The sequence below is a fragment of the Hemitrygon akajei genome, chromosome 1 (genome assembly GCF_048418815.1).
Source record: "Hemitrygon akajei chromosome 1, sHemAka1.3, whole genome shotgun sequence".
In the NCBI taxonomy this organism is placed as follows: domain Eukaryota; kingdom Metazoa; phylum Chordata; class Chondrichthyes; order Myliobatiformes; family Dasyatidae; genus Hemitrygon; species Hemitrygon akajei.
Window position 1 is genome coordinate 29,331,137 of NC_133124.1, and position 72,089 is coordinate 29,403,225.

Below are 72,089 nucleotides of genomic sequence, written 5' to 3' on the forward strand. Positions count from 1 at the left end.
TTTGGGTCCCCAGTGACCCTCACACCTGTCTTTGTAAATTTCCTGAATCATGGGAAGTTCACAACTACAGATGAGCTGGGCTGTCCGCACCACTCTCTGCAGAGTCCTGCAGTTAAGGGAGGCACAGTTCCCATACCAGGCAGTGATGCAGCCAGTCAGGATTCTCTCAGTTGTGCCCCTGTAGAAAGTTCTTAGGATCTGGGGGCCCATACCAAACTTCCTAACTGTCTGAGATGAAAGAGGCACTGTTGTGCCTTTTTCACCACACAGCTGGTGTACAAACCACATGAGATCCTCAATGATGTGGATTCCAAGGAACTTAAAGCTGTTTACCCGCTCAACCCCAGATCCATTGATGTCAATAAGGGTTAGCACATCTCCATTCCTCCTGTAATCTACAACCAGCTCCTTTGTTTTTGTGACATTGAGGGAGAGGTTGTTTTCTTGACACCACTGTGTCAGGGTGATGACTTCTTCTCTGCATCATTATTATTAGAGATTAGGCCTATTAGTGTTGTGTCATCGGCAAATTTAATTAGCAGATTGGAGCTGTGGGTGGCAACACAGTCATGGGTATACAGAGCGTAAAGGAAGGGGCTTAGTACACAGCTCTGAGGGACTCCTGTGTTGAGGGTCAGAGGGGCAGAGGTGAGGGAGCCCACTCTTACCACCTGCTGGTGATTTGACAAGAAGTCCAGGATCCAGCTACGCAAGGCAGGGTGAAGGCTGAGGTGTCTACGCTTCCTGTCGAGCCTGGAGGGAATCATGGTGTGGATTGCTGAACTGTAGTCCAAAAACAGCACTCTCACATAAGCATCCTTCTTCTCCAGATGTCTAAGGGAGGTACGTAGAACAGTGGGTGTTGATTGGTTGTGTCGGTAGGTGAGTTGTAGGGGGTCCTGTGTGGGTGGTAGCAAGCTGCAGATGTAGTCCTTGACCAGCCTCTCAAAGTATTTGCTTATTATTGAGGTGAGTGTGACAGGACACCATATACCTACTGTAATTTACAGTTTTTTATTATTATGCAGTGCAATGTACCGCTACCACGTAACAACAGATTTCACAACATATGCTGGTGATATTAAACCTGATTCTGATTCTGAAGAGCATCCTGATGTATGAATCTTCACTGTTCAGATGTTCTAGGATTGATTGAAGAGCCAATTAAATGGCATCTGTTGTTGACCTGTTGTGACAGTAGGCAAATTGGAACAGATCCAAGTAGCTTCTCAGGCAGGAGCCGCTATGCTTCATCACCAACCTCTCAAAGCGCATCATCACAGTAGATGTAAGTGCTATGTATGATAGTCATCGAGGTAGATTACTGCATTCTATTTAGGCACTGGTTAACTGAAGCCTGCTTGAGCAGGTGGGTACCTCAGACTGCCAAAGTGAGAGGTTAAAGATACCAGCGAACACTCCAGCCGGATGATCAGCTCGGGATTTTAGTACTTGACCAGGTACTCAATCTGGACTGGATGCTTTCCGTGAGTTCACCCACCTGAAGGATGCTCTCACATTGGTCTAAATTTCTGAAATCACAGGGTCATCATAGGCTGTGGGGAGTTCGTAATGGTACCACCACACTTTGCTGGTCAAAGAGAGCATAAAAGGCATTGAGCTCATCTGGGAGTGAAACCTTTTTGTCATCTGTGTCATCTAACTTCATTTTGCAGGAGGTAATAGTATTCAAGACCTGCCACAGCTGTCAAGCATCCTTCAGTGATTCAAGTTTGCTTAAGAATTTCCACTTCACATGTGAGATGACTTTTCAGAGATAAAGGATTTGATTTGGTCACCAGACCCGAGTGCTACTGATCTGGCCCTTAGCAGATTGTAGTTCTCATGGTGCATACAGGACTTTTGGTTGGGAGAGACTCTGAATGATTTTGTTGGGACACATTCATCTATGACTGGTTTTATAAAGTTTGTGACAACTGTAGTGTATTGATTAGGATCATCTGATGTCCAGTCCATCGAAGCAAAGAAATCCCATAGCCCCCCCCCCCCCCCACCCCTCTGACTCGTGCAACCAACTCTTTGTTGGACTTATCTCTGGAGCCTTGGCCATTAGCCTCTGCATGTATCCAGGAAGGAGGAAGACAGCGAAATGATCAGATTTTCCAGAATGAACTCCAGCGATTGAATAGTAGGCATTCCTAATGGTAGTATAGCAGAGGTTGAGTTAATTGGGACCCTGGTGCTGCAGCTGATATACTGATGATAACTGGGCAGAGATTTCTTCAAACAGGCTTGCTTGATTAATGTCCCCAACAATGATTTGAAAGGTGCTAGGGTAGGCTGTTTCTCGTTTGCTGATGGTGGCTTTCAGTACTTTGAGTGCCTGCTGTTACGTAACCTCGTAACCAGGTAACTTACCAGCAAAGATAGCGGGATCAGCTGAGTCGGATGCTACTATTTTCAAACGGTTTATTCAAAAAGGGGCACAAACGTATGGTTAATACAAAATATTCAGATCATATACATCGTCAAAACACAATCTAAAACACCGGTGTAATAATAATCAATCAGAAATAAGCTCTTTAGTTGTCTAGGGGTTAATACTGAGTCCAATTGAAATATAAAGAGTTACTCAGAAGTCTGCAGGCTTTTCCCTTTTGGGAACCGCTGGGGTTTCACGTTGTGGAGAGAGAGAGATGGTTGAGAAAGGATAAACACTTGCCCGTTGTCTTTACAGAGCAAATCCTTGGAATCAGGGGAGCAGGCTTCCCCGTTGTTAGTTAAAAGCAGTCTTCCGTTGGTTCTAGCCACAGATTCAAAATTTGGAATCTAACGCACGTGGCTTCCTTCAAAATGGCTTCCCGCTCCCACGGGAATCGGTATCGTGCTTCCTTGGTGTCTCCTTGGTGCGTCTGAGGGTTGTCCCCCCCTCAGACCCTCCTTTATACTTCTTCACGGGATCACAGGTGTCAATCAGGTTGCAGGTGATGCGTTCTCTCTCTCTCAACCAGCCCACTTTGCCCGAGGGCTTTTCACGTGGTCTCCATGAGACAATAGTCAATATCGCCTTTATTCTGCTTCTCGGGAGAACGTGGTCTTCCGCACGTCTCTCTCTCTTGGGTCAGTTGACCCCCCCTTGACTAGGGCTCTTGCGATTCTCACAAAGGAGGGGGCCGAGGTCATAACACTGCTCAACATTGGCCTTTAAAGGTGTTGTATGTAACCTGCAGTCAGAATCATAGAGTAGAACCCTCTTGGTAAGTAGAACAGTTGGCACAAAGTCATTCGACGTTTTAGGTCAGAGGAACAAGAGTGTGGCAAGACTGCCATGTCCAAGCATCAAACAGAGTTTATCATAAAACACAGATCTCCCCCACCCCACCTTTTACCTTCTCTAAACTCACTAGTCCAGCCTATCCTGTGTCTTGAGAAGCCCTCAGGTCAGATTGTTGAACCTGATGTGTCCGGAGTGAGCCACGTCTCCGTGAAACACAGAACAGAGCAACTCCTCATTTCCGTCTGTTACAGCAAACTGGCTGTTAGGTCCTCAGTTTTATTCTCCAATGACTGTATATTTGCAAAAAGCTGCTGGGTAGAGGAAGTTTCATACCCTGGCATTTTAGTCTTGCTTGGAATCCTCCCCTCCTCCCTCTCTTATGGCCATGATGATGTACCTTCATCTGCTTAAAGGTGCTGTACTTGCATTCCACTGAGTCTTTCAGAACTTTGTGAAATGGCATGTTTGTTAAGAGTCTAGTACTTAAAGTGAAATTACAGGCTGCAGATTGTGAGAGTAGTTCAGAAGTTTTGTAAGCTGCCTACAAAACGTCACTGTTTTTCACCAACGCCAACTTGTCAACATTCTCATTTACTGCAACATTTATTTATTTGCCACCAACTCATCTAGTTTTCTTTCTACTTTATTTCCATTTCCTCTATTTTTCATTTATCTGTTGATCTGCTGTCATGTACTTGGAGACAAGAAATATTGTCCATAGAAGGGAGGCTGGTTCCCATGGTGTGATGATCTGTGATCATAATTCTTCGTAGTTTCTTGTGGTCATGTGCAGAGCAGTTGCCATACCAAGCCGTGATTCCTACAGATAAGATTGCTAAGGATCGACAGGGACAATTCAGTTAATTTCTATGTAAGTGGCACAATTGCACCCACGAGCATGAAGTAGTGAACTATTACTCACTCAACTGTTTCCGAGTTTGGTATCTAATAATTTCTTAGCTACAATTTCTTACCTTAGTAAACAGAATGTGGCTATTTTAATGTGCAATGTGTTTGAACTTGATATACTCCAGACAATATAACCGGAAAATTGCAGTGTATTACGGAGTTAACATATGAGTAATATTCATTATTATCCTTTTGTCAATGGAGGATTGAAGAAGTGAACTGTGATTCAAAAGATACCCCTATCACAATGTCCAGGACAGGATCAGGTTATTGAGGAAATATCCAAATAGTAAGGTCAATTCCACAAATTTTAAGTTGATATATCATTCACATTCATTGTCATTCAGAGATTGACACCCATAATGAATTCTCTCTCAATTTAGTTTTCTTTCCCAGCAATACCAAACCAAGATTACTTCTCATAGAAAAGTTATCCACATGCACATTACAGAACTATAACTGAGAAATAGGTGCTGAATTATAGAAGGAGGGAATTAGTGAAAGGGATGATTGTGGCCATTTCACCAGATTGAGAACGATCTCACCCAATATTTCACAATTAAAACTTTTTCAAAGATATATAGTATGATGCCAGTGATAAACTTAGCAATCTCCATTGCCCTAGGAAAAAAAAACGATAGCAGAATAAAAGACCTCCATGTTTATTGAATATGCAGTAGCTATTTTTAAGTGTGTCCACAACTTTTATAAGAGGGGAGAAGATTTAAAGGATCCTGGTGAATCTGTGGAATTTTCTGCCACAGGAAATCATTGAGGCTGGTTCATTGGCTATATTTAAGAGGAAGTTAGATATGGCCCTTGTGGCTAAAGGGATCAGGGGGTATGGAGAGAAAGCAGGTACAGGGTTCTGAGTTGGATGATCGGCCATTATCATACTGAATGGTGGTGCAGGCTCGAAGGGCTGAATGGCCTACTCCTACACCTATTTTCTATGTTTTTTTTTCTATCCTGTGCTGTTTCAATGTATTATTGACATAAGATGCTGGTGGGGCTTTACACTTAGCATAAAACTTGTAGTGCTTAATCCTTCTTTGGTGGCAATATGAGTGTTTTCATAGTTAAAATGTGAAAGATTTTTAATCTTGGTTTGTAATAAACAATGGTTGTTATGTAATCAAAGGATTTTGTTCCCACAAATTATTTATTTATTTATTTCCTGAAAGTCACTTAATCTGGTATTTGCTTTCTAGTAATTAAAATATTTTAAAGATTAACAAAATCTTCAAATTTTATTACTACACAGGGCAAAAATTAAGCTTCAGTTCCAATTTCTCTGCTTTCAGTTTATTGGCTGATTTGATGTCATTTATTTAGGAAATGATTATTCGGTTAATTTCTGTCTAAGTAGCATAACTGCCCCAATAAGAGACTGAAACATTCTTCAATCATCAGCAGCCGAAATAGGCATCTAATCATATTTAATTACAATCATTAAAGTTTAGCACCTTAATAAATGGAAAGCGGCTTGTTTAAATGGCAATATTTTGGACATGGCACTTCAGACAATATAACTGAAAAACTGTAGTGTAGAAGTAAGCTAAACCAACAGTAACATTCATTATTATCCTTTATCAATGGAGTATTGGAGAGGAGAGCTGTAACTCAAGAGAAATATCAGTCCACAATACCTGGGGAGGAGCAGATTTTTGAGGGAATACCCAAAATGAGGTGGTCATTTCCTCTAAGTTTAAATTGGTACATTTCTCACATTCAGTGCCAACCAAGCTATCCCAATATACGAAAATAATATTAGCTTAAAGTAGGGGTGTACTTTATAGATTCTGAATTCAAACACCCCATTTTGGCACTTAGCCACTCTAATCAATTTCTATTTTTTTGCGATTTAATTTCTTTACTTTAAGTTCACAGCCAAAAGACTATGTTTTGATATGTTGGATCCACTTTGAGATTAATTGCTTTATAGAGTGATAATGAGACACAAAATTTAATAATGTAGAAATAATCATTTTGAGTTACCATAATTGACACATGTACTGTATATGACTGCTTCCATAACACATAAGAGAATACAGGGAAGTCAAATACTAACTTAGCAATTTCACTTGGCAGTCAATCATGGAATTATTCAATCAACACTGGCATCTACCTGACAATGCCAAAAACTGCCCGGATATACTGTATCGTGTTCACAATAAGCAGGACATATTCAGTCTAGTCAATTACTGTCCAATCAATCTATTCCTGATCATCACCAAAATGATGGGAGCTGGTATCAACAGTGCTATCAAGAGGCACTTTCTCACCAATAACCGACTTACTAAGGTTCATGAAGTAAACCAACTTCAAGAAGTTGGTCATGCTACAGAGATTTGGCATGACATCTAAAACTTTGTCTGATTTCTATAGATGTGTGGTGGAGAACATGTTTCTGGCTGCATCACAGCCTGATGTAGAAACACCAATGCCCTCGAATGGAAAATCCTACAGAATGTCGTGGATATGGCCCAGTCAATTAATGCCAAAGCCCTCCCCACCATTGAACACATCAACATGAAAGGCTGTTGCAGGAAAGCAGCATCCAGCATTAGGGACCCCCACCACTCAGGAAATGCTCTCTTCTTGCTTCTGCCATGAGGGAGAAGGTACAGGAGCCTCAGGACTCACGCTACTAAGTTCAAGAACAGTTACTATCCCTCAACCATCAGGATCTCGAACCAATGGGGATAACTTCATTTGACCCTTCATTGAAACGTTTCCACAACCTTTAGACTCACTTTCAGGGATTCTTCAGCTCATGTTTTCAATTGCTTATTGCTTATTTATTTATTATTATTATTTGTTTCTTTTGTATTTGCGCAGTTTGTTGTATTCTGCATTCTGGATGAATGCCCAAGTTGGGGTTCTTTCATTGATTCTGATATGGTTATTATTCTATAGATTAATCAAGTATGCCCACAAGAAAATGAATCTCAGGGTTGTGTATGGTTACATATATATACTTCAATAATAAATTTACTTCTAACTTTTGAAACTTTGAAACTTTGATGCATTTCAACTTCTGCCTGAGGAGAGACCTGAATCTACTGCAATTTGCCCCCCATCACAGCAGGTCAACAACAGATGCTATTTTATTGGCTCTTCATTCAACTCTGGAAAACCTGAACAATGAAGATGCATAATAATGGTAATGCATATTAAAATTACTAATGGTAAGATTAATGGTAAACTCGTGACAGTGTGGAGGATCAGTGAGATCTTGGGGCCCATGTCCATAGGACAGTCGAAACTGCTGCACAGGTTGACAGTGTTGTTAAGAAGGCATATGGTGTGATGGTCTTCATCAACCGTGGGATTGAGTTCAAGAGCCATGAGGTAACGTTAAAGCTCTATAAGACCTTAGTTAGACCCCACTTGGAGCATTGTGTTCACTTCTTTTTATCTCACTATAGGAAAGATGTGAATACTATAGAGAGAGGTGTTGGCACGTGGCCAAGTGGTTAAGACTTTGGGCTGGTGATCTGAAGGTTGTTAGTGTGTGTCCTTGAGCAAGGCACTGAACCACACACTGCTCCTGCACGTTTATAGCCCAGTGGCAGCAATTGGTGCAGTATGGACAAGACAAGAGTGCAGAGGAGATTCACTAGGATGTTGATTGGATTGGAGAGCATGCCTTATGAGAAAAGGTTGAGTGAACTTGGTCTTTTCTACTTGGAGCGACGAAGGATGAGAGGTGAACTGAAAGAGGTGTATAAGATGATGAGAAGCATTGATCATGTGGATAGCCAGATGTTTTTTCCCAGGGCTGAAATGGCTAACCTGAGGGGGCATAGTTATAAGGTAGTTGGAAGTAGGTACAATGGGGATGTCAGAGGTAAGTGTTTCCACACGGAAAGTGGTGGGTGCATGGAATGCACTGCTAGCGAAGGTGGTAGCGGAGGATACAATAGGGTCTTTTAAGAAACTCTTAAATAGGTATGTGGAGCTTAGAAAAATAGAGGGCTAGACAGTAGGGAAATTCTAGGCAGCTTCTAGAGTAGGTTACATGGTCGGCTCAACAGTGTGGGCCGAAGGGCCTGTAATGAGCTGTAGATTTCTGTGTTCATACATCTGGATGTTCTTCATTAACTACAGCTTAGCATTCAACATTATCATACCCTTGAAAATTATATCTAAGGTCTAAAACCTGGAACTTGATACCTCCCTATGCAACTGGATCCTCAATTTCCTCAGTGGCAGATCACAGTTAGTAACATTTCTTCCACGTTCACCATCAGAGCATGTGCACCACTGGTCTGTATGCTTAGCCCCCTGCTCTATTCACTTTATACTTCTGATCGTGTGGCTAAGCACAGCTCCAATGCCGTATTTATATTTGCTGACAACATCAGTGTTGTTGGCCAGACCAAAGGAAGTGATGAATTGGCATATAGCAGCGAGGCTGAAAGTCTGGCTGAGAGGAGCCAGGCGCAACAACAACCTCTCACTCCATATCAGCAAAACTAAATAGCTGGTTATCGACTACAGGATGCAGAAACCGGTGGCCCATGAGCCAGTCCTCTTTAAGGTAACAGAGGTGGAGAGGGTCAGTAGCTTTAAATTCCTTGCCATTAACATATCAGAGGATCTGTCTTGGAACCAGCATGGAAGTGTCATTATGACATAAAGGCAACATGGGATTGAGAGTAACATCAGGTTACCCTGGTAACACTGAAATTAATGAGTATCAGAAAGAATCTGAAAAGATTGGAGTCATATCTCATCATATCTATGTCTCTCTGATCATCAGAACGAAGACATCCCAACTCCAGGACAGCATTTTAAAAGTTCCTCACGGCAAGCCCTTCCATCTTCAGCTACCTCATGAATGACCTTCCTTCCATCATAAGTCAGAAGTGATTATGTTAGCTGAAGATTGTCCAATGTTTCATTCCATTCACAATCTCTCAGCAAGTGAAACTGATTGCTGATTAACAACGTTCAGATTCCAAATAGGTGGCAAGTAATAAAGATGCCAGAAAAAGAGACAATAAGAGACAATCCACGCATCTACCCAATATTTAATGGTACTAACATCACCAAGTTTTCCAGCATCAACATCCTGGGTGTTGCTACTAACCAGAAACTCAACTGGACCAGTGCTTACTTATGGAGGTTACACTGGCAGGTCAACCTGTAAAATTCCAGGCATCACTACCACAACGGAATTACTCTCCATTTGCCTGAATGGGCACTGTTCCATCAACTTCCAGAAAGCTCAATAAAATCCAAATCAATGTGACTTGCCTTACCTCCCAATCCACCACCTTAAACATTCATTTCCTCCACTACTGGTGCACTGACACTGCGGTGTACACCATCTACAAAGTGTACTACGGTCACTCATCAATGCTACTCTGATAGCAACTCCCAACCCCATATCATCATCCACCAAGAAAGACATGGGCAGCTGTTTTTGAGAATACAACACTCCATTCAAAATGGTGTCATAGTACAACGCTCCTTTGGTCAACATCTCCTGGATAGATCATGGAACCATATATTTCACTTTTTTATGTCTTTTACATTTGCTTTTCATCTTGAATGTGATTCTGGAACTGTTGGAGTCTGTGATTTGTTGTGTGGAGATTGTTTGGGTGCTCCGGCACTCTGCAGTCTCCGAGGCGATTGCAGTGGTCAGAAGCTGCGTGCAGGAACCTCATGGCGGGCAGGTTGCAAGCCGATGTTTGACTCCATTTCACCAATTAAATCTTCCATTGTTTGTCAATTAGAATGACGAGGGAGGTTGAAGCATCGAGGCGAATGTGGAAGCTTGGAGGTCATTTAGGTGTTTCAGCGCTCTGCAGACGCCGAAAGGATTTTTGGAGACAGAGACAGCATGCGCGAACTTCATGACAGGGCACAAGCCAATATTAGACCTCATTTCACCAATTAAACAAAAACATAGAACAGAAGAACATAAAACATAGAAATCTACTGCACATTTCAGGCCCTTCGGCCTACACTGTTGTGCTGACCATGTAACCTACTCTAGAAACGGCCTATAATTTCCCTAGAGCATAAGCCCTCTATTTTTCTAAGCTCCATGTACCTAACTAAGGGGCTCTTAAAAGACCCTATTGTATCCATTTCCACCACTGCCGCTGGCAGTATTTTCCATGCACCCACCACACTCTGTGTGAAAAAGTTACCCTTGACATCCCCTTGGTATCTATTTTCAAGCACCTTAAAACTATGCTCCCTCGTGAATGATCCTGCATTCATCTTAATGGGCATCGCATCTTGAACATGGTGTAACAACCTCTTGACCATTCAGAATGTAACAGTGTCTCTGACTGATGGTGATATTAGGGCCCTAAAGGCTTTGAGTCCTACCAGCTCCTTTCCTTCAGCCAGGACAGGAGACAGACTTGATGGTATTTTCACAATCCCAGATGACAATTATAGAGGCAATGACGAGGTTGCTTAGGCTGGATAAACAAACAATCCTCTCATCTGGTGATAATATTTGAACATACTGCATGTGTCCATAAAATGGTACATCATGGAAATTTGTGTATGCTGATAATTTTGGGGGCAGCCAATTCCTATATAATACTGATTAACTCTGAATATTAGACATGGAATTTTCTAATTTTGGTTAAGCTACACTCACTTTTCAACCCCTAACAGTCCCCTTACCGTACTGTTCCATATTCTTCGGCACATATAACAGCTAGGGAGCCTGAGACTTTCGCACAGCGCTGAATTTGTCAATGTGGAGTGGAGAGCAAGTTTGGTGGGAGTAAAACATGTTGGAAATGGCAAGAGTGGAGTACCATAGGAGGGGTGTGGGACAGGTGGCAGAGAAAGAGTGCTGTGGCAGAGGTGGCACGAGTACACACACACCCAGTGCTGAGAAACAAGGCAATGTCATTTGATTCCAAACAATTGTTTTATTGATGATTACAGAATATCTCTCTGATGCTTCCCTCTCCTCTCCTCTTTTCCCAACCATGATTCCCTTCTCCCCCCCTCTTCCTACTCTCGGTCCACAAAGGTCCACTCTCCACTCTCAATGCATACCAGAATCATACTCACATACGTCATGAAATGTTATTCTTCTTTTGCAGCAGCAGTATAGTGCAATACATAAAGCTACTACAGTACTCTGCTAAAGTCTTAGGTAGACTAGCTATATACAGTATATGTGCCTAAGAATTGCACAGTACTGTATGTTCTCACTTCCTTTTTTAATCTTTTACATTCTTCGACATCACCTTCCAGTCTCTACCTTCCTCCCACCCACATTTTATCGATATTCTTTTTTACTTTTATCTGTTTCCACCTATCATCCACCAATCTCAGCCTCAAAACTGCTCCTCGCCGTCCTTCACCGGGCTCCATCTGTCCATCACTTTTCACCTCACCCGGTTCTACAAGTTCCCGTCTTACTCTTCCCTCTCACTTCTTTGTACTATCTTCCCTCTACCTTCTTACTCCTTATTCAGAATCTCAACCCAAGATTTCGACCATCCCTCTGCCCCCACAGATGCTGCTTGGCCAATGCAGTTCACCTTGCAGTTTGTTTTTGAATCTTAGTTTTAGTCAATGGATACAGGTAATATGAGGATGGAAGGATCAAAATAGATGATAAATATGACTATTATTTCAGAGGAGCAGAGAATTAGCAGGTGATACCTGCAAAATAGCTGTCAAGTGTGGTTTTCTAAAGTTCAAAGTCCAATGTTCACAGCTAATTTATCATCAAAGTACATATTTGTCACCATATACAACCCTGAGATTCATTTTCTTGCAGGCATACTCTAAATCAAATAACCATAATAGAACATAATAGCTTCCAAGAGCAAGGAATGGACACCCTGTTTGTCCAGTTTAAACACTGGGCCAGACTGGAAATGTCACGTATGGGCTGAATGGATGTAAAATCGATGCACTCTTTGGCCCAGGAGATACTTGAAGTGGTACAGCCCAGGTCCATGAGCAAGGAACAACCTGAGGTTTGTCTGATTTAATCGCAGGACCAGGTTGAAAAGATTAGGGTGTTGGGACTGGAGGTGAGGTATGGGCTGGCATTCATCTTACTGCTCTGCAAGGTTTACTCATCTCTGCACTGAACTGAGGTTGTGGCTTATCACTAATGGACTCCTGGATCAGATGCAGTAATAAATTGAATTGACTTTATTACTTACATCCTTCACATACATGAGGAATAAAAGTCTTTACCTCTCTGTCTAAATGTGCAATATGCAATTTATAATAAATATTATGTACAACAGGATAGCCAATACAACATAGACATACAGTTGTATCAGCATGAATTAATCAGTCTGATGGCCTGGTAGAACAAGCTGTCCCAGAGCTTGTTGGTCCTGGCTTTTACACTGCAGTACCATTTCCCGGATGATAGCAGCTGGAACAGTTTGTGGTTGGGGTAACTTGGGTCCCCAATGATCCTTCGGGCCCTTTTTACAAACCTGTCTTTGTAAATGTCCTGAATAGTGGGAAGTTCACATCTACAGGTGCGCTGGGGTGTCTGCACCACTCCCTGCAGAGTCCTGCGATTGAGGGAAGTACAGTTCCCATTCCAGGCAGTGATGCAGCCAGTCAGGACGCTCTCAATTATACCCCTATAGAATGATGAATGGATCTGTGGCAGTGGGCTCACTTTCTTGAACATCAGTTTTGAGTGTTATTTATTTACTTTCATTGTTTACACTTCTGGGTTTTTTTATCTGCACATTTGGTGGTCTTTCTTAATGTGTTCTTTGTTTTGCGGCTGCCTGTAAAGAAACAAATTTCAAGGTTGTATGTAGTATACTTACTTCTTTAATGTATATAATTTAAACTTTGAAATTTAAATCAATGGAAGACTGCACTCAACAAGACAACAAACTGTAAGAATACAAAGGAAATAATAATTAATAAATAAATATGGTTCAGCACAGCCAAGAAGGGCCAAAAGGCCTGTTTCTGTGCTGTAATGGTCTATGGTTCTATGGGTCTAAAGCATATTGAGGACATGAGATGAAGAGCCCATGAAAGCAAGTCCATAGGTTGTGGGAACAGTTCACTGATGGAGCAAGTGAAATTGAGTGAAGTTATCCCCTGTATTTCAAGAGCCTGATGGTTGATTATGAATGTGGAGTCATGAGGTAAAAGCATAGGAAATTGTATTTGTCAACAAGCAGTCAGCCTCATTTTTTGTGTCTGGTTAAAGAATGGCATGGAAAATGGGCACAAGAAAATTGAGCACAAAGCTGCATTATATTGTGCTAGTAATCATACACTTTTAGACAATGTGATTCAAAAGGGCAGGCGGGTGGTACAAAAGAGCTCAGAGGGTAATACGTGTATAGTCAGAAGTGGGGGAAGGCTGCAATCTGTGCAGACCCTGGAGGCCTGTCCTATGCTTCTGCTTGTCCGTGGGGAATGCAACGAGAGTGTTTGTCCTGGCAAGTCTGGTCACCTGATTAATTTAATCATGAACTGTAGACTGGCTGATGTTACCGATTCCCCTGTGGAAACCTAAAAGGAGTCAGAGATAAATAAGTTCAGGGCTGCAGCGATACTGACTGCAACTGGCAATGCTTGACTACAGAGGTTATTAAAGTAGGTGACAACCTCCCTGGAGAAGCACAGCCTCCTACTGCACTGGCTTTCAGATCACTGTAGGGGTAACATCATGAGCTGTTTGAAGGGCGAACTCAAACCCTTCTATTTGACCTATGGCACTATCCATCCCTTCCTCCTGTTCCTCTTCCTCCTCCAAATTCCAGCAAGAAAAGGGTGCTGATAATTAATTAATGAGAGTTCTAATTATTGGACCCACCATTACAGACAATTCAAAACTATCAATGTAGTACGAGATTTCATCTTTCAACACAGTCAAGATATCCTTGCAGCTGTTTTGTTGCTAGTGGAGGACTAACCCTTGAAATGTTGCCTGCGAAGACCACATTTCCACTTGGTCCACCTATAAATAGTTGGATAAATGAAAGCATTGATAGTGGCCCAAGTGACAAAGATGAAAATTAAGCCAGGGTATTAATATCATTTCAAACCCTTTTGTGTATATTATGTGAGCTCAGACCTCAAAAATTGGAATTGGATTCCCTCCGGGACAGACTTGGTGCTTTATACTACCTGTGCTCATATAATGCTGTACTGAGACAACATTTAGCTTGATTTTTTTTTTCAGATTCATGAACATACGTAAGTCTGAATTTAGCAATGTGAACATCTGCATTATGTTCCCTGGGTGGATATGTGTAAATCAGGCAGGTACACTGGGTGTCTTCTATCAGGTTTTCCTCATAGATACCGTAATATTATTTGCAGAAAGTTGGTGGAAATTTTTCAAATGAGCATTTCAAAGTTCAAAGTAAGTTTATTATTGAAGTACATATATGTCACCATATACAATCCTGAGATGCATTGTCTTGTGGGCATTCGGAGTAAGTACAAAGAAACACAATAGAATCAATGAAAGGCCTCACTCAACAGGATGGACAAACAACCAATGTGCAAAAGACAATGAATTGTGCAACTACAGAAAGAAAAAAATATATATTTATTATTATTATTATTATTATTATTATTGTGGAATGACTGCAGGTGCTAGATGGGGTAGTTTAAGTATCTCAGAAACCGTTGATCTCCGGGGATTTTCTTACACAACAATGTTACGTGAACACGGTTTTGTTTACTGTGGGTGTCACTTTAAAACGCCTGGATGAGGTGGGACTATGATGTCAGTATAACAAGCTGCGACAGACCGCTGGAACTTTCGGAGAGAGAGTGGAAGTTTTGGACCGCACGCTGCTGGCAGGAGCTTGCTGCGACAATGGGTGAAGTCTGATACAAAGGATTGAGTTGATTAATGGCACACAGTGCATATTAGATGTGAGACTGTCACTTCGTATGATCCATATGTGGATTTTGTTGGAGTATCCTGTGGTGACCACTTTTGTTAGCCCTTACCTGGTTTCAGGTATGTTATGTGGTAACCACTTGTGCTAGCGTATATTCCGTGATCGCTACTTTGTGATATTTCTACGTGGATTTTGGGATGACTCGACAGACAAGATCTTTGGCGACTGTTACTTTGTTTTCTCAGCGGGGAACCTGTGGAATTCTTCGTGATCACCTCCTCTCTACATTTTAACGTGGATTTACCAGTCCCTCCACTCACTTATTCCGTGCATTACTGGACCTTTCTAGTTTGCCATCTTAAGACTTTAAGAACTGTTCCTAACCTTGGCAGTTTGGGAGCCACACACCCATAACACTGTTAACTTCTGTTTATTTCATTTAATTTTCTATATTTTTTAGTAGACACTAATAAATATAGTGGTTTTAACAATAAAACCTGACTCAATTTGTGACCTGTTGCTGCTGGTACGTAACAACAGTCTCTAGAATTTATAGAAAATGGTGTGAAAAACAAAAACAATATTGGTTCTGTGGGCAAAAACATCTTGTTAATGGGAGAGGTCAGAGGGGAATAGCTGGACTGTTTCAAGTTGATAAGAAGGTGATAGTAACTCAAATAACCATGTATTATAACAGTGGAGTGCAGAAGAGTATTTCTGAATGCACAACACGAGAAGGCTTGAGGTGGATGGGCTCAGTGGCATATCTACGGTATGGCACGTGCCCTGGGCGCCACTTGAAGGGGGGTGCCACTGAGCAGTTTCTACAAAAGTCAGACAAGCCATCCTCAGATAGTGAAAAAATAATTTTCTTCAGATGTATGATCTGTCTTTGATTATCATGGGTGAGAAGCACTAGGATGGCCTTATTTTGGAGCATTGTGTAAGAAGACCATGAAATGTTTCTTCATGAAGAAGAAGGAAAGTGGAGCTGAAGGACGGAAGAGACGAAAGTTGGAGGCAGAGGAAACCAAGAAGTCGAGCAAGTTCTTCATGCCCTTTTTTGAAAAGCCCAGAACAAGAAGTTCGACACGTTCCATGGAGTTGCCTGCACCTGCTACAAGTTTGTTAGAATCCGAAGGTGGATCAAGTACAAACGCGTCACAAGCCGAGGAGCTGGAAGTCAAGTCAGATAAATCTGAGTATGACGAGATTAAAAGTGAGGCTGCCACAGAGAACTTGGACATGACAGGAGGGGAAGACGTTGGTGGTGACGATGATGTTGTGTTTATTGACGAGATTTTACTTGATGAGGTTGAACCTGACGACACTGAACCTAGTGAACTGGATGGTGTCAAAGAGCCTCGAACTGTCATACCAGAAGTGATTGAACATCATGACGTTGGACTTCTGAAGTTCGACAAGGTTACTGGAAAAGCAATTCTGCCTGACTCGTTGAGAACAGAAATAATAAAGCTGGGTTTGAAGTATTTCCAGAACGTTGAGGGGCCTTTCCTACCAACAAATAACCGCTCAACGAACAGCTCTTGATTCAAGAGGAAATTGGAAAATGGTCGTGATGAGGAAGTGACTCGCTCATGGCTGGTCCATTGCTCTTCTAAAAAGTCTGAATTTTGTATCTGTTGTCTTCTCTATTCCCGGTCAGGCCATCAATCCTCATTGGAGCAGGAAAGTGGATTCAACCAGTAGATAGTAGTAGTAGTAGGACTCCGTTAGTCTCGATAGACCATGGATTTGCATCTTGGAAAGTTTCCAGCGCGCAAGCCTGGGCAACACTTTTTTTAATGGAAGACCGGCAGTTGCCCAAGCTGCAAGTCTCCCCTCTCCATGCCACCGATGTTGTCCAAGGGAAGGGCATTAGATTCAACTAGTGGAAAGCACCTGAAAGGATTAATGTTCATGAAAATGCCAAGAATCATTGGGAATGCTTCACACAGTGGAAAGAAATTTAGCTGGAAACAGAGGTATTGACGCGGTATTTCAGTCACAGATTGAGAAGGAAAAGCAGAAGTGAATCCTTCACTGCATAAAATTCCTTGCAACTCAGAACCTGGCTTTGCAACAACACAGGGAGTCACTTCAGCTAGACGATGAGTCCAATGTGGGAAATTTCCTTGGCTTACTGAAACTACTGGCCATCTTTGACCCTGTCATAAAAGAACACCTCACTCATTTGGAAAGTCATCCTGGATCTACATCTTATCTTTCACTGGGTGTCCAGAATGAATTCATCCACTGTTCACCAGAGTTTACTGAGAAGCATTCATAAAGCCAAGTACTATGGTCTCATGTTCGACTCGACTCTTGATCAGGCACACCATGAGCCAATGTCAGAAGTAATGAGGTATGTTGAAGTTGATTTTGAGAGGAGAACAGTCTGTGTTAGAGAGTCCTTCCTTGGTTTTATCCAGGTAAGCCAGAAGGATGCTGAGAGCTTGGTTGAAGACATCTTGAAACAGCTAGAGAAAGACAAAGTGAAGCTACAAGATTGGCAGTCGCAGTGCTATGACAATGCTGCTGTGATGGCTGGACACAGAAGTGGTGTTCATCAAAGAATAAGTGAGAAAAATAACCTGGCAGTGTTTGTGAATTGCAACAATCAGTCACTCAACTTGGTGGGCCAAGTAGGCCAAGTAGGATACAATGATGGTCACGTTGTTTTTGGAAACGCTGGGAAAAACTCAAAAACGCCGTGCCTGTGGTTGTTAAATCGGAGTCTGAAACCAGGTGGAGTGTGATGCATCATCAATAACTCACTCTGAGACGTAAGAAGTGAGAGATCGGCTTTTATTGACTGGAAGAATGAACAACACAACATCCTGGAGAATGAGGGCCGGCCTCAGGCCTCATTCGCCTTTATACAGGGGTTTGTGGGAGGAGCCACAGGAGCAGTCAGCAGGGGTCTGTGGGAGGAGCCACAGGAGCTGTCAGCAGGGGTCTGTGGGAGGAGCCACAGGAGCAGTCAGCAGGGGTCTGTTGGGAGCAAACCACAATGGTGTATGTAGTTCACCACAGAGTGCAAGGACAGAAGCAGTGAAGCCTGTCAACAAGTACCTTGAGGAGATATTTCAAGTTCTCCAGGACATGATCGACAATGAAAACGAGACCAATGAAACAAGAAGTGACGCAAGGCAGCAGTACAACCACATGTTGAGTTACGATTTTCTGATTTTGCTAGAATTTTGGAACAAAGTACTCATTCGTGTTGACCATATTCAAAAGAGGCTGCAGCATCCTAGCATGAACTTACACGATGCTGTCCTGGATTTGAAAGCCCTCTGAGATTACTTATATGATGAAAGAAAAGTGTTTGTCAGTGAGTCACTCGAAGAAGGAGTCAGTCTCTGTCAAGAATAGAATATTGAAATTGAAAGACATCAGAGACGGAGGCAACAAATGGCTGATGAGAATGCTGGGTTAACAGCTAAGGCGAAAATGGAAAGAGTCATGAAGGGAACACTCAACCTTCTTCACAGAGAAATGGATGAAAGGTTTGCTGGTTTGCACAACACTGACTCCAAGTCTGGGTTCCTTCTTGATGTCTAGGGACTGTGTTATGGTGTTGACAGTAACGACCTAAAGAAGAAGTGCGAAAATTTGGGTGAATTGTACAGCTCTGATGTTGATGGACAGCAGCTATATGAAGAAAGTTTGGATTGCAGAATGTTGCTATCAAGGCAGGTCAAAATGAAAATATCAAGACTTGAAGAGCTTCTTGAATTTATTGATCAGTATGGAGATGAGAACGTCTTCCCCAATCTTCCTATTGCTATTCAGATAATGCTAACCATCACAGTTTCCATCGCCAGCTGTGAGACTAATACTTTTGTATTTGAGAGCCGCCATGCGTCAGGGCAGAATCTGTGATCTTGCTCTGCTGAGAGTAGAAAGAGAAGAAACTGAAAAAACTGACTTTGATCACATCATAGACCAATTTGCATCAGTGAAAGCAAAGAAGGTGCAGTTATAATTTTCATGTAGTGCCATAATTTGTTAATTAAAAGATTAATGAGCTTGACTTGTATTTTTGAGCTGATATTATGGTAAAGCTATCTAAAAGATGGGTGTCAGATGTTTGGACAGGGACACAATTTCAGTTTTGCCATAGGTGCTATTTTCCATAGATACACCCCTGGATGGGCTACAGCAGCAGAAGACCAGAAACAGAAAGTACTAACAAAGTGGCCAATTAATTTTTATACTCTTTTGAGAAGATGTCCTAATATATCTTGAGTGATGCACAGCTGTCAATTTGAACACAGGCAAAAGTCTATCAACAGCAGAAAATAATTTATCAAGATTTAAATTACACAGTGCTTGACAGTATTGGGTTTGCTATCCCAATGTTCTAAACTCAAGCCAAGACCTTAATCCTTATCAGATATAAATAGCTAAGAGTACTCTCACTAAAGGGAGATTATATTTAAATACTATATCTTCAAAGACTAGTTACTTCCCTGTTTATTTTCCATGGCGAGTTTAGCTGCCAATACCCACCATTTGAGTGGTGGGTCTCCTCTTCCTACCAAGGTGAAGACACTTCTAACTAAAAAGGCAATTCAAAACAAAGTTCGTTTATTTTCAGTAGGTTTAAATCCAAAGAATGTTCTTAAAACACATTTTAACCTCACAAAGATTTATATCTGATAGAATTCCAAATTCCAAATCATTTCTAACACACAAAGCACAAGTACAATTCCTATGAACTAAAAAGACATACCAACAATGCAAACAAATCAATCATCCAGAATCCAAAATTAGGGGAAAGGATTCCAGATCACTCTGTGTTTCTTTCATAGATTCTTGATGTTCCTTACCTCATTCCCATTAAGACTGAACTGCTGTCTACATGTATGCAGTTTCTTGGTCACATGCATATGATAGTTCCTCAGATACCTATTTTACAAATGTGGTCTAAAAGTTTTATGGAGACACAGTTATAGGCACCCATAATTAATGCTGGGAATCTAACTTCCTTGAGTACATAAAACTCCCAACATTAATAAATCAGTTTTTTTGATGTGCTAAATGATATTATCCATCTGATCTGCAAGGTTCCTTGAAATAAGCAATTTAGCTAGCTTGTCTGTTTTGAAACAAGTCACATTAAATAAAACATTGTGCTGTGCTGCACTCTTCAGCAGTAATAAACTCGATAAAGTGAGCTACATCCTACTTTCCATAGACAGAGTGTACAGAACTTGTTTGCAAAGCTTTTATTTAGACAGTGTTTTTTTTTAACTTCAAACTGATTACTGTTTTCCATTTGCATCTGACAAACAGAAGACTGACCAGAAACTAAACAAAACATACAGTTGGAAATTTACTTACATCTGCTTGATTTCACAAGTGGAAGCTAATGTGTTTAGAAAGTGAGCTTTGCAAAACATGAGAACTTTAGCCCTAGAAGTGAATAGCCATCATAGATTGACACACACAAATGTTGCATGAACTCAGCAGGTCAGGTAACATCTTTTGAGAGAAATAAGCAGTTGATGATTTTGATCAAGACCCATTACTGGGGCTTGAAAGGCTTGGGGTGGAAGTAGTACAGGTTGGGAGATGATAGATGAAACAAGGTGAGGGGAAAAATAGGTGGGTGGGGATAAAGTAAGAAGCTGAGAGGTGATAAGTAGAACAAGGAAATGGCTGAAGAAAAAGAAATTTGATATGACAGGTGAGTGGACCATGGAAGAGAGGGAAGGGAGAAGGGACACCAGAAAAATAATGGTCAGGTGAGGAGAAGAGGAGGGGTAAGAGACAAAAGGAAGGGGTAAGAGGTGTAATTGTTCATTGAACTGCATTGGCAATCATTTCTGGGTGCAATTACAACCTTCAACAAATTGAACTAGGCTAATTTTGCTTCAAATATGTGTGCCTCATCTCTATGTGGCTTCAATGCAGTTCATTGTCAATACAGTAGTTTTGATCTTCTTTTAAACATAAGAGATTCTGCAAATGCTGTAAATCCAGAACAACATACATAAAATGCTGAAGGAACTCAGCAGGAAATGCAGCATCTATTGAGAGGAATAAAGAGTCGATGTTTCAGGCTGGATTCCAGCATAAGGAGAATGACTGTTAGTAGACAGTCATAAAATAACAAAAAGCACAAGTCCCCAAATGGTCCAAATACCTGTAAAATCTATTTTCCATTTCCTATCACTGTTTTGCTGCAATTTCATTGTGTTTTCATAGTGCATGGTACTGCTCTGCTAATCATCCTGTACCATTCAGTGTTTGGGGCCACTTTTAATGTGAGACTCTTAGGTATGTGGATTGCTTCGGAGTGATCAATCTAATAGAAGATTATATTTCCCCTCACCTTATTTTGCAGCCACTCTGTGACTTCAATGAAGAGAAGTCCTTAAGGTCTGACCACTTTCATTGCACTCAGTGTGATAAAGCTGAAAAAATTATAAGGATTCACTATTGTATCTGAGTGTAGACACGATATTTCTTTCCTGGTAGGAATAACAAATACAGTCATAGTGTCACAGAGTACTACAGGACAAAAACGGACCCCTTAGTCCATTAATCTACCTGGTCCCATTGGCCTTCACTCAGACCCTAACCATCCATATACCTATCCAAATTTCTCTTAAATGTTTTAATCAAACCCTTATTCACCACTTGTGTTGGCAGCTCGGTCCATACTATTACCACCCTCTCAGTCACGAAGTTCACCCTCATGTTCCCCTTGAACTTTTCACCTTTCAGCCTTAACCCATAACCTGAATTTGTAGTCTCACCAAACCTCAGTGGAAAACACCTGCTTTCATTTACCCTATCTATACCTCTCATAAATTTGTATACCTCTATTAAATCTCCCCTCTATCTTTTATGTTCTAGTGAATAAAGTTCTAATCTATTCAACCACTCCCTATAAATTAAGTCCTTATGTCCCGGCAATATTCTTGTAAATTTTCTCTGCACTGTTTCAATCTTACTTACATCCTTCCTGGAGGTAGCAGACCAAAACTTCACACAATACACCAAATTAGGCCTTACCAACATCTTATACAATTTCAATAATATAGCCTATCTCCTGTACTTAGTATTTTGACTTATGAAGGCCAATATGCCAAAAGCTTTCTTTATGACACTATCTACCTGTGACATCACTTTCAAGGAATTGTGGATCTGTATTCCCAGATCCCGCTCATCAGCCACGGTCCTCAGTGCCCTACCATTCATAGTCTAAGACATACCCTGATTGATCCTCCCAAAGAGCATAACAACTAACACTTGTCTGTATTAAATTCCATCTGCCATTTTCAGTCCGTTTTTCCAGCTGGTCCAGACCACACAGCAAGCTTTGATATTCTCTCTCTCTGTCCGCTACACCCCCAATCTCAGTGTCATCTGCAAAGTTGCTGATCCAGTTAACCACATTATCATCCAGATCATTGATCTAGACAACAATAGACCCAGCACCCCACTAACACAGGCCTCCTGTCAGAGACACAACCATCTACCGCTCTTTGGCTTCTCCCAAAAAGCCCATGTCTAATCCAATTTATTACCTCATTTTGAATGCCGAGCAACTGAACCTTCTTGACCAAACTCCCACAAGGGACCTTGTCAAAGGCCTTCTGTGATTTTAATGGGCATCACAGCTAACTTTGTCATTTTTTAGGGGGCTCTAACCTGGAATGAATGTATGGTTTGCAGGTTGTAAATTATGCAGATTTGAATACAGGAGAAAAGGACTCAGTTTGAGAACCCGTGTTGAATACAGCCTCTCATTTATACTGCATCAGCATGCTGCCTAGATCTTTTGTTTAAATCCTATGAATGGGTCTTGAACCCACAACTTTCAGTTGCTAAATTAGCACCATTGACACCAACTTCAGGCCAGCCCACCCTGAAGCACGTTTCTACTACGACTGAAGCACAGACAAGCTCCTTCGAGAGTCTTCCTACCTTAGCGGCCATCTAAGCAATACCAACCACAGCTTTTAGTTTCTCAAAGAACACTACTGCAGTAGTGATATCCCTATGACCTGTAGTCAGTGAAACACTGTTGGGAGTTCACAATAGTCTAGAGGAAAAGCAATGAGGCATCCTGAATAATATCAAGCATAGATTATTGAAACACCTTGACAGGTAGAGCTGGGGTACCTAATTACATTATTCTGAGAACACATTCTCTACTCTGCTGTCCCAGCAAATAACCAAGTGCCTACTTTGGTCAGGAAACTGATACCATCACTGGAAGCTGTGTTTTGATACAATGCGCAGCTTTCTTTATTGGAATAATTGTCGAACCTTAACACCTAACAATGTAGTGATGATTTTTATCTCAAGGCTTACACCAAAACATGCCTGATGGAACCCAGTTGCTTGTAACCTTCTAGTTCGCCATGTCCTGCGCCAGTAATGGTCACAGATTTTGGCACTGGTTAGTTTAACAACTGTCTATTGTCCATTGTTCTATCTGCATGTGTCATGCAGTGAGATAAGGTTAAGGGACAACACCTACACTCCGGAAGAAAATTCCGGCACCAGTCTCCGGAAGAAAATTCCTTCAGTCTCAGTGTTGCATCACCATGTGGCAAACTATATTTTATTCAGAGATACAGCATGGTAACAGGCCCTTCTGGTCTAAAGAACTTATGCTGCCCACTTACAACCAGGTGACCGATTAGGCAATTATACCTATGTGCACTTGCTGAGCCCGAGTTGAGAGAAGTGCAAGCCATACGTTTTCCTTCTGAGATATACTGAGAGAACTGATGAAAGATCTCGGTCCGATCGTTGACTGTTTACTCTTTTCCATAGATGCTGTTTGGCATGCTGAGTTTTTCCAGAGTTCTGTGTGTGTTACTGGTACTGAGAGAGCCAAGTGTGTGGATTGCAGTTCAGTCACAGGTAAAGAAATCATACAAATTCTTAATGAAGCCAGCTGATTGGATGTAATATTTCTTGGGTTGACTGGGAAAATCTCATACTGCTGGTGATAAAGTTAACTTCATTTTGTTTATCCTGAAGTCAGAACCATCTGAACTGTTTCGTCTGATACAACTGCAGAATCCTTTTCAATGTAAGGAAATCAAGGTTTCACAACAGCTCTTTCACTGTCTCACAACTAACTGAGGAATGCTTTTCCTTTCCATAAACTATATTTATATATAATATGCAGTTCTGTGCAAGATGATCACAGCTTTTATTATAAATGTTGGTTGGTTTACAGAAGTGACTGGGACTCTTGAAATGTACACACAAAATTTTGATTATTGGAGGTACTGAAGCAGGAGTATCCATGGATAACAAAAAAAAGTAATGGATGTGACAGTAGCCACTGGTCTTGGCAACAAGGCTGGAAAGACATACTCCAATCCACTACTCTGTGTAAAAAATGTTTAAGTTTCAGCTTGTCAGAACATGCAAAAGAAGTTCATGCTCTTTCCATGCGTTTTCCCAACCCCAATCCAAGTTCCATCTCTAGCTTGCCTTTTCACAGTTTGCCAACACAGATATCAAGTATAATACATCTTATGGCAAACAGGATTCATCAGACAGGAGAGGGCTCTGTGGGAATGTATGTTATTTACTAACACTCCTCCTCACTGTTGACCTCTAGAGAACACAGATCTACACACGGTACTTCAGCGGATAATGACGTAGTGTGCTGAGTCACACCACCATTTCTCACCAAGGGACTTCAGCCAAGTAAGACTTTAAGCCTGGTGGTGTAAGGGTAGCCTATCTGTCTTGTTATCTCTCAGCCCTACAGTATACCAGATCACAAACTGAAGTCAAAGAAAAAGAATGGACAGATTCTGGTTCCCAAAAGTCACCACTTCAAGCAGCACATGACCTACAATAGACTGGGTTTTGTTCACTACCTGAAAATAACTGTGTTTCATGAATTTTCCATCATAAAAAAATATTTCCCATTCCCCCAACAAAAATATCTGGGGCATCCCCATATGTAAGAGCATATTGAAACTATAACTGAGGAATTCAGCCCCCTGACCTTGCAAAGATTTTCCATTATCCATTAGGTACATGCGAGCTTCTAGCTCTAAAAGCTGTGAAAATACTTCATGTAATTCAGTGGAAAGCTGCTGAGCGCACTGCTGCTCCCATTTCACCACCCTGAACTTCCTCTGCAATCCTATATCAACATGATACCTGGTCACACACAGAAAGAAAAGGGCAGCTGTATGGAGAGCAGTATTACCTTATCATGAGTAGCAACTCTGAGCTGACAGACAATGATGTGGGCACTGTTGGACTTCCACTGCTGGGAGCATGTTTTTCTGAAAGGGAAGGCTTGTGGGACATGATTTTAGTGTCACTCTCTCAGGGTAGGGCATCATCAGCCTGGAAACCTATTAAAGAGCAAATTGTTGGCAAACTATCACACATTCAAATACTAGCATCCAAGGCTTGGTGACAGCTGTCTAAGCTAGCATGACTGCCTTCATTGCCCCTGTCTGTGTTGTAATCGAGACTGTGACTTCAAATGTCAGACACTGTAACTTGTAAGCAGAGGGCACACACACCAGTCAAACATTGTAACTTGTAAGGGTAAGAAGAGGGCACGCATACCAGCCCTCATCGAGAGATCAGAAGTGGGACGGGTGAGCAATTTCAAGTTCCTGGGTGTCAGCATCTCTGAGGATCTATCCTGGGCCCAACATATTGATGCAGTTGCAAAGACTGTAGCAATGTTTCATTCAGAGTTTGAGGAGATTTGGTATGTCACCTCAAATACTCTTAAATTTCTACAGATGTACCGTGCAGAGCAGACCAGCTGGCTGCATCACCATTTGGCATGGTGGGGTAACAGTGCACAGAATCAGAAAAAGCTGCAGAAGGTTGTGAACTCAGTCAGCTCCATCATGGATACGAGCCTCCCCAGCATCTGTGAGATCTTAAAGAGTGATGCCTCAGAAAGGCAGCATCCATCACTAAGGACCTCCATCATCCAGGACATGCCCTCTTCTTATTGCTATCATCAGGGAGGAGGTGCAGAAGCCTGAAGACACGCACTCAACAACTCAAGAATAGCTTCTTCTCCTCTGGGACCAGATTTCTGAATGGACACCGAACTCATGAACTCTAGCTCACTACCTTTGTTCTCTCCTTTTGCATTATTATTTAAGTTAACTTATAAAATATGTATATACTTATTGTAATTTATAGTTTTTTATTATTATGTCTCGCAATTTACTGGTGCTGCGTAACAACAAATTTCATGACAAATGCCAGTGATACTAAACCTGATTCTGCTTCTGTGTATTCCCACAGATCTGACAGAACTGACCTGCATTTCCAAATCGGTAAGGATGGGTTCTTGGAGATGGGCTCCTCCAAGCTCCTGGATACTTTGTGCCAGACAAATCTCAATGGGAACTCAAATTATTCTTCTGCTGTCCGATCACAGCCTTCAGCTAGTGAAGAAATGTGCGCGTGCTCTGGGGAACTCATAGGCAAGTTCCACTTTCCTTTGATCTGGCTCTTGACCACTGTATCTGGAATGTCTAGTTGTGAGCTAGTAAATAGGATTACCAGATGGGGCATGTGGTTTTCTCTCCTACGTTTAAGTGGAATGTTTCATTTATGTGTACAAAATAGAGGATTAGCAAATCATATTCTGCCTGGTTTGTCTACAGCTCAACTGGATGAACATTGAATTCTTCAGTTTCAGGTAATGTGCTCCCCTTCTGTCAGTTTCTCTCCTTCCTGCTCTCTCAGATCCTCCTACATAAACCACCTCCTAAATACCACAGGCCCTGATCTTCCAGTGTTTCCTTCCCCTCATCCATCTGCCCATCACCTACACACTCCTCCCATTGGGTCACCTCCCCTAGTATTTCCATTTGCCTTCATCACCTCAAAGTTAAAAGTTCAAAATAAAATTCATTAACAGAGTACATACCCGTACATGTCATCACATACAACCTTGAGATTATTTTTCCAGCGGGCATACTTAACAAATCTATAGAACAGTAAATTTAAACAGGATCATTGAGCAATAAACTGTGCAAGTGCAAGTATGAATAAATAGCGATATACAATGAGCATGAAATAACAAGATAAAGAGGCCTTAAAGTGAGACCATCGGTTGTGGGAACACCAGAAATAGAATTAGTGTATGTATCCCCTTTTGTTCAAGAGTCTGATGGTTGAGGGGTAGAAACTGTTCCTGAACTTGGTGGTGCAAGTCCTGAGGCTCTTGTACCTTCTACCCAATGGTAGCAGTGAGAAAAGAGGATAGCCTGGGTGGTGAGGATCTTTGATGATTGATGCTGCTTTTCTACGGCAACGTTTTATATAGATGTACTCAATGGTTGGGAGGGTTTTACCTGTGACAGAATTCACTATCTTTTGTAGGATTTTCCACACATCTATTGAAGTTTGCCAAGGTTTTTGAGGACATGCCAAATCTCTGCAGACTCCTGAGGAAGTAGAGGTGCTGTCGTGCTTTCTTTACACCCTTTTACAGAACAATCCTATACCATAAGACCATAAGACATGGGAGCAGAATTAGGCCATTCAGCCCATCGAATCTGCTCTGCCATTCCATCATGGCTGATGCCAGATCCCACTCAATCCCATACACCAGCCTTCTCACCATATCCTTTGATGTACTGATCAATCAGAAAACTATCAACTTCCACTTTAAGTATACCCTCCCACTTGGCTTCCACCTCAGTCTGTGACAGACATTCCACATATCCACTACTCTCTGGCTTAAAAAAATTCCTCCTTACCTGTGTTCCAAAAGGTCACCCCTCAATTCTGAGGCTGTACCCTTTAGTTCTGGATACCCCCACCACAGGAAACATCCTTTCCACATCCACCCTATCTGATCCTTTCAACATTCAGCTCGTTTCAAAGAGATCTCCCTGCATTCGTCTAAATTCCAGTGAGTGCAGGTCCAAAGCTGCCAAACACTCCTCATACATTAACCCTTTTATCCCAGAATCATCCTCGTGAACTTCCTCTGAACTCTCTCCAGTGGCAACACATCCTTATAAGGCCCAATACTGTTGACAATGCTCCAAATGCAACCTGACTAGTGTCTTATAAAGCCCCAGTATTATTTCCTTGTTTTTATATTCTATTCCCCTTGAAATAAATTTCAACATTGCATTTGGCTTCTTTACTTTCTGTGAGTCCTGCACAGGGACTCCTAAGTCTATTTGCACCTCTGATTTTTGAATTTTCTCCCCATTTAGATAAGAGTTTGCACTAATTTTCCATTTACTAAAAGGCATTATCATACATTTCCCAACACTGTATTCCATCTGCCACTATTTTGCCCATTCTTCCATTTTGTCTAAGTAATGCTGCAATTGAATTGCTTCCTCAACACTTCCTACCCCTCCACCTATCTTCGTAACATTAGCAAACTTTGCCACCACAAAGCCATCAATTCCATTATCTAAATCATTGTCAAACAATCTGAAAGGTAGCAGTACCACACTGACCCCTGAGGAACACCACTGGTCACTGGCAGCCAACCAGAAAAGGATCCATTTATTTGCACTCACTGCCTTCTGCCTGTCAGCCATTCCTCTATCCATGTCAGTATATCTCCTGTAATGCCATAGAATTTTATCTTGTTAAGCATCCTCATGTATAGCACCTAATCAAATGCCTTCTGCCTCTCCTTTGTTCACCCTGCTTGTTACTTCCCCAAAGAACTCTAAAAGATTTGTCAGGTGATATTTCTCTTCACAGAAACCATGTTGACTTCGAATTATTTTATCATTAGTCTCCAAGTACCCCGAAACCTCATCCTTAGTAACAAACTCCAAAACACTTCACAACCACTGAGGTTAAGCTAAGTGGCCTATAATGTTCTTTCTTCCGCATTCCTCCCTTCTTAAAGAGTGGAGTGGCACCTGCAATCTTCCACTCCTCCGGGACCATGCCAGAATCAAGTGATTCTTGAAAGATCATGACCAATGCATCCATTATCTCTTCAGAAACCTTTCTCAGGTCTTTGAGAAGTAGGCCTTCTGGTCCAGGTGACTTATCTATCTTAAGATCTTTGAGTTTGCCTAGCACATTTTCCTTTGTGAAACAATGGCACTCACTCCTGTTCTCTAACACTCATGAACATCTGGCACACAGTTAGTGTCTTCCACAGTGAAGACTAAAGCAAAATTCTCATTACGTTTATCTGCCATCTCTTTTTCCTCCACTACTAACTCACCAACATCATTTTCCAAAGGTCCAATATCAACTCTCACCTCCCTTTTACTCTTTATATAACTGAAAAACTTTTAGTATCCTCCTTTATATTATTGGTTATTTTGCCCTCATATTTCATCTTTTCTCTTCTTATAGCTTTTTAGTTGTCTTTGTTGAATGTCAAAAGCTTCCTAACCATCCAACTTCCCACTCACATTTGCAACCTCATATGGCCTTTCCTTGGCTTTCCTGCAGTCCTTAACTTCCCTTGTCAGCCTGTTGCCTGCCGTGCCAATTGCAAACTTCTTCCTCTGTGGGACATATCTGTGCCTTGTGAACTATTCTCAGAAATTTCAGCCACCTCTGCTCTGCCATCATCCTTGCTAGTATCCTCCTCCAATCCACCTGGGCAAATTCCTCTCTCATGTCTCTGTAATTCCCCTGAATCTATTGCAATACTGATACACGTGAGTTATGCTTCTCCCTCTCAAATTGCAGTATGAATTCAATTGTATAATGATCTTTGTCCCCTAAGGGTTCCTTTATGTTAAGCTCCCTAATCAGATCTGGGTTATTTCACAACACCCAACCTAAGATAGCCTTTCACTGAATAGGCTCAAGCACAAGCTGCTCTAAAAAGCCACCTTGTAGGCATTCAACAAATTCCCTCTCTTGTGATCCGACTCCAACCTAATGTTCCCGAGCCCCTTCTATGTTGAAGTCCTGCATTACAATCGTGTCATTACCCTTATGACATAGCTTTTCCAGATCCCTTTGCAATCTCAACCCTACATCTTGGCTACTAATTGGAGGCCTATACGGGATTTTCATAATGGTGTTTTTTTTTTACCATTCCAGCTTCTTAACTCCACCCACAAAGATTCAATATTCTCTAACCCTACGTCACCTCTTTCTAAAGATGTGATTCTCTTACCAACAAAGCCACACCACCACCTATGCCTTCCTGCCTGTCCTTTCGATACAAGGAATATCCTTTGATGTTAAGCTCCTAATTGCCTCCACCCTCCCTGTTGCCCCCACCTCCTGCCTCTTCACTAAATCCACTCTTCCCTCCTCCATCTACTTATCACCAGTCCATATATGGATGCACTTCTCCCTTGCTCGCTCTTGCCCCACCCCTTCTGCTAACTTCTTTTTATTTGCTATCTCTCTTTTTCTTTCTTATTTCAGATGAGGAAGTCTCAATTTGAAAAATCGACTGTTTAGTTCCCTCAATGCCTAACCCACTGAGATGGAATACATTGCCAACCCACTGAGTTCCTCCAACAGTTTGTTTGCTTTTTTTTGCTTCAGATTCCAGCATCGATAGTCTCTTGTATCAATGGGCCGTCAATGATACTTCATAGCTGTCTGAAATGAAAGACTCGTCTAGTTATAGTCATGGTGTGAGTAGAGGCAAGGTAATTGTGGCGCACTTTGATAAGCTGAAATCATAATAGGATGAGAGGCAAGTTGGATGTTGAAAGATAAATTGTAAACAGGATCAATGAACAATGAACTGTGCAAATGCAAGTATAACTAAATACTTGCAATATATAACGAGCATGAAATAACAAGATAGAGTCCCTAAAGTGAGACCATTGGTTGTAGGAACACCAGAAATAGAATGAGTGTAGTTATTCCCTTTTGTTCAAAAGTCTGACAGGTGAGGGACCAGATGAAGGGTCTCAGTTAGAAACATTGATTGTTTATTCCTTTCAATAGATGCTGCCTGACTAGTTGAGTTCATCCAGCATTTTGTGTGTTGAAGTACAAGCTTACAGTCGTCCTCAATTACATCTGCCCCCGGTGCAACTCTTAAGGGACTGTGTTAGGGAACTGGAGATGCAGCTCGATGACCTTCATCTGGTCAGGGAGAGTGAGGAGGTGATAGAGAGGAGTTACAGGCAAGTGGTCACTCCGGGGCCACGGGGGACAGAGAATGGGTCACAGTCAGGAGAGGGAAGGGGAGAGAGAGTACCCTTGTGGCTGTACCCCTTGACAATAAGTACTCGTGTTTGAGTACTGTTGGTGGGGGGGGGATACCCTACCTGGGGGAAGCAACAGAGGCTGTGCCTCTGGCACAGAGTCTGGCCCTGTGGCTCAGAAGGGTAGGGAAAGGAAGAGGAAGGCAGTAGTGCTAGGGGGCTCTATAGTTAGGGGGTCAGACAGGCGATTCTGTGGACGCAGGAAAGAAACTCGGATGGTAGTTTGCCTCCCAGGTGCCAGGGTCCGGGATATTTCTGATCGTGTCCAAGATATCCTGCGTTTGGAGGGAGAACAGCCAAAGGTCGCGGTACACATTGGTACCAATGACATAGGTAGGAAAAGGGAAGAGGTCCTGAAAGAAGACTATAGGGAGTTAGGAAGGAAGTTGAAAAGCAGGACCTCAAAGGTAGTAATCTCGGGATTACTGCCTGTGCCACGCGACAGTGAGAATAAGAATAGAATGAGGTGGAGGATAAATGCATGGCTGAGGGATTGGAGCAGGGGACAGGGATTCAGATTTCTGGATCATTGGGACCTCTTTTGGGGCGGGTGTGACCTGTACAAAAAGGATGGGTTGCACTTGAATCCCACGGGGACCAATATCCTGGTGGGCAGGTTTGATAGAGTTGTTGGGGAGGATTTAAACTAGTTTGGCAGGGGGGTGGGAATCAGAATGTGAGTGCAGGGATTAAGGTAGGAGGACAAGGGCATGATGCTAAGAGTTCTGATTTGATGAGGAAGGACGGGCAGGGACAGAACATAATTGTAGCCAGTTAAAGGGGTTTAAATGTGTCTATTTCAATGCTAGGACTATTAGGAACAAGGAGGATGATCTTAGAGCATGGATTAGTACGTGAAACTACAATGTTGTGGCCATTACTGAAACTTGGTTGGAGGAAGGGCAGGATTGGATGATGCAGGTCCCCGGGTTCAGGTGTTTTAAAAGGAATAGGATGGGAGGTAGACAGTGGGGGGAGTGGTATTGCTGGTCAGGGATAGTATCACGGCTATAGAAAGGGAGGACGCTGCAGAGGGAGTGTCCACGGAGTCAGTCTGGGTGGAAGTCAGAAATAGGAAGGGATCAATCACTGGGCTGGGAGCAGTCTATAGACCCCCAAATAGCCCTCAGGACACCGAGGAGCAGATAAGCTGGCAGATTTTAGAATGGTGCGGGAAATACAGGGTAGCAGTTATAGGTGATTTCAACTTCCCTCATATTGACTGGCACCTCCTGAGTGCAAGGGGATAGATGGGGGTAAATTTGTCAGGTGTGTTCAAGAAGGATTCCTGGCACAGTATGTGGACCGGCTGATGAGAGGAGAGGCTATACTGGATCTAGTTCTGGGTAATGAACCTGGTCAGGTGACAGACCTCTTGGTGGGGGAGCATTTTGGTGAGAGTGACCACAACTCCCTTAGCTTCAGCATAGCTATGGAAAGGCATAAAATCAGACGAAATGGTAAAGTGCTTAACTGGGGAAGGGCTAACTTTGATGGGATGAGGCAGGAACTAGTGAGAGTAAATTGGAAACAGATGTTCAAAGGGGAAAGCACAGAAGTAATGTGGGAGAAGTTTAGGGACCACTTGAGCTGGGTTCAGGATAGGTTTGTCCCACTGAGGCAAGGAAAAAAATGGTAGGAAAAGGGAACCATAGCTGATGAAACACGTGAGGCAACTCGTCAAGAGGAAACAGGAAGCACATGTTAGATATGAAGCAGGAAGTAGGAGGGGTTTATGAGAAATATAGGGTAGCCAGGAAGGAGCTAAAGAGAGGACTTAGGAGAGCTCGATGGGGGCATGAGAAGGCCTTGGCATGTAGGATTAAGGAGAACCCCAAGGCATTCTATGCGTATGTGAGGAATAGGAGGATGACGAAAAAGAAGGTGGGACTGCTAAGGGATAAAGAGGGCAGCATGTGCCTGGAGGCGGAGGAGGTTGGGGAGGTCCTAAATGAATATTTTGCTTCAGTATTCACAAGTGAAAAGGATCTTGATCAGGATGTGGTCGAAGTTGAGCGGGCCTGTGTGCTGGACAATGTGGAGATTAAGGAAGAAGAAGTGCTAGATCTTCTTAAAAACATTAAGATTGATAAATCCCCAGGGCAGGATATGATACACCCCAGGATGTTGTGGGAATTGAGAGAAGAGATCTCAGGAGCATTAGCTATGATCTTTCAATCCTCTTTGGCTGCGGGGGAAGTGCCAGAGGACTGGAGAATGGCAAATGTAGTTCTGTTGTTTAAAAAAGTTAATAGGGAGAAACCTGGGAATTATAGACTGGTGAGTCTTACGTCGGTGGTATGCAAACTACTGGAAAGGATTCTTAAGGATAGGATCTACAAGCATTTGGAGAAGTACAGTCTACTCATGGATAGTCAACATGGCTTTGTGAAGGGAAGATCGTGCCTCACGAGAGACTCATCCAGAAAATCATGAGGCATGGGATAAGTGGAACCTTGGCTGTTTGGATAAAAAATCGGCTTAAAGGAAAGAAAGCAGAGGGTAGTTGTGGAAGGAAAGTATTCTGCCTGGAGGTCGGTGACTAGCGGAGTACCGCAGGGATCTGTCCTGGGACCCCTGCTATTTGTGATTTTTATGAATGACCTGGATGTAGAGGCGGAAGGATGGGTGAGTAAGTTTGCGGATGACATGAAGATTGGAGGAGTTGTGGATGGAGCTGTAGGTTGTCGAAGGTTACAAGAGGATATAGACAGGTTGCAGAGTTGGGCAGAAAAATGGCAGATGGAGTTCAATCCGGACAAGTGTGAGGTGATGCATTTTGGAAGAACAAACCAGAAGACTGAGTACAGGATTAATGGTCAGTTACTTAAGAGTGTGGATGAACAGAGGGACCTTGGGGTTCAAATCCATACATCCCTCAAGGTCGCTGCACAGGTTGATAGGGTAGTTAAGAAGGCCTATGGGATGCTAGGCTTCATTAACAGGGGGATTGAGTTCAAGAGTAGAGAGGTCATGTTGCAACTCTACAAATCTTGGGTGAGACCACAATTAGAGTATTGTGTTCAATTCTGGTCACCTCATTATAGAAAGGATGTGGAAGCTATGGAGAGGATGCAGAGGAGATTTACCAGGATGTTGCCTGGTTTGGAGAACAAGTCATATGAAGCAAGGTTAGCAGAGCTGGGACTTTTCTCTTTGGAGCGTAGAAGAATGAGAGGGGACTTGATAGAGGTCTACAAGATTATGAGAGGCATAGATAGGGTGGATAGTCAGTACCTGTTTCCCAGGACACTAATAGCAAACACCAGAGGGCATATGTACAAAATTAAGGGAGGGAAGTTTAGGGGAGACATCAGGGGTAAGTTTTTTACACTGAGGGTTGTGAGTGACTGGAATGACTTGCCAGGGATGGTGGTGGAGGCTAAAACATTAGGGGTATTTAAGAACCTCTTGGACAGGCACATGGATGAAAAAAAAATGGAGGGTTATGGGGTAGTGTGGGTTTAGTACTTTTTTTAAGGAATATATGGGTCGGCACAACATGGAGGGCCGAAGGGTCTGTACTGTGCTGCAGTGTTCTATCGTTCTATGTTTCCTTGGAAGACTGCTGGCCCTGTGGCTGCTGGCAATCTGATTGTCAAGATCCTCACTCCAAATTGACAAGCAACCTCTGAACATAGTGGTGACAGTCTGTGTTTCCATGTCCCCTTCTCCTTTGAGAGAGATGGTGTTGGGGAAGGAGTGTGTTGTAACACGTCTGTGTGAATTGCCTGTATGGTTGGACAGTGTTTGGAGGTTGTGAGATGCATGTATCGACATATCAGAACATTAAGTTGGAGTGTTGATTGATAGGTTGATGGAGATTTGTTGTTAGGTGATGGGATGGAACAATGTGTGAATGCAATTGTATTGCTGCTGGTAAATGGCATGTATGGCTGCTTATGTTGAAGTATGAGGTATCATTAAATGTCTTTCCGTATGGAGAACACCTACGTGTGGAAGAGCTGTGGGCAGAATAATTGTGTGCAGCAACCTCTTCCTGCCTATCTCTTTTGCCAAGATCTTGAATTAAGCGTGGCAACTCTGCTGTCCAGCAGGTATTGCAATTGGTAAAGAAAGCTTACCTCTGGCTGCACAACAATGAGTGACAGTCAGTGATCATCTCCTTGACAGGAGAAGTAGGCATGATGTTCATTGGAGTAGCTTAGTTCCTCTCAGGGTGCCAGACTCCATAAATTACTTTAGGATAACTGGTGCCATTTACTCATAAGATATCCTTGTGGGTGTATTTACATGAAAACTTTGTCCCAATAGTCATGGAACTAATTGGCATGGGCTGTCACAAGGTGCTATTTTCATTCAAAATTAAATTCCTGGCCCACAGCATTTACAACTGATATACAAAGCTTTCAGTGCATCTTTATTTTACAAATATAATAAAATCTTACGCCTTCTGAAAATGATGGGATATACTGTAGATTCTTTTGGTTATCCCTGTGGAGGCAAGGTTTCTGTGAACATCAACCAGTCCAATATGATGATACATCAGCCTCAGATGCCAGTGATAAGTGAATAATACATGAAGATGATATTTGAGACCCAGAAATCATCAGAGAGGTCAAGATCTTTCTTTACAATGAACTTTGTAAAATGTGTAGAGCAGCAATAGGAGCTAAAGGTTAGGCACTTGACCAGACACTACACTTTGGCTTATAAATTCAACAGAAGCTCCCCCAAGTATGCTGGAGACAGATCACTCAAGTACTTTGTATGGTTTTAGCTTCCTGTTCAACTCTTTAAATTTAGAAGTGTAGAATGCCAGAAGATGCAGGCAGGAAAGTTAGCATTCTAAACCTTAACCAACTGCTGAGCTGGTATTTTGTATTGATGTTTTTTTTCCTGAAGCCCATAATCTGGAAAAATTGTAACAGTGAGTGAAGTAAATGGCATTTTATTTGCTCAGATGGACTTAGATTGGACTGATATGAAAAATTCTGGATTGCCTGAATAAGGATTGAAAGCATCAATTACCCTTTATTGTTTCCACCAATAACAAGGCCATTAAAAAGGGTTGGTAAACGGCGCTGGGATCATTTCAGTCAGACAGTTGCATTTGGGAAGTTAATTGTGAAATGGAGAAATAATTTTTCTCTAGAGAGGAAACACAAAAGATATTCACAGATTTTTATTTCAATGCTTAAATTGGTTCATAAGATGAACAGAGTTTCACTTACCTGCTCAACTTCATTGGGGAGGAATTTGCATTTGTATCTCTTGATGCATGGAATAAATAACAGCACAAAGTACTAGGGCAATATTTTGATAAGCAAGTCTTCATCATTGCTTCCAAATCTCTCCATCGCTATGTTCCTCTGTACTTTTGTAACTCTATCAAGAATTCTGATCTGCCAGAATCTCTGGTCTCCCCAGATTTGGACCATTTGCATTATGCTGAATTTGACTGTTCCACCAATTACAGATATTTCTTTAGCAGCAGAAGCTCTGCACTCTAGAATCAACTTCTTACTCCCTCTAACTCTTTGCCTTTCTTACTTTAAGCCACTCCAAAAACTCACCTAATTTGCGCTAATATCTTTTTACACCAGGAATGAATGGTAATTGCCTCTGTGAAAAATTTTGGATCCTTTAATGTATTAACATTGTTAACTAACTCTAATTTATTGATGCTTTCTAGCTAAATCATTGATTTGTTAAAATGATGTGAGTTGTATCACATTTCTCTGAATTCTTAAATAAGAAAACTGAAGGGGCTAAAGATCTATGCTGCCTGATCTGAATCCCTCCAGCATTTCGTGTGTGGCACGCTGAAGGCTAAAGTTCTGATGAAGGGTCTCGGCCCGAAACATCAATTGTTTACTCTCTCCAATAGATGCTGCATTGTCTGCTGAGTTCCTCCAGTATTTTGTTTGTGTTGCTTTGGATTTCCTCATGTTTGTGATACACACATATTTTACTTGTTCTTCATTCTCATGACAAGTTGTTGCTTCAAGGAATTTAAGACTGTATGAAGTGTCTCGGTCTGAAACGTTGACTCTTTATTTCTTTCCATAGCTGCTGCCTGATCTGCTGAATTCCTCCAGCATTTTGTGTCTGTTATTCTGGATTTCTAACATCTGCAGAATCTCTTGTGTTTAAGACTGCAAAGCTTTATTTGAGGGAAAAACAAAAATCATGTGACCTAGATTCATTAATGATGGTTTTGGTTTCTCTTTGTAATTTCATGCCAGATTTTAAATACACACTGAGATATCTGCAAGAAGGAGGAAATGAATAAAAGATGTAATGCATTGGGAGGTTTGAATAATATTAGACAACAAAGTTTGCTGTTTAAACTGGAAAGAATTCCTAAGACTATTTCGACAGAGTCTGTTATAGATACCTTTTTGTTGAGCACATCAAAAGCTCTTGCTGCAATTCCTTTTCACTTTGAATCGTTTTGCATTGGCATTTTGCAATGACTTGCACAGCTAGTTACACAGTGAGTATTTGCACTTTCTTTGAACTTAAATGACAATCATATGCTTCTTTTGATTTATTTATTTTACTCAGCCATGACGTTTCTACAGTTGTGTCTTGTTTTAACTGAACAAATATTTTCTTATCAACAAAAGTTTGCAGGAAAGTGCTCTGAATCAAGCATTTCCCTTGCTTTGGTGCTTTATAAGTACTGTACTGTATCACTAATAGTACGCACAGCATAAAACATTTGTGTCATTAAAAATAAGTCAGTGCTTTTCTCTGCCCAGATGCAAAAACAAAGCAATATAGACTCAGAAATACATGAAATAAACTAAAGGAATTTTTTTTTAAATCTAATTCACTACTATCTACTTGTTTGGAAAACTACATAATCTGATGTGCACTTCAAAACCAAAAGCTAGCATACCTTAAGTACACTGCAGCACATTCTGTAGCAATTTTCCTGCATATTTTTACACAGCTTTGAATTTTCCAATGTGCTTTTACATGTAAAAATTGTATTGTAGCATGGTAGAATGCTGTGACACAACCTTCCAGTTTCAATGAGATTAAAACTGTTTGATGCCTTTCTGTGCCATCTCATCCCTGGTAAAGTAGAATGAGGTCTATCACTCCAAACGAGTCATTACTTTATATAAAATAATATGCAATGGCTTCAGCACTAGCACCAGCAACCCTCTTCTGCCCGCTACACTACTGGCATTTTGGGCAGCAATGAAGGTCCTTCATCTCTGTCTGTCTTTGGCCTTCTTCTCTATTGATCTTGATCTCGGTGGTATTCAGGGCTTCCTTCATTGTGCCAGTAACTTCCTCTCGGTTTACACTACTGTCAGCATACAGGTTCCAGTGGGGACTCAGCAATACCACCGCCCACAGGTCTAGAAGGATTCTTTATTGCTCCTTCTGTAGACACTCAGGGTTGTTAGCCCTGAGCTGAATTCCTGAATACGGAGAACCATCGGACCACTCTTAGTCTGGCCTCTACCCTTCAACCTGCTTGGCATGGGTGACCCCATCGAGAGGCAAAGCACAAGACCCTGACTCCAGCCAACGTAGCCTTCTGGGTCATCGAGGCACGCAAGCCTCCAAACCACAAGGTCGTGGTCCTCTTGGAGGAAGCATCAGCAAGGATTCCCATTTTCGCTGATATGTACCTTGATAACATTCTGAACATGTGACTTCCAATGACAATGTACAATGAGTACAACAGTATTTCTCTACAGATATTATGATATAAATAATAGTGTAAGACTAAAATACACATAAATGGTAGCTGCTGTCAGTTATTTCATTATAACTGCCGTCAGTAAAAGTGACCATGACCAGTTAGGTTATAAAAACCCAAGTAGCTTGCAAATGTGTTTTCTTAGGAAATGAAATGTACAGCCCTTATTTCTGCAAATATTTGACTCCAGTCCCATGCCAATGTTTTCCGGAGTGGGGTGCTGTAAACTTCTCAAATCTGGGTCTGAATTTATTTTATAGGGGAACTGTGAAAGGGTGATGAATGTCAACCTTGCTATCAGTACATCCATGGCAGGAATATATTTTCAAATTCTTTGAGGCAAAGCCAGATAGCACCAGTTCCGTTGCCCTATGACACCAATTCTGAACTTCCATGCTGTGAACTTGTACCATTTATTTGAACTGCAAGAGGATTGGCATTGTGAAAGCCCATCTGTCTCCAGAGTCATTGAATAAAAAAATAGTGTTACAATGACTTGCACTCTTCTTCACTGTAATGTGTGGAGGATCACTATATAACATTAGAAAACAGCTTGGCAATGTTGTTATTCTTTCTTAAATGTCTCTCTGAGATTACATACTTTCATAAAGATTTCCTCAAACACAGTTTGTGGTGGTGATAGAAGTTGTACTGAAAACCTAGTTTATATTACCACAGATGTCTAAAAAGCTGTGGATATGGTCATAGATTACAGACAGGGAAAAATCAATAGCTCACTATCTCTAAGGCATCAATACAGATTAGGTATCCCAGCTAGGAAGCAGCTAGTGATCTCAGCTACCAACAGCGCTTCGTAAAAGTAATTTGGTTGTTAAAATCTTTTTTTCTGTATGGCTTTCAGGTCATAAAATGAGAAGAGTGCCGATTTCTCCAGTGCTCTACTTGCCTTTGTATCTGGAGAAACACTCAAATATCCTAATGATTTCTCACATACTCAAAGTATAAAGAACACTTGTATTTACAAGACTAAGCACTTAAGGGCAGCAAATTTCAGCTGAATACAAAGGCTATCATACTCATAATGCTTTTCCCCCCAGAGAGAAGATCTAATAGAATATCTGTCATTTCTAAGTTGCAACAACAAACTTTATTACTTTCCTGATGCGGGGTTTTAACCCAAAATGTTGACGATTCCTAACCCATCCCCTTGCCCCCCTCCCCACTGAGCTCCCCCACAGATTGCTTGTTGCTTTATTGCTTTTCCATTTAGCCTAACTATGATCTCATCTTTAAAATACTACATATTAAGAAAACAAGCAAACCTTAAGTGTAAACGAGAAAAGCATTATTGTTATAAAAACTGAAGGTTTCAATTATGTCATTATTGGCCACTTTAAGCTATGTGTATATTTTTGCGTTGTCATTTGAAAAGATTTTTGAGTGCTCGATACGTCTAGCATAATACAAATAATGAGCTAACCACTTCAAGGCAAAGCTCTGCTTCCCCCGTTCTAAATAACATGGCATTATTTGGATTGCACTGATTTTCTTCCTCAAGCCCAAAGAGGTACAAAATTTTTCAGTGCAATGCTTGATGTTTAGGCAATACAGCTGCTGTATAGCTGTCAATTTTGTATTTGATTGCAATGAATGAGGTAACACTATAACTTGAATGACATGCACCCAGGTCAACAACTGTCTGCCAGAAGTATGGAGCATTGACAGATTATGAAATGAATTTGATACAATTTTGAGCCAACAACTGCATTATTAATGTTGCCAAATTGGAGCTCAATCCTTCATCTGGTGGGCATGCATCTACCATCCATTTAGCTGCTGGAGGGAGTCCACCTGTATTTCTTATCTGTACCATAACTATTGATTAATTCCTCTCTTGTGTTGACTCAAGTAAAGCAGGTAATGGTTCTAGACTGCATGAGGTCAAGGGGCCTAAAGTATCCTGTTGCTTTCAAACATAGGTAGCATTTCTCCGGAAAGCCGCCTGCCAGGAAGAATGACGAAAGGCCAAAGGCAAGGCAAGCTGCTATACGGGGTAGAAAAAGGGAAAGGAGGCTCCCAATTTTTTTGATATGGCTTGAAAAGAGACCGTATCAAACAAGGGAATTCCGAGAACAGTCCTCCTCAGTAGGAATTGTGTATGATGCGCATGCAATTCAGTAAGAGGTTCTCACGGGAATATGCCCAAAGCTCCAAGCATAACTGAACGGCAGAGTTGTGGCAGGACAAGATTGCCCATGACTGCTCATGTCATAACTGATGTTAAGTTTTATATTCCTAGCCTCCACAGTTTAACTCAAGACACCAGTGACATATCCTAGTTGCACTGCAGTGGTGGTGTTGTACCTGGACTCTGAGATGTACCACAGCCAAACACCAATCCATTCTCTGGATATCCAACTCATGCGTGATTACACACAAAGCATCATGGTAGTCAATATCCGAAATCTAGGAAGCAGAGTTCAGTTCAGTTCAGTTTCTGTTTATTGTCACTTAGAAACCACAAATGCAGTGCAGTTAAAAAATGAGAAAACTTCCCTCCAGAATGATATCACAAAAGCACACGACAAAACAGACTACACCAGAAAATCCACATAACGTTTGGTAATCCCCAAATCCAGAGTCCAGAGAGGCTGCTGCATATTAATATCGCGCTACCATCTTAGCGCATTCCCGTAAAGGAGCTCCAAACCCACCAGACAAAACAAGACTACCCAGACACACCAAGTCAGGAGACCAACTCTACCACCCAACAAACCAAAAACTAAAGCTACAAGACCTACACAAAACCACATAGTTACATATAGTTATAGTTATCATATAGTTACAACAGTGCAGATAATACCATGATTGATAAAAAACAGACCATGGGCACCGTAAAAATAGTCCAAAGATGTTAAAAGATTATAAGTTCAAAAGAAACCACCACACAGTTTCCACAAGTCCTCAGGGTCCTGATAGATTCGTCATCCCATACAGGCGGCAGAAGGGAATACCCGCGCTATGGACTTCCAAGATGCCGCTGGACCCAGCCTCGCAGACGCAGCACACAGTGAAAGCGCCCCGACCGAGTCTGTCGAACTTCCGAGCCTCCGATCATCCCCTCTGGCACAGCCTCTCTGAGCATCATCCTCTGCCGAGCGCACTACGATGCCCCGCCAACGGCCATCGGCAATGTGACCCTGAGGACTGGGGGGCTTGTTCTTCCCACAGAGACCCAGACCTCACAACAGCAGGAGCGATGAAGAAGGCCTTCCTGGAGATTTCCAGATGTTCCTCCGTGCTCCCACATCTGTTTTTCATCAGATTAGGATTGTGCACGGCACCCCGCTTAACAAATAACAGATATCAACTCCAGAGAGGCCGCTGCAAACTGCATTGCGCCGCCATCTTGAGACACAATTTTTGCTTTTTGTCATGGTATCATGCTATACCAATTTAAGCTCCAAAGACGAACAAAAGACTGCCTTCTAATTTACAAGAACTCACTCCATACACAATCTATCACAATATCTACACAGCAAATCTCATGCAATATATCAAAATTTGCTGGACACCCTCCATGCTCTTCACGAATGCTCTAAACATGTTGTCTGGAATGAAAATTACCAAATGTTTCAGAGAGTCACATTTCAAACAACATAGAAAAAGTTTACCATATCAAAGCCAACTTAGTTTCGCACTAACCCTGACTTGGTCTATTCTATCCAACCCCTCCTACTACCACTATCACCCCTAGATGTTATCCACATCATCACCATCATCATCATTATGTGCGGTGTCATGATGTGGCCAATATAGAACCATGATTGTTCTTGGCAAATTTTTCTACGGAAGTGGTTTGCCATTACCTTCTTCTGGGGTAGTGTCTTTACAGGATGGGTGAGCCCAGCCATAATTAATACTCTTCAAGGCTTGCCTGCCTGGCATCAGTTGTCGCATACGTAGGACATGTGATATGCACTAGCTGCTCCAGTGGCTTCATGTGACCCTGATCAGGGGGCTAAGCAGGTGCTACATCTTGCCCAATGGGTGACCTGCAGGCTAGTGGAGGGAAAGAGTGCCTTACTCCTCCTTTGGTAGGGACGCATCTCCATCCCACCACCTGATCACCTGCGCAGTAGGGGCAATTTACAGTGACCAATTAGCCCATCAACCCCCACATTTTTTGATGTGGGAGGAATCCTGAGTATCTGGAGTAAACTCACGTGGTCACTGGGAGAAGACGCTGATTAAGCACGAGGGGTTTGGATTGAATGTGGGTTATCGGAAGTGTGAGCTTGGAGCTTTCCAGGCTCGGTCACAGAACTGCTCTCAAATGCCATCTCCATTGCACATGACCATCAATCTTCTCCTGTCAGCAGCTCCAACCAGACCTCAGGAAAGTCCTCGACACCAGAGTTGATGAATGACCCTTCTACCTGAAGAGCTACCTTCCGGGCTCCTCTTCACCTATGCCTCATCACTCCCGTGGTTCCCACCTCTAAGGGGGCCTCTATAGCACACTAAGTCTTATGATTTTAACTTGTATTTGCAAATTAAAATCAAGTGAAGTATGTCTTCATAAACAAGAGGAAATCTGCAGATGCTGGAAATCCGAGCAACACACACAAAATGCTGGAGGAACTCAGCAGGCCAGGCAGCATCTAGGAAAAGAGTACAATCAAGGTTTTGGGCCGAAACCCTTTGGCAGGACTCATCGGATGTTTTCGTCTTTGCTCTCTCATTGCTGTTCCTTTACCTTTCTTTGCCAGGTTTGTAGTTCCAGCTTTATGGAAAAAAAATACCAAAGAAATAATGTGGTGAAGGAAGTGGGGGGGGGGGGGGGGTGGGGAGGAGGAAATGCACTTCCACAATCTGTATCTTGTGAGCCAGAAGATTAAGGAAGAAGAGAGATGTAAATGAGGATAGATTCTGCTCTCCAAGAATGCTGTCATCGTTGGCGGTCTCTTGCATACTTCCAGTTTCACCAGTACTGAGCACCCACCCACCAGAGGCATCGACACCTGACCACAGCTTGAGCCAACCATGCGCCAGCCACCCATTAATGAAATATGAAGCACATTAGTGATTGCTGAACAATATGTTTGCTGAATGTAGCCGTCAAGGTTGAATAAGTGGCAGCATGTGGAATCTGAGAGATCTGAGGTGAAACTTGGAATGGTGATGTGGATGTCGGGGGGCAGTATACAGTCTGAAAATGTTTTGTTTCAAAATTGACTGCTAGAGATTGTTGCTCAATGAAGAGGCTATATGGCTCAGAGCAGTGTGTGTGCGTCTTGTAAGCAGCTTGTAAGATGTGGCAGTTGAACTTATCTCTCGCCTTGCAGAGACCTTTAGGTTCAATTTAAGTCCATTGGTCATTTCACATTTCTGCATCTAGATTGTCAGCACTTAACTCTTTACCTGCATCTTCATGTTACTTCTGCCTCTCCCCTTCCTCACCCTCAGAATCAGAATCAGGTTTAATATCGTTGACATACGTTGTGAAAACTATAAATTAGAATAAGAGATATATTGGGGAGATTTGACGTAGTGGTAATTACCACTACGTCAGTAATCCAGAGACCCAGTTATACTCTGGGGACATGAGTTCAAATCCCACCAAGACAGATAATGAATTTGAATTCATTAAAAATATCTGATAACTGAGAAACCATGTTGATTGTTGCAAAAACCTATCTGGTTCACTGATGTCCTTTACCTGGTCTGGCCTATATGTGACTCCAGGCCCACAGCAGTGTGGTTGACTCTTAAATGCCCTCTGAAATGGCCTAGTAAGCCATTCAGTCGTATCCAACCGCTAAAAAGAAAATAATGAGGAATGAACCCGGATGGACAACCTGGAATCAATCTAGGTACCGGAAACGACAACAGCAAACCAGCCCTGTCGACCCTGCAAAGTCCTCCTTCCTAACATCTGGAGACTTATGCCAAAGTTGGGAGAGCTGTCTCACAGCTGTGAGCAACAGCCTGACATAGTTGTACTGACGGAATCATACCTTACAGTTAACATTCCGGACTCCATCATCAACTTTCCTGGGTATGTACTGTCTCACCAACAGGCCAGGCCTAGCAGAGGTGGTGGCACAGTGGTATACAGGGAGTTGCCCTGGCAACTCTCAACATCGATTCTGGGCCCCATGAAGTCTCACGGCACCAGGTTAAATGTGGACAAGGAAACCTCCTGCTGATTACCACGTACCATCCTCCCTCAGTACTTCTCCATGTTGAGCAGCTCTTGGAGGAGGCCTTGAGGGTGGCAAGGGCGGAGAATGTACTCTGGGTGGGGACTTCAATGTCCACCACCAAGAGTGGCTCAGTAGTACCACCACAGACCGAGCTGGTCGGGTCCTACTGGACACAGCTACTAGACTGAGACTATAGCAGATACTGAGGGAACCAAAAAGAGGGAAAAACATACTTGACTTTATTCTCACCAACTTGCCTGCCATGGAAGCATCTGGTAGAAGTGACCATTGCATAGTATTTGCGGAGACTAAATCCCATCTTAACATTGAAGAAACCCTCCACCGCGTTGTGTGGCACTAGTACTGAGCTAAATGGGATAGACTTCGAACAGATCTAGCAACCGAAGTTTGGGCATCTATGAGGCACTGTGGGCCGTCAGCAGCAGCAGAATTGTACTCAACTACAATATGTAACCTCATGGCCCAGAATATCCCCCACTCTAAAATTACCACCAGGCCAGGGGATCAACCCTGGTTTGATGAAGGGTACAGGAGGACATGCTGAGAACAACACCAGGCGTGCCTCAAAATGAGGCGTCACCCTGGTGAAGCAACAATACGGGACTACTTGCTTGCCAAACACCATCAGCAGCAAATAATTGACAGAGATCAGTGGTCTCACAACCCTCGGATCAGATCTAAGCTCTGTAGCCCTGCCACATCCAGCCGTGAATGGTGGTGGACAATCAAACAACTCACTGGAGGAGCAGGCTCCACAAATATCCCCATCCTCAGTGACAGAACTCTGCAAAAGACAAGGCTGAGGTATTTGCAACAATCTTCAGTCAGAAGTGCCGAGGAGATGACCCAGCTTGGCCTCCTCCAGAAGTCCCCAGCATCCCAGATGTCAGTATGCAGACAATTCGATTCACTCCACGTGATATCAAGAAACGACTGAGAACACTGGATACTGCCAGGGGTGCGGGCCCTGACAAAATCCCAGCAATAGCCCTGAAGATTTGTGCTCCAGAACTTGCCACGCCACCACCCAAGCTGTTCCAGTACAGCTACAACACCGGCATCTATGTGGAAAATTGCCTGGGTATGTCCTGTACACAAGAAACAGGACAAGTCCAACCCAGCCAGTTACCAGCATATCAGCCTACTCTCAATCATCAGCAAAGTAATGGAAGGCGCCACCAACAGTGCTATCATGCAGCACCTACTCAGCAATAACCTGCCTATGGATGCCCAATTTGGGTTCAGTCAAGGCCACTCAGCTTCTGACATCATCCCCTCTTTGGTCCAAACATGGACCAACGAGCTAAATACCAGAGGTGAGGTGAGAGTGATAGCCCTCAACATCAAGGCAGCTTTTGACCAAGTATGGCATCAATATGCCTTAGCTAAAATGGAGTTAATAGGAATCAGGTGGAAAACCCTCCACTGGTTGGAATCATACCTGACACAAAGGAAGATGGTTGTAGTGGTTGGAGGTCAATCATTTCATCCTCAGGACATCACTGCAGGAGTTCCTCAGGGAAGTGTCCTAGGACCAACCATCTTCAGATGGTTCATCAATGACCTTCCTTCAGTCATAAGATCAGAAGTGGGGATGTTCGCAGATGACTGCACGATGGTCTACACCATTCGTGACTCTTCAGATAGTGAAGCAGTTCATACCCAAATGCAGCAGGACCTGGACAATATCCAGGGTTGGGCTGACAAGTGGCAAGTAACATTTGAGCCACGCAAGTGCCAGGCAATGACCATCTCCAACTAGAGAGGCTCTAACCATTGTCCCTTAACATTCAGTGGCATCACCATCACTGAATCCCCTACTATCAACAACCTGGGGGTTACCATTGACAGGAAACTGAACTGGTCTAGCCATATAAACAAAGTGGCTACCAGAGCAGGTCAAAGGTTAGGAATCCTGCAGCTTGTAACTCATCTCCTGACTCCCCAAAGCCAGTCCATCATCTACAAGACTCAGGTTAGGAGTGTAATGGAACACTCGCTTGGATGAGTGCAGCTCCACCAACACTCAAGAAGCTCAAAACCATTCAGTACAAGGCAGCCCACTTGATTGGTACCCCTTTCACAAGTAGCCAATCTCTCCACCATCAATGAACCATTGCAACAGTGTGTACTATCTACAAGATGCACTGTAACAACGTATCTGTGATTGGCCTGTAATATGCTATAGATTTCTAGGTTTCTATGTTTCTAATTAACACACTGAAGTTCCTGAGGCAGCACCTTCCAGAACCATGACCACTACCACCTAGAAAGACGAAACGAGAAGATATCTGGGAACACCACCACTTGGAAATCCCCTTCCAAGTCACACACTATCCTGACTTGGAAATATATTGCCGTTCCTTCATTGTCGCTGGGTCAAAATTACGGAATTCCCTCCCTAACAGCACTGCGGGTGTACCTGCACCTCAGGAACTGCAGTGGTTCAAGAAGGCAGCTCATCACCACCTTCTCAAGGGCAACTAGGGATGGGCAATAAAATGCTGGCTTAGCTGGCTGAATAACCTGCAACTGAATAAAAATAAATAAATAAATAAAATAAAGTAAGTAATGCCAAAAGAGGGCAAAAAGACTAAGATAATGTTCATGGGCTGGTTCAGTGTCCATTCAGAAATCTGACAGTGGAAGGGAAGAATGATTCCTAAAACAATGAGTGTGTGTCTTCAGGCTCATGTACCTCCTCTTTGATTGTAGTAATAAGATGAGAACATGTCCCAGGTGATGATACTCTGTAATGATGTCCTGGGTTATGGGGTCTCTGCACTTACTCCTTCAGTGTAGCAATGCAACACTTGTGCAACTTGAGAACTTTTAACAAGGATGCAGTCTGAAGCCAGACTTTTCGGCTTAGCTTCCAAGATCACCTGCTACAATAAACTCAAGCAGCATCAAAGTCTCATTTGTCTGGGCTGAATTGGAGAGCTTTTAAAACTATTATAACATGCAGCTTGAGGAAAATACACTTTTGCATGGAGCTTTCATTACTGCTGATTAGGTTGTGTAAATTAAGTGGTATCATTGTTCCTGTCATTACACCATTCTGATCACCTTGTGGGAATTTCTTGCCTGCAGCTGCTTGCTTACCAGTCATTGGAGCTCTCTGACTATATTTCCGATGTTATAAAAACAAATGAGCCAATTTCTGTTCCTGAAAAAAAATTTGAGCATAACCAATTTATGTCAGATTTAAATTTAAATATTGGGGTGGGAGGATTTCCTAAGACCTGTACACCTGATATGGTTTCATGTGTCAAGAATGAATTTCACTTGCCCCCATCACTGAAATATTCTCACAACATATGGACTCACTTTCAACACTCTTCATCTCATGTTTTTATTGGTTAGATAGAGATAGATAGATAGATACTTTATTCATCCCCATGGGGAAATTCAACTTTTTTCCAATGTCCAATATTTATTTATTATTATTATCACTCCAAAACTAATCAGTAAATTCTAAGACCTGGTCCTCAATACCCTGTTCTGCAATTGGAACCTGGATTTCCTCACTTGCAGTCCCTAGTCAGTTTGGATTGGCAACAATATTTCCTCCACAATCTCCATCAATCTCCATTGAGAAATAGATGTTCATGCCACTGAAAAATCCCGACATAGATTGGAAGACTGCTTTGCTGAGAATCTATGTTTCATCCACCAGAAAAAAAAATGGGATCTCTCTGTGGCCACCCATTTTAATTCCACTTTCCATTCCCATTCCAATATGCCAGTTCATTGTCTCCTCTACTGCTGTGATGAGGCCACATTCAGGTTGGAGGAACAACACCTTTATTCCGTCTGGGTAGCCTCCAACCTGATGGCATGAACATTGATTTTTCGAACTTCCAGTAATGACCCCCACTCTCCTTCACTATTCCTCATCCCCTTTTCCCTGTCTCACTTTATCTCCTTATCTGCCTCCCTCTGGTGCTCCTCTCCCTTCCTTTTCTTCCCCAGCCTTCTGTCCTCTCCTTTCAGTTTATGCTTTCTCCATCCCTATATCTCTTTCACCAATTGACTTCCTAGCTCTTTACATCACCCTTTCCCCTCCAGTTTCACCCATCACCTTGTATTTCCTCTTACCCTCCCCCCACCTTCTTACTCTGACATCTCATCTTTTATCTCATGTTCTGATGAAGGGCCTTGGCCCAAAATATTGACTTTACTATTTTCCATAGAAGTTGCCTGGCCTGCTGAGTTCTTCCATCATTTTGTGTGTGTTGCTAGGATTTCCAGCATCTACAAATTTTCTCTTGTTTGTGATTGTTTCTATAGATGTATGGTGGAAAGTGTGCTGACTGGCTGCATTATGGCTTGGTATAAGAACACCAATGCCTTTGAGTGGAAAATCCTACAAAAGTAGTGGATTCAGCTCAGTGTATTACAAGAGAAACCCTCCGAACCATTGAGCTCATCGACATGAAACATTGCCATAGAAAAGCAGCATCCATTATCAAAGATCCTCACCACACAGGCCATGCTCTTTTCTCATTGTTGCCATCAGGTAGAAGGTACAAGAGCCTCAGGACCTGCATCACCAGAACAAGAACAGTTCCTACTCCTCAGCAATCAGGCTTTTGAACAAAACGGGATAACTACACTCATTCTATGTCTAGTGTTCCCAAAACTGATGGTCTGAAATTAAGGACTCTTTATCTTGCTATTTCATGTTATTTCATATTCATTATTTATTGCTATTTATTTTCTGTTTGTATTTGCACAGCTTGTTGTCTTTTGCACACTGGTTGTCCACCCATTGGTGCAGTTTTTCATTGATTCTATTATGGTTATTGGGCTTATTGAGTGCACTATGCCCACAAGAAAATGAATCTTAGGTTTGTATATGGCAACATATATGTACTTTGATAATAAATTTACTTTGAACTTTCAGCTAAAATAGACTTCCTTGTTGGCCTAGAAAAGAAATCATGTTTAAGCATTTTATTGGACCTTTAGTATTTAGCTAGTGAATGGATAAGCAAGAAGTAGTGAGGATACAAACAAGAGAAAATCTGAAGATGCTTGAAATTGTAGCAACACAAGCAAATTGCTGGAGGAACTCACCAGGCCAGGCAACATCTACTGAAAAAGGTACAGTCGACATTTCGGGCTGAAAGATATAACACATTTGGATTTTCATGGTGTTTTTGCAGGGCTGGACCATAAAGAAATGGAGGTAACATACCGATGTAGTTATAAATCGGTTGGCAAATAGGAAACAAAAACATCATTTTCAAGTTTACAATCTATTGTTCAGAGAGAACCAAAATCAGAATCAGATTTAATATCACTGGCCAAATTGTGAAATTTGTTAATTTTACAGCAGCAGTACAAAGAAATACATGATAAATAAATATAGGGGAAAAACTCAGTTACTTTAAATCTATATTTCTATTAAATAGTTAAGTTAAAATAAGTAGTGCAAAATAACAGAAATAGAAATGTAGTGAGGTAATGTTCTTGGGTCCAATGTCCATTTAGAAATCAGATGGCAGAGGGGAAGAAGCTGTTCCTAAATTGCAGAGTGTGTGCCTGATGGTAACAGTTCGAACAGGGCACATCCTCGGTGGCGGGAATCCTTAAAGATGGATGCCACCTTCCTAAGGCACAGCTCCTTGAAGATATCTTGGATACTACCCATGATAGACCTAACTTAACTTACTTGGCTTTTCATAATCTGTGTCTGTGATTTGGTTTATGAGATCAAATATCATATTTGATGATACGATAGTAAGTGGGGTTAAGTAGGGAGAATGGTGTAAAGGGGCTTCAAGGGAGATAAAGGAAAAGTAAATGCCTAAGAACATGGCAAATGAAAGATGTGAGGTCATCCACTATAATGCATCAGACAGGAAGGAGAGTATCCGGTGACATCTTGGAATATGATTATGTTTTTGTACATACGTCAGTGAAAGTGAACATATAGATCCTGTAAACAAATATGACAGCAAACGTTGTGTTAGCTTTATTACAAAGGGATTGCAGGTACAGGAATAAAAAATACTTTCTACAATTATGCAGAACCTTGTGAAAATGCACTTGAAATATTGCACATGTTTTGTTCTCCTTGAAGACACATTTGCCATAGAGAGTGCAAATCAGCTTCACTAGTCCACTTCCTGAGACGCCAGTTCTGCCGTATGAGGAATCATTGAGCGGACTAGTTCTGCTTTAGAGTTATGCAGCATGTTCACAGGCCCTTCAGTCCAATTGGTCCATGCAAACTAAAATGTCCCATCCTAGTTAAGCCTACTTGCCAGCATTTAACCCATGATGTTCTAAACCTTTCCAATCTGTCCAGCTGTGCTTTAATGTTGCTGTTGTACCTATCTCAACCACTTCCTTGGGAGTATTCCACATGGACACCCCCTCCCCCCCCCCCCCCGATGTAAAAAAAGTTGTCCCTCAAGTCCCTTTCACATTAAAACTATGTCCTCTAATTCTTGATTCCCTAATTCTGGGAAGAAAGATGGAGTACATTCACCTTATCTATGCCCATCATGAATGTTTACATCTCTATAAGATTGCCTCTCAGGCTCCCACACTCCAAGGAATAAAATCCTTGCTTTGCCAAACTCTCCATAAAACTTAGTCCCTCAAGTCCTGGCAGCATCTTTGCAAACCTTTTCTGTACTTTTCCCAGTTCAATCACATTTTTATTTCTATAGCAGGGTGACTAAAAATGAACATAATACTTCCAAATGTAGCCTTACCATTGTCCTGTACAGCATGACCTCCCAACTTATATAGTCAGTGTCATGATTTATGAAGGCCAGGTGGGCAAAAGCCTTCTTCATCACCATGTCTATGCATGACTCCACTTTCGGGGAACAATGAACAATGTCCCTCTGTTAGGCAATGCCCTCCAGGGCCCTCTTATTCACTGTGAATATTTCACCTGGACTTAATGTTCCAAAATGCAATTTCTCATATTTGTCTGAATTATACTCCAGATGCTATTCCTTGCCCACTTTCTCAGCTGATCAAGATCCCCCTGTAATTTTTGACAACCTTCGTTCCTCACTATAGCACACTATTTCAGTGTTATCTGCAAACTCAGTAGGCATGCCTTGTCCATTCTTATCCAAACCATTGATATAGATGGCAAACAACAATGGGCCCAAACTTCTCCTAATCAATGCCTGTCTTTACAGATGTTTGTACACCTTATCCTTCAGAATTCCCTCCAGTAGCTTATCTTTCACAGATATAAGACTAATTGGCCTATAATTCTCCAGTTTTTCTTTCCTACCTTCCTCAAATAAAGGCACAGTATTTGCTACTCTCCACTTGACCAGCATCCCACCCATGACTAATGACGATGCTATTATCGCAGTCAGGACTCCCACAAGTTCTTCTCTAGCCTGCCCACGGTGTTCTTGGATATACCTGGCTAGGCTTTGGAGATCTGTCTACCTTCATACCTTTAAGACCCAACACCTCCTCCACAGTAATGTGGACTCTCCCCAGGACCCTCAGACAATGTGATCATCCCCTTCATTTTTCACAGCTCCATTCTTAAAGCCACAGGGAAACACTGTGCAATGTGTCAGCTCCCTTCTGCTCTCCTGGTGGTCACCAACTTCATTCTGTCTGTGCCTTGGCTCATACCTATACTGCTATCAGCATCTCAGATGATCTTGAGTGCATCCAGCTCCAACGCATGATCAGTCAGGAGTTGCAGCTGCACACACTTCCCACAGATGTAACCTTCAGGAACACTAGAAGTCTCTCAGATGACCCATATCCTGCAGGAGGTCCATACCACTGCTCTAATTGTTATCGGAGTGCTCTAAGACGAAGCGAGAAATGCAAGGAACCTTACCTGCACCTCTACCTCGCAAGCCCAAGTCTCTTTCCTTGCCATTTAAACACTGGCCACTATACAATGGCTGCTATGCTAGAGCCTGTTTTCCTTTATTGACTGATGTGTCTCACAATTAGTCAATAAGTAATGCTTTTCTGAAAAGTTCTAACAATCATAAATGGTGTCCTTTAAGCTTCCTGTTGTTATTCTACCCCCTTGCCTTTTAGGATCTTGAAATTATCACAGTAATTCTCCACGTCAAGCTTTCAGCTGCTGGTCTGTCTTCTGCCTCTGGGACCTTGAAATTATCTCTGCAGTTGACATGAATGAGAGTTGCTCTCACTGAAACATACAAAGTTTTTATGGATTTTGACAAGGTGGTTGCAGCAAGGATGATTCCGCTGGCTGAGATGTCAGGAAGTAGGGCTCAGTCCCGGAAGAAAGGGATGGCGTTCATCACTGACATGAGTAAAAATCTCAGAAGGTGCTAAACTTATCAACCCGTGAAGTGTTCTACCTCAAAGGGTTGCAGAAGCTCAGTCAATTCAACATTTGGACCATGTCTGTACATTGAAAGACCCACAAGACATTAGGAGACTTCAAGAAAATTAGCTGAGATTGAAGATTATCAATTAATTTAAGAATGGTAGAAAAGGCTCAAAGGTCCAGAATGCCTTCTCCATCTTCCATAATATGTATATTTAAGGGCACCAAATACTGTGATAAGAGTCTGTAAGAGTGACTTGTCTTGACAAAGGGCAGTGATTTTCTATTACTTTTCTTGATCCATTTGAGGTTTTTTTGTTCTAATATTTACACATCAGTTCAAGAAAATGTGTTCTGTCAATAATTTCAGCACAGGTTAGCACAAAATTGAGGTAGCACCTAACAGCAATCATGGCATTTTGTACAAAAATGGAGACTAAATAATAAAAAAATGTCAATATTTTAAACTCTCCATCTATAAAAGTAAAGTACGTGATGTTGCTGTCCAAATCCACGTGGGGTGGTCACAGTCCATACAGCAATATTCTAAAAGAGTGTTGCAAATAGTATTATTACTTGAAACCCAGTGTATGTCAAATCACATTTTACTCTCTTGAATGTCTGCTCTCTAATCCCCAACAACAATTCATACTTTATTGTTTGACAAGCTAATGAGCAATTGTGAAATCAGGAACACACAACAGAGTCATAGAACCCGTGAAAGGTGCTCAATTTCAATTTAGGAAAAGGACTATAGAATTATAGATTTGCCATTTGAATGGATCGATTACCTTTTGTACCATAGATCCCTTACTTCTGTGGAACAGCTATTCAATACAAGTATAAACCAATCAAAAGGGACACAGTTCTTATACTGTGTGAATTTTAGCTTGCAAGCATTGAATGTATTTGCATTTTTAGTTTACTTAACAGGTAATTTGTCTACTAAAAAAGGTCAATATGCAATTAAATACAAATTCATATTACTAATTTCTGTAATGAAAAAGGTATAAAATGGAATTTTTGGATTTTCCATCAATGGCACAACTCATGGAAACCTGTAACATTTTCACTGTCCTGATGAACAGTCTCCAGCTGTAACATTGACACTGTATTTCTCTCCACAGATGCTGATGGGTTCCTCAAGCATTTTGCGTGATTTGCTCTGGATCTGCAGCATCTGCGGAATCTTTTGTGTTGCTCCTTTCACTGTCAATTGCTCCGCTTTGTGTAACATCCACCTACGCAGGAGATAGACGTCCATTTGAAACCAGCTGAGAATGCAGATGAGACACAATTTCTTGGACGAATTATCTGCACGTTAGAAGCCAATGCAAATTTTGCTCTTTTTATTCCTGCTCTCTTGGAAATCCAATATAAATTTGCAGTGGACTGTGGGAAACTATAACCATATAAACATATAACAATCACAGCATGGAAACAGACCATCTCGGCCCTTCTAGTCCGTGCCGAACGCTTACTCTCACCTAGTCCCACTGGCCCACACTCAGCCTGTAACCCTCCATTCCTTTCCTGTCCATATACCTATTCAATTTTACTTTAAATGACAATACGGAACCTGCCTCTATCACTTCTACTGGAAGCTCGTTCCACCCAGCTACCACTCTCTGAGTAAAGAAATTTCCCCTCGTGTTACCCTTAAACTTTTACCCCCTAACTCTCAACTCATGTCCTCTTGTTTGAATCTCCCCTACTCTCAATGGAAAAAGCCTATCCACGTCAACTCTATCTATCCCCCTCATAATTTTAAATACCTCTATCAAGTCCCCCCTCAACCTTCTACGCTCCAAAGAATAAAGACCTAACTTGTTCAACCTTTCCCTGTAACTTAGGTGCTGAAAGGCAATATGAACTATTGTTCAATATCATAACAATATCATAACTAACTATGAAAGGCAATAGTTCATCCAGGACAAAGGAAGCTGTCTAATTGGAATCTTATCAACAACACTGAACAATTATTTGTTCCACCATTCACACATGGTAGTTACACTGTGCACTATCAGTAAATTCTCTGCAGTTTACCCACCTAGACTTCCCCAAACCCTTGACCTCTACCACTAACAAGGTTAAAGGAGCAGATGCACAGTAAGTCTGTTGCCTGCTGTTCCATTGCAAGTTGGCTACCATTCTGATTCGGAAATGTATTGCTGCTCCTCCATTCGTGTGCTGATGTGATTGTTAGAAAGACATTGTTTTCAGGTTCCACAATTAGTTTCCACAGCAGAGGACAAAAAGAAAGGGACAAAGTGATGCAACAAAAAGAAAGGGTGAAAGAAAGGAAGAAAACAAAGATTTATTGGAATAACATTCATTAGCTTAGGACAATACCTTAAGCAAAAAGTTATGGTATTTCTGGCACTTTGCCATTTAATGGCACTCCTATGGATTTGGAGAGAAGGACTGTGACATAAGACCATAAGAACTAGGAGCAGAGTTAGGCCACTTGGCCCATCAAGTCTGTTCTGTCATTCAATCATGGCTGATCCTTTAATTCCCTCCTCAGTCCCTCTCCCCGGCCTTCTCCCAGTAATCTTTGATGCTGTATCCAATCAGAACCTATCAAGCTCTGCCTTAAATCCACCGAATGACCTGGCCATCACAGCAGTGTGGCAACAAATTCACCACCCTTTGGCTAAAGAAGGTTCTCTTCATCTCTGTTTTGAAAGGACGCCTCTCTATCCTGAGGCTGTGCCCTCTTGTCCTAGACTCCCACCCCATGGGAAACATCCTTTCCACATCTATTCTGTCTAGGCCTTTCAACGTTTAAAAGGTTCCAATGAGATTACCCCTCATCCTTCTAAATTCCAGCGAGTACAGACCCAGAGCTATCAAACATTCCTCGTATGTTAACCTTTTCATTCCTGGGATCATCCTTGTGAACCTCCTCTGAACCCTCTCCAATGTCAGCACATCTTTTCTTAGATGAGGAGCCCAAAACTGTTCACAATCAGTGTGTGGACATGTTCTGAGTTTCCAGGAGTCCTCAATGACAGAATCCACTTTAACAGCATCAATGCTTCAGCCTAGCCAAAACTTTAAAATGGTTGATTAGATTAAACCAGTAAATCTACTCTGGTTACCAGAAAGTTTGAAGAAGCATGATACACTTGCATTAAGGAGTACTCTCTTGATAGAGATAGACCAAATATGAAAGAGATAGTAATTGCACTTAGAAACTAGCCACAGCTGTATGGTCTAGCCTAGCGATCTTGGCCCTCCTCCAGTTTCCTACAAGAGTTGTGGTGGGAGTGCCAGAAAACATTGCACACATTTGGTTGAATTAAGTTGCTATTCCATAGAGAAATGCCACTGTTAGCTATTTTTCCACTCAGCTCATTCCAGACTTCAACCCTGCTTCACCAAACAGGCATGTCCAAGACAAGAAGGTGCCAATGACAAGAGGATGGAATAAGGGTGTTGGAAAAAGGCATAGATGCACTTCCCACATGGCCGCTCAGATTTTTGCCGTGGTGAGCTGACCCCATTATTTAACCAAGTAACATCTCTGTTGCTCTGTAAAATTTCATTCAATTTAGATTATTTTAATGTTCTATTTATTTATTGAGCATTTTAGTTGCTTTTATTTAATGCAAATGCTTTGTGTGTTTTGAGTCCTTTTAAATAGGGCAATTGTTGCTTTAAAAAAAGAGGACAAGAGAAATAAGATTGTACTTATTGGCTTATATTGGGAGAAACATTGTCATTCATCAATGCATGGAGCAAGTTACAGACACCATGGTTTACATATTCCCTGAAAAATTAGGTTAAGTAGCTGTTTCTCACTGCTGTTTATGTGCTGCTAACAAAATGGCAGGAACATTTGGTTTTGAAATATGCAATTTTGTGGAATGTGTTTCATTAGGGGGGAATGAAAATAAGCAGCCAGTTACAGCAAACTTGTAATACAATCTTTTAACATTTCTCAAGCAGCTAATCAGTCACTTTGCCAGCAGAAATAGTGAGAAGTTCAGAAATCTACCTATAAAAAAACTCACTATAGGATTGAAGAAAAGATGTTTTGGGGGGGAAAAAGCATGAGAGTGATGTAGCCGATCACTCTAATGGGAATAATGACATAAAAAGCTGTAAATACTCAGCAGTTTGGCTTGCATCTCTGCAGAGGGAACAGAGTTAATGTCATGTTAAAGATCATGGACCTTTCTTTGGAATTGGAGTTCTCTACTTCATTGTCACAAAATTATCTTCATTTATAAGTATGCTTCAGGTTATTCCAGGTATCTAGGAAAGACATGGAGATAATGCTTCCTATAGTGGGGAAGTCTAGCATCCGAGGGCACAGACTCAGTATACAAGGACTTATCTTTAGAACAGAATTTCCTTCGCCAGAGGGTGGTGAATCTGTGGAATTCATTGCTACAGATTGCTGTGAAGGCCAAGTTACTGGAAATATTTAAAGTGGAGGTTCTTGATGATAGGGATGTCAAAGGTTACAGGGAGAAGGCAGGAGAATGGGTTAAGAGAGATAATAAATCAGACATGGTGGAATGGCGGTGCAGGCTCAATGGGCTGAATGGATAAATCTACTCCTGTTTCTTATGGTCTTTAGATAGTGTTAAAGATTTTTTGGAGGAGGAGGAGAACAGCAAGTGGTGCCATTTTAATCAAAAGCAGCATAGGTCCTGGTATTGATTAAAAGCATGCTAGAGTTAATCACAATACTAATTGAGCAGTCTTATTTCTGATGACTGCCCAGGAACCAATGATCTCATCAGGGATATCAAGAACCAATATCCAGTCTATCACATTGCACAGAGAATAAAATAATGTTATTAATTTAATTAAACATGAGAACCTGATGGACAAGATCACAAACCAAAAGCCAGTATTTACTGATGACTGTTTTATTTTAAGCTTGAATGAATGCTGCTTATAATTTTCTGTACTTTGGCAGGAACAGAGTGCACTGCTCACATAACCATCTCCAGGATTTAGGCTACATGAGTGGGAAAGGCTCCCATAACCAATGTGCAAATGATCCTTAATTAATCTTGATGTTTTCCAAGCTTTGATTCTGCAGCAAAACAAACTGAATGCAACAGCAGCACAGAGCACTCATTAACAACTAAGACCATAACATGTACTGAAGAAGACCAAAATACATAGGAGCATGTCTTTCATTCCTCCTTTTGAATCTGCTCTGCCATTTAGTCTTGGCTGATTTATTATCCCTCTCAATCCCATTCTCCTGCCTTCTCCTTGTAACCTTAAGATACCCTCACTAATCAAGAATGTCTATCTCCACTTTAAATATACCCATTAATTTGGCCTGCACAGCCATCTGTGGCAATAAATTCCACAAATTCCCCACCCTCTAGCTAAAGAAATTCCTCCTCATCTCTGTTAAAATGGGATGTCCTTCTTTTCTCTGGTCCTAGACTCCCCACTCTAGGAAACATCGTCTCCATGCTCACTCTATCTAGGCCTTTCAATATTTAATAGGTTTCAATGAGATCCTCCTTTTGAATATTTAGGCCCAGAGTCATAAAACTATCTACATCCTTTCTATCCTCATCACCATCAGCAGGTTGCTTTTGTTGATTTCACCAGATGGACATTGAGTTTGAACTTTTCAACACAAGCCTGGAAACTTAAGAGTTCTCACCTTGCACATGGCTCGGTAACATCCCAAAATCAAAGCCAGGGTTCAGTGTATACAGGACCAAATTGGATCTTTCAATATGCTTATCCCCAGAATCCTACCAAAATCAGGAAAGAACAAGCTTGAATCACTGGAGATCTTTGACTCACAACTATCTTGCTTCTGATCCTATTGACCAAGAGAAAATTATGTTTGGTTTTAGGAAGAGAAGTTTGAAAACTTGTGAATAATTCATCTTTTGAAAATATATCACAATAATACCAACCTTCATACACAATACTCCTTTGAATATTGTAAGGAACTTCACAATGATTAGCAATTAATGCATTTTAACATCACTTACTTATTTTACATTCAGAATAATCAAATTGAAATTGTCTTTGATGCTGGTTAGAAAAAAAAGCTGGATTAAAGTGTTTTTTTTGTGTTATTAATTGGGATTTTAGTTCCTTTTTTTTTATGTAGAAGACCAACTTAAGATTTAATCGACCATGGCAGAAACAGTAACAACATGATGTAATTCCTAGTCTCTTGGAATGAACAGCTCAGTGTCCAACAACTTGTTTTCCAGAAGAGTTATATTGAATACCTGTCAAAGGTTACATAGTTAGGGCTTGCCCTTTTGATTGCATGAAAAGAAAAGTGAGTGCCAGGTCACAATGACAAGACCAAGACAATCAGCCAATATATTAAGTGAATAGTGATAATGAAGGTTCATTCGCATGATATAAATGGGACAGAAATTTCAAAGCTACAAAATGCACAAAACACAAAACTGGTTTTATGACAAAGGGTCATGCCAAGTTGAATGGAAATGCTAACATAAATCTATGCATGCATTCCAAATGATTCCCACAGATACAGACCTTTGGTTAACAGGCATTCAACTTGAAAACAGTTTACAATTCTTTCATTCTCCAACATTCTTTTTTATAAATGCCCTTTGTCTTAACGTTAATTTGCTCAGAATCTCTCTTGTTCGATCCATGATTTAATCACTTTCATTAATGGTACTCTTTAGAACTAATGCTCATACTCATTTGTTGGGAAATAGAAATATTGAGACACCAGACATCAACAAGGCATTGCCTGATTGAATCTCCTGCAGCTCAGCTGGAGTAATTGTAGGACAACTCTCTCCTGCTTGTAGACAAATGGCCTCATCATGAATGTTATCTGAAACTAAGCTTCTAACTGTAATTTCCAAGTTTAGAATTGAGGTTAAAATTTTATACATAATAATACAAATTCATCAGATAAAGAAGTAATTTTTCAGAGTATTGTGCTCATATAATCCATGCAAACAGCATTGCAAATATAATTACCGGTACTTCTAAGCAACGTTTCTCTGCTCTCTTTTACATAATAGTGTGGGCCATTACCTTTCTGGATCCTTACCCTTCCTTTGTCCCTATTCAGTGCATCAATCACCTTGGACTTCTTTCTCGCTGCTCTTCTCCTTTCTTCACAATGGGCATTTTGCCTCTCCACTCTCAGTCCTTCTCCAAAACGCTGACAATTCCATTCTTCTGAAAGATGCTGCTTGACCCATTGAATTTGCTTTCTTTCCACAGATGTTGCTTGACATGCTGAGTTCTTCCAGCAATGCCAAGTTAATTTCTGTGCTAGAGCATCTGGTAAGGAAGGTGCACTTGGTTCTCTTCATTTGTTAGTGAGAGTTTTCTTACACACTAGATTACCAAGAATGCATCTCACCCTAACCAGGGACTTTTTACTCTCCTCCCATACGGTAGGCGCTACAGGAGCCTCCGCTCCCATACCAGCAGGCACGGGAAGAGCTTCTTCCTTGAGGCTGTGACCCTGCTGAATCTCACATCACATTGCTAAGCAGTATTGCACCCATATTGTACTGTCTTAGTACCTTTATATTTGTGTGCTGTAGCACTTACTTTTTATACACAGTTATTTTGTAAATAACACTATTCTTTATATTTCTAGTTAGATGACTTTGTATCTGAACTCGGCACAGTAACAATAATGTTGAATCTAATCTAATCTAATTGGATTTGGGTATTCTTGCAGTTGGTGTAACACTCTGCAGTTTTTCATACAGACTGGGAGCTACTTTTTGCCTTGTAAGGTTTCTCCCCCAACCGTTGACAATTCCTTTCCTCCCACAGGTGCTACTCAACCCACTCCTTTCTAACAGATTGTACTATTGGCTGTGTCTTCTGTCTCTGTTAGCTTGGTAAGATGGGCCTACCCTGCAAGGATACTGGCAGTCAATCTGCAGTTTAGGAACAATTTTCAGCATGAAAATGGGGAATAATCAGAATTAAAATCATATGTCATGGAATTTGTTAACCTAGAAGCAGCAGTAAAAGGCAATACGATAAATAACAGAAGAAAAAATTACAGTAAAAATACAAAGTTTGTATATATAATAGTTAAATTAATAATAGCAGTGCAAAAACAGAAATAGCAAAAAAGTGAGGTAGTGTACATGGGTTCAATGTCCATTTAGGAATTGGATAGCAGAGGGGAAGAAGCTGATCCTGAATCATTGAGTGAGTGAGTACCATCAGGCTTCTGTATCTCCTTTCTAACGGACGTTCAGCTCAGAGACTGACAAAGGGCCAGAGTAGAGCTGGAACCTGCAAGGGGAGCAACTCCAAATTGAATCAAATGAGAGAGCGGACATGAGGGGCTTTGCTTCTTATATCTTTATATTCTTATAAAGAAATTGTTCTGTTTGATTCATTTTCTAGGTGCTCTGGCCCTGTGGTTTGTTGTTTCAATATGATTTTAATTTCACCTTTTGTGCTTTTAAGGGAAGCGTATGCAGGGAATATCAGAGCACAGACTGCAGATGAAGCATCTTTTAGATTTTTTTCAAATAAAAATAGAATAAATATCGTGTAAATAGAAAAATAAACTTTTGCAATTCAACTTTCAAAGCAGCTCTGGGAATTAAGCTTCCTTGCACTGTTTGACAAATCAATGTAAAGTTAATTATAGAGGGTTCTTTTAAAGTCTTCTAAGTATTGTATTACAAAATTGAACAGGTACAAAGCATATTAGGAAAATTAGCTGCAATGGGAACTGAACTGTTCACAGCCATCATCTTAATACCAAGATGCATCTATAGGCTCTGACACACTTACCTGGCCAGAATATGCAAGAGGCATTTTACTTTCCATTCCATATCCACATCCCACAATTTTATTTAGGTAACCAAAACCGTGTACAGGTCACACCACTGAATATATTTCAGACCAAGTATCCAGAGCTTCAGCAGTTCTAAATCCTGAATCTCTTCTGTTCTGCACACTCCAGCTGTAGGAAATATTCCCACCAATCATTCACACCTTTAATAAGTTCTTCATGCTCTTCTGCTGACTCCAGATTCAGGTAGATTGCAAGGATAATTAATTAGGCCAGAGGTTGACCACAGATCCTTGAATCCAGGATGTTAGCTTGAGGACAACAAATGGGCCATTCTGAACACAGGTTTTGGCTTCTTCCTTTTCAATCTTCCATGAAAAGAGGATCTACTGGTGAGAGCTTATTACTTCATGGAGACCAAAGGTAAAGCAAGAGGCGATCTAACAATTAAAATGTGATACGAGTGGGAAATGAAACTGATGGGCAAGCAGGATCAGTTGAGCAGCTTTACTATTTTTATAGATTGGTAGTTGAAGCTAATATAAAAACTAAGCGGCTATCACAGAGAAAATTTTTGAAAGATGAGCAGGAAAAGTAACTGAAGATTCTAGAGCATAACATCTTCAGGAGGACAAAACTGGAGGAATGTAAAAAAAAAAGGGTAACATTAGAATATTAATAAAATCATCTGCTACTGGAGGGGCATTATTTTAGAGACCATATGGGTGGCTTGTAGGAACAAAATTAAGTTAATTATTTTGTCAGGTATAGTCTGTATGAGATTGAGGAGAAGATGTAGCCAAGTTACAGAGAACAGAGAAGAGTAAAAATAATAGAGAAATAATTGTAGTAGAATTGAACATCCTCTAATATTTACTACCTTTGTGTGAACAGATTACAGGGCAAAATTTTATTTTAAATGCATCCAGAAGTTTTGGAGCAAGCCTTCATAGATAGCTTTCTTAGGGGAGGAAAATATTAGATCTAGTAACTGGAAATGGTGCTGAACAAATAGGGGGAATATCAATTGGAAAGAGCATTTTAGAGACAGTGACTATATCTTGGAGATAATGACCATAATTTTAAAGTTTTTAATTTTATTATGGAGAAAGAGAAGAATAGATTGGAAAATAAGATCCTGAATTTGGGGAATAAAGCTGATTTAATACGACAGGATAGGACTTAGCAGAAGTGGTCTGGGAGAAGTTACTTGAAGGCAAGTCCAATGTGACAAGTGAGAATCATTCAAAAACAAAATATTGAGAATTCAGTTCAATGTTTTTCTATAATGTTGAAGAGTAAGGACAAGTCCAAGGAACAGGATGCAAAGGGTGTTGGATATAAAAAAAGTGTGGCTTATCACTACTGGAGAAGATGTGAAGAGGTCCTGCTGTGTGTGTGTATGTATATGTATGTGTGTGTATGTGTGCGTGTGTATGTGTGTATACATATGTGTATATACGTGTGTACGTGCATGTGTATATGTGTGCATGCATGTACTGTGTGTGTATATGCGTGTATGTGTGCGTGTCTGTGTACGTGCGAGTGTGCGCTTGTGTGTGCGTACATATGTTTAGCAGTGTTAGCAGTAGGGTGGGGCATGGTTATTACAAAAGTAATTAGTAGGGTAAGTAAGAAATATAAAATAATTCTGCTCAGAGAAATACAAAAATGTTTCATAAGTATATTAAGAGCAAGAGGATAACCTCGAAAAAATAGGGCCAATTAGGGACCAACATGTCAATCTGTGCATCGGGCTGAAGTGTGTAAGTGATGTTTTCGCTGATTATCTCTCATCTGTACTCCCTATGCAGAAGGACATTGTAGTTTGAGAATTCAGGGAGCGATGTTTGGGTGCTCCAGTTTCATCCCACTGTCCAAAAATGTACCAGTTAGTCGGTAAATTGCCCTTTGATTACGCTAGGGTTAAATTGTTGAGTTGCAAGTGCAGCTCATTGGGCTGGAAAGGCTTCTTCTGTGTTGAATCTCTAAATAAATAAATAGATAAATAGATACCGTGGAATTCAGAAACAGATTACAATCAAAAACGAGTAGGCATTTGAGTGAACTAAATGGTGGACAAATTCCTGGAGCTGATAGGATGTGTCCCAAGTTGCCGTAATGTTTGGAGCTTCAACAGAAATTTTCAAATCTTTTCTGTTGTCAGATAAGGTGTCAGATGACTGAAGGACAGTGAAGGAGCAGCAGAGATAAAGCCAAGTGCTTATATACTAGAACGTTTCATATCAATATTAGGGAACTCATTGAAAACCTTTGTTGGACAGAATTAATCAGCATTTGGAGAGTCAGAGGTTGATCAGCATGGGTTCATTAAAAGAATATCTTGTCTGACTAATTTGATCTAGTTTTCCAAAAAAGTGACAAGATGTGTTGTTAAGGGTAGTGCAGCTGATGTAGCTTTTGTGAGCTTCAGTAAGACCTTTGACAGGGTCCCAGATGACAACCAGAGCAAACAGGCAAATTGTATCTGAAATTGGCTTGCTGACTGCTACAGATTCTTCACCCACTGGCTGAAGAAATTCTCTGTTCTAAAGGGATGTCCTTCTATTCTGAGGCTGTGCCTTCTGGTCCTAGACTCTCTCACTATAGGAAACATCCTCTTCCATCCGATGGAATTAGTAGGGAGGTACTTGATTGTCGACACAAATACAAAGGGCAAAGGGACCTATTTCTCTGTATAAAGCTTGTACATTCTCTCCATGGTCGTGTGTGTTTCCTGCAGTTGCTCTGATTTTCTTCCACATTCCAAAGACATACAGGTTAGTAGGTTAATTGGTCACACGAACAGCACAGGCTCATTGGGCCTGAAGGACCTGTTACTAACCTATATCTTTAAGTAAATAAATAAGTATCTCCAACATTGTAGATGATGCTCTTTCACTGTGATTAGAGTGCACATCAACTTCACCGAACTTAATATCTGGACACACTTTCTTTTGAACCCAGACTGTTGATAGGTCATTCATAGGCCCCTGAGTGTGACTAATTTCCCCCAGAATTGTGATATCAGGGGTAAGAATCTTCTCAGTTAGAAATTTTAAAATCGAGTTTTATGTCTGGATTTAAGGTGTGTTGTTAATTGATTGCTTGGCATGGCAATGCAGCAGGTAGTGTTGCTGCTTCAAAGCTCCAATGACTTGGGTCTGATCCTGACCTTCAGTGCGTGGTGCTTGTGTACCCTTCCTGTGCCTTGGTATCTTCCCATAGCTCAGAGTTGCACTGGTTAATACATTTATCAATCACTGTCAATTACCCTGAGTGTAGGTGGGTAACAGGTGGATCTAGGGGGAAATGATGGACTTTCAGTGAGTACAGGGGGATGGGAACCAGAGTGATGTGCTGAGGTTTGGGCTGTTGCTATACAGGTAGATTCAGTAAGATCTTCTGGAAGGACAAGTGCAACCAGTGGGAGAACTGCAGTTGAACATGGGGACAAATTCTAAAATGGTGGTGACAAATACAGGACTAAAGGTGTTATATTTGAATGCACGCAGTATATGGAATAAGGTGGATGATCTTGTAGGTATCTTTGAGAGGGAGAAACTAAAGTCAGATATATCAGTATTACAGAGGAGTAAAGGGAATTACAGAAGCATGAGAGAGGAACTGGCCAAAGTTGATTGGAAGAGCATACGAGCAATGATGGTGGCAGAACAACAATTTTTGGGAGAAGTTCAGGTGGTGCAGTATAGATACATCCCAAAGAAGAAGTATTTTAAAGGCAGGATGATGCAACCATGACTGACAAGTAAAAGAGAGGACATATGATAAAGCAAAAATAGTGGGAAGGTAGAAGATTGGAAAGCTTTTAAAAACCAACGGAAGGCAACTAAAATGCCATAAGGATGGAAAAGATAAAATATGAAGGTAAGGTAGACAATAATATCAAAGAGGATAGTAGAAGTTTTTTTCAGATATGAAAAGAGTAAAAGAGAGGTGAGAGTGTATATCGGACTGCTCAAAAATGACACTGGAGAGGAAGTAATGGGGACAAGGAAATGGTGGAAAATTCACTGTGGAACATACTAGCAGTTTTATGGAATTTGTGAGTGTCAAGGGGCAAAAATGAGTGCAATTGCTATTACTAAGGAGAAGATTCTTGGGAAGCTGAAAAGTCTGAAGGTGGATAAATCACCTGTACCAGATGGACTACACAACCCATGGTTCTGAAAGTGGTAGCTGAAGAGATTTTGGAGACATTGATAATGATCTGTCTAGAATCCCAAAGATGAAGGGTATTCTAAAGGGAAGATGTGGCAATTGTGGTCGATATGGGAAATCAAAGCCAGCATAAAAGGAAAAGAGGGCATTAGTAATGATCTTTCAAGAATCAGCAGATTCTGGCATGGTTCCGGGGGAGTGGAGAATTGTTAATGTCAATCTACTCTTCAAGAAGAGAGGGAGGCAGAAGAAATAGGCCAGTTAGCCTACCTCAGTGGTTGGGAAGATGTTGATTGTTAAGAATGAGGTCTTGGGGTGCTTGGAGGCACACAATAAAATAGGCCAAAGTCAGCAATGTTTTCTTAAGGGAAAGTCTTGCCTGAAAAAAATATTGGAATTCTTTGAAGAAATAGAAAGCAAGATAGACAAAGGAGAATCGGTGTATGTTGTGTACTTGGAGTTTCAGAAGGCCTTTGATAAGGTGTCACAGATGAGGCAGCTTAACAAGGTAAGAGCCTAAGGTATTACAGGAAAGATACTAGCATGGATAAAGGAATAGCTGGTTAGTGGAGGTAAGGAGTGGGAATAAAGAGAACTTTTTCTGGTTGGCTGCAGGTGACTAATCATGCTCCTTAGTGGTTGGGGTTGCGATCGCTTCTTTTTACATTACATGTCAACAATTTGGATGATGGAATTGATGGCTTTATGGCCAAGTTTGCTGCTGATACAAAGATAGGTGAAGAGGCAGGTAGCTTAGAAGTGGGAAAGCGGAAGAAGGACTTAGACAGACTAAGAGAATGGAGAAGTGGCGGATGGAATATAGGGACAAGAAGTGTCTGATCATGCACTTTGGTAGAAGGAACAAAAGACTATTTTGTAACCATGCAGAAAATTCACAAATCTGAGGTGCAAAGGGACTTGGAAGTCTTTGTCAGGATTCCCTAATGGTTAACTTGCAGGTTGAATCAGTGGTAAGGAATTCAAATGCAATGTTAATATTCATTTTGAGAGGACTAGAAGATAATAGCATTGATATAATGCTGAGGGTTTATAAGGCATTAGTCAGACTGCATGTGGAGTACTGTGAACAGTTTCGGACCCCTTACCTAAGAAAGGATATGCCTACGTTTTGAGAACATCCAGAGGAGGATCAAGAGAATAACTCGAGGAATAAAAGGTTTATCATATGAGGAGCATTTGATGGCATTTTGCTTGTATTTGCTTGAATTTAGAAAAATGAGGAGGGATCTCATTGAAGCCTAATGAATATTGAAAGGCCAAGACAGAGTGCATGTGCAGAAGATGTTTCCTATAGTGGGGAAGTCTAGGATCAGAAGTCACGGAGGTCACTTCAGAATAGGAGAAATCCATTTAGAACAGAGATGAGGAGGAATTTCTTTAGACAGAGAGTAGTTAATTTGTGCAATTCACTGTCACAGGTGACTGTAGAGGTCTTGTTATTGGGTGTATAAGCAGAGGTCTATAGATTCTTGATTATTCAAAGCATGGAAGATTACAAGGAGAAGGCAGGAGAATGCAGTTGAAAGTGAAAATAGATCAGCCATGATAAAATGGATTGAGCATATTTGATGGGGGGAATAGCCTGATTATGCTACTGCAGTATATTTTATGATCATTATGGCTTTAACTGGGGAAATGGGGTTGATAGGAATGCTCTGAGAATTGTTAGAGTTGATTGCCTAAATAGTCTAAAATGAAATAAATTGAATATGATTAAGATAAAATTCCATTTATATATATCAGTATACTCACCAAAACTGTGTATTTAATATAAAACTGAATTGAAACCCCTTGGCAGATCCCTTTTCTGTTAATTGTCCTGCAGCTGACATATGTACCTGTAAGAGTTATCTTCATTCCATCAATAGTCTACTGTGCGCCAACACTGAAGAGAAACTACTTTGTGGACAATTTGCTTGACATGTGTTAACCTGATATACACAACATAAATAACATGCTATTTTTCGTTTGGAAATGCATCACCTGAGAAAGAATTACCCCTTGTCTATTCAGTCCTTCCCACTATTCTCCCTCCTGGCATATAGCCCCATAAGCGAAACAAATGCTACACTTGTGCATTCTCCTCCTCCTTTACCTCCATTCGGTGATAAAAACAGTCCTTCCAGGTGAGGCAATACTTCACCTGTGAATCTGTTGGGGTTGCCTATTATATCCGGTGCTCCCAATGTAGCCTCCTCTATACTGGTGAGACCTGATGTAAATTGGGGGATCGCTTTGCTAAGCACCTCAGCTCCATCTGCAAAAAGCTGAAGTTCCTGGTGATCAAAAATTTTAATTCTTATCGTCTCAGTGCAAAATGTTGACTGTTTATTCCTTTCCATAGATGTTGCCTGACCTGCTGAGTTCCTCCAGCGTTATGATTGTGTTGCTCAGAATTGTCCACAGTTCAGCCTTTCCCCTTTCCTCTTATCCTCTGGCTTGGAAAAATTAATTCCACGTCAGGCCACTGGAAGTGTAGATGGGCATTAGAGGTCATGTGGGACCTGTGAAAGATGGGAACAAGTGTTTCAGCTCTTTCAGCAAGCTGCTGTTAAAGACTGGGGAAAAATCTGGAAATGGAGTGGAAAATGATATGAATTCGATATCAAATCAGGTACAGAGTAAGAAACATAGAGGAGAAACAATGAATGGAAGAGATAAATAGAAAGAAAATGAAATACAGGAAAAATGTCTAAGAATAATTTGCTGCATGTTGATTTCAAAGTTCACAATTTCTCATTTAGGTTGTCAGGCACTCACTGTCATTGCTAGAATATATCTATCCTCATTAGTACAGATTCAGATATATAACTGTTTTAAACTTTTAGCAGTGTATGTAATGTATCAATGTCATGATTTATTGAAATACACTGGAAGGGTGGGTTTGAAGAGAAGCTCCTCTTTATTTGAGGCTAATGGTGGAACAGCCAAATCATCCTGCAATTTGTGGTGCTTGAAGCAGCTTCAAACTCACAGGTTATTTCATCCCCCTATTCACAGACTGCTGTGTGATTAGTACACTGCACTTCTCACTGCCTCATTAAAACAGTTAGCATAATCAAAGACCCTACCTACCCCAAACATTCTCATTTCCCCTCTTTCATTGGTCAGAGGATACAAAAAGGTGTAATCACTTCTCACCAGGCTCGGGGATATCTTCTATCCCACTGTAAAGACTATTAAGCAGTTCCCACTAATGCTAAATGGACTCTTGACCTCACAATCTACCTTGTTATGAGGTTGAACCTTATTGTTTACCTGCACTGCACTTTCTCTGTTGATGTTACACTTTATTCTTCACTGTTACTGTTTTACTTTGTTCTACCTCAATGCACCGTGTAATGATCTGATCTGCCTGCACAGTATGCACGACACGCTTTTTGTTGTATCTCATTACATGTGACAATAATAAACCAATTCTATTTCCAATATGCACTGTGAAGCCTGCTGCTATTTCCTAGAAATTCAGGCCCAATAAGTTCTCAGATCATTTGTGCTTCACTGAGTGCATCAAACCAGTTGAAAACTGATAGCAATGCCTCAAACAACAATCTTTAAGCTCACAGCAACTTATCACATATTACTTTTGTTAGGGCATATTCTGGAGTTAGGGTATATAACAAATATTAAGTTTAACAGCAGTCATTCTTCAGACATGAACGTGGATTGTAGATTAAAATGCAGCCTTGAACTATAGCTTTCCTGGAGCTGTGGACACCAGTTGATTGAAACCCAGATAATACTGATTAATATTCTTTTTTTGTGTCTGGAGAGTGGGTGCAAAGAAGGTGTGTGAAAATATACATATATAATTCAAAGGAAGATTGTAACTATAGAATTTTCCTGCTGGTACCTTTGATCTTTAGCATATAAAATGTCATGTAACATTGGGTTAAGCAGGCCTTTTCCTCCAAGAGTGTCTCATTTTGTTGAATAAAGCATTTCTGTATCCCCCAGCTTTAATGTTTCTCTGGTGACTTAGTTCACATTACAACAACTTTAGTATTCAATTAGCTACTACACTGCTTCATTAGAATGTTACAATGTTTGTCATTTCTGGTGAGAATTTTGAATCTTTTTTTTATTCATGATCAAGCAATTCACCATAAAGCATACAATTTTCAAGGTGTTTGAAATATGTTATAATCATGTTATCCCATATGATGTTTTTTTCTCCTTTCCGAATAAGGAAGTCTGCTTTGTTCTGTCAACAAGTTATCATTAAGCTGTTTTCAACTAACATGTATCCTTAATGATTTCTTGCGTCATTTTGATTAGATCTCTTCATGCCTTGAAGAAGTACCACTGCTGTTCTTCAATCTCTGTTGTAATCAAGTGGCACTGTCTGAGAAAATGATCAAAAAACAAAAGGGCCGTGTTTAATTTTCGCTCAGCCCAATGCAGCACTTCAGCGAAAGTAGTGCTAGTCATGCCATGACATTTTACTAAGACGAGGTCTGGGGAGCAGTGCGAAGACCACAGTGGAATCACATTTCTGCTCTCTTTCTCTGGACGAGGACGTACTGTCAGGATCAGTGACAAGAGGCTGAAGAGTTTTGTTGTTCCTCGCTTGACAGGCCTATATTTGTACTAGACACATCTTTTGTTGGCAGCAGGTTCTACCACAGACAGGGATCAGGGAGTACACCATTATTCTCTGGTACTCTTAAGATCAAGTTACACAGGTAATCTTCTTGTCTTTCCTCTCTCATACCTTTGGGTTGTTTCCAAGAGAAGGAAGAGGTGCTGAATTACTGTCTTTTTGTTATTGTGCAATGCTGTAACCTGACCCCCTCACCTCCTTGATTATTTGGTGAATTCTTTAGGACTAATTGACAGGAAGCCTTTCTTTCTTGATTTGTTCCCATTAAATGTCCATGTGCCCTTGAATAAACAGGTAAGATAATAACTTTAATTATCATTTTAATTAACTGTAGCTCAAAGCACCTGGACTTTCAGTGTTTCTCATCTGGTTGCATGATGACCCCTCTCAATTTCTCTCAGTCCCAGCATCCCCCCACTCCCGTACCCCTCAATGCACATGCAGATGCATAGTTTGAGGATCTGAACCTTGGAGCCTGAAATATTTAATGAAAGCGTTCTCCTTAATACCTCTCAAGATGAACTCAAAGGTATCAGAGGCTTGCAAGGGTCACAGCCAACAGAAAAAAAGCGCCACAGGGGATATTGCCAATTATCCCGTCCACACTACTAAGCCTTATAAAATGTAAAAGCCCAAGGTCATGAGAAGGTAAAAGTATATATTCTTGAAACAATGGTTAACGTAAAACCCAGGAAAAAATACCTGCACATTTGTTTTTTGTTTCAGGGTAATTTTTCCTGAACAAATGGTCATTTTTAGACGTTTCTGATAATGCTTTGTTTCCTGTGAACGTACACTGATTTTAGGGCATATATGAATAGGCCAAAACAGAGTATGTCTGGATCTGAAAAAGAAATAACTGCCACAAAGTGAAATGGGTTTCTGAATGTACAAGTGAACGTGGACAGCAGAAAAAGCATCTTTAACACTTCCTGTGGACCAACACTACAGGCTCGACTATTAGCTGATGGATTTTCTTAAGGCACAAGAAAGAACCCAAATAATCTTGTCAATAGTTTCTCTAAAAAGCCAGTGTGAGCGAAGCAGATACAGGGTGATTATCTTACATGTGAGAGACAATTACATTAATAACAACAGCTAAAATTATGAAAGTAAGGCTTGATTCAGGAAGGAAATTTAATTTAACTTATATTTATA